Here is a 72,089-nt window from a genome sequence, read left to right on the forward strand (position 1 = left end):
AGGACACTGCAAAATGGTTGCTGCCTTGTGGAATTTTGCAAATCAGGGGTACATTGATTAAAAGCTTTTTAGTCCAAGTTTACACGGGTGAACTACCCTTAAGAAAGCAAGTCATTGTCTACTACCGATTATTGGTAACAATCTGGTCAGCCCAATTACAACGACCAGTTCACAACCTTCAGTCAAGTAATTTGTGTGCCACTTCCATTTCCTCCTAGTTGTCTTCATTAATAATAAATGAACTGTCAAATGCATGGATATAGATGGAAGCAACCTCTTTAAGTATATCAGACCAGCCTATGACCTTGTCTATGAGTAAAAAATTCTTCAAGTACTTCATGGGCATTCAAAAGTAGTGCAAAAATTGTGGGGGCATTTAATTTTTTAATGAACCAGAGAATGAATATGGTAGAACAGGCATATTGGAACTCCAATTTTGAAAAATGTAGAAGGTAAGTGTTGAACTTACTAAGTTTGGAGTAAACTCTCTAAGAGAACCTCAAATAAAAAAACAAGCTAAAAAAATGCACCCTTCACCAAGACCCAAAGAACCCCAATATACTCTTATGATAAAGCTGACCGCATTAAAGCCACCTGCAGCAGCAGCATGCTAAGTCCAAGCAATCATGGAGTCCCAAAAACTAAAAAAACAAGGATTCCACTTTCACCACAACACAAACTCCATCTCCCTCACACTAAAACAAAAACCGAGAACCACTTCAGTACATAACCACAAAATGACCCTTCTACTGCAGGAGCAAGAGCCAAAGATGACCATTCTTGATGTTGAAATCTGAGAATAAGAGATGACCTGGTCTATGTAAATGATTGACAATTATCTCATGTAAAAAATGGTTCTGAAGTAAATTTGGTGACTTTTTAACATTCTTAGTTTGACAGCTCATGTATTAGTGCATACATATATAAGTTATGCTATAGAGACAGCTAACATCAAAACATAGATGAAGAGAAAGATAACCAATAAAGTAAAAGAGATGAATAGACAGTCAACTAATAAACTAAGTCATTACTCTTTACTCATAGAAATTCTCAAATAAGAGTTCAAACTGACCAAATCAAGGATCTGGTGCATTGTCTAGTAGTAGGTCATATTCTACTATCTGATCCCTGCCTCACATGGTGTTTCCTTACTTTCTATTTTGATCGAATCAAACCTTTTCCATCTGAATCAACTTAATCTACAGAAGAAAATGGAGCTCCATACATCAATCCTGCCGTAGGGCTTCACATGTCCTGAAGTAGTAGGAGAATCATAGAGAAGGCAACTGAAAAGACTCGCCCACAACCTTTTTTTTGCTGGTTAGGGTGAAAACACAAATTTATGATGACCTATCATCATGTACAATTAAAATTAAAGAAGAAGAATCATAATTGCAACTGTCCACAGTAGAAGGTTGAAGAGAGGCGAAAACATCAGAAGTTGTGGGGAAGTCGATCAACGATCTTAGATAAAGCAACATATGTTCATAGAAATAAAAACATAGAAGAAGAAGAAGAAAGGGACAAATGATTGAAGAAGTAGAAGAGGAAATGTGAAAGATGAAGAAGAAGAACATCAGAAGAGAAAGCTGTTCTCTGCCGGATGTGAATGAATCGTGAAAGCAAGCAAGAGAGAGAGAGAGAGAGAGAGAGTCCTATGGTAAGACGCGCAACACCTTCATCTATGGCGAATTGGTGCAGTAAGTGTTTGGTTGGGTCCAACCTCAAATGAAAACCTGACCCACTCACTCACTTGAGTGAGTGGGCAGAGAAAAGAGCAAAGGCACCCGACAGTGACATATGACCTACTCTCATTTCTCATCTCTCCTTTTAAAAAATGAGGGGTTCTTCCCTCTTGCTCTCACATAGTAAAATGAGAAGGGGAGGAGGAAGACAATAAGAGAAGGAGGAGAAGAACACAGCCTTTATTGTGGGGGTTGATCAACAGGTCAAGAAGAGAGAGAAGAGACAAAGAAGAAAGAGGGAATGAAGGCAGTCTTCATTGGGCGATCTCTTTCTTGTTTCTTTTGGGGTTCTTTCTCATATAAGAGAGTGCTATTTTTCTCTTGTGTTTTCCGTCTTTCTTAAAACAGTAAAGACATTGCTACTGGTGTATTTGGACCCTTTTATATATATATATATATATATATATATATATATATATATATATATATATATATATGTATTTCTTCAAACAGTAAAGCTACTGGTGTATTTGGTCCCTTACAGATATATAGATATCATTGCCCGTAGTTTTTTACCTCATTATTGGGGTTTTTTCACGCATACTTGGTGTGCATCTTTTCTATTGTTTTATTCCTGCAATATGTTCATTTATTATTGAAATTTCAGCATTACACCTATTATATTAGTTATGAACTTGGTATGAGCAGTTTTGTGCACTGCCTACTATCAAACTAGATGGTTTGGACTATTATATTGATGTTAAAGGCTGTCGTTAGCTGCATAATTATTGGATATATGTATTCTTGAAGTTTGAGAGTATTTGTGACTGCATTAACTGTTGAAATTGACTGGTTATTGTCTTTCTAAGTATTGGTCTGCAGGGGTAATCTATTCTTACAAGAATATATCCATTTTGTGAGTTATTTTATAAGATTAAAACAATGTTTTTTAGTAAAAACAACCATAACAAAGTAGTATTAGAGCACTAGTTGTAGTGTTCATTCTTATTGAAAGATGGAGTCGACCTCTATTAGGATTATCTCTCTAAATGGAAACAACTAAACTATATGGAAAGCAAAAATGGAAAATTTGCTCTATTGTAAAGATTTTTATGCATCCATTGAAAACAAGAGACCAACAAATATGACAAATGATAAATGAAAGCTATTACATAGGAAAACCATAGGCACCATTAGTGTTAGATGACAGTGACTTTCATTTGGTATCCACAAAGACGAGTAGGAAGTCAATATGACAGAAGTTGCATGATCTTTACGAGAGGAAAACAGACAGAAAGAAGACTTTCTTGATCAGGAAATTGGTAAATCTCAAGCTTAGAGAAGGGAGCCATGTGTCAAAGTATTTGAATGAAGTGCAGAGCATAATTAATTAGTTGTCAACTATGAAAATGATAAATGATGAGTTACGTGCACTTTTATTACTTAGTTCTCATCCAAAAAGTTGGGAGACTCTAGTTGTTTCTTTAAGCAACTCCACTCGAGAATGTGTGCTAACGATGAAGCATGTAACTAGTAGTATTTTAAGTGAAGCGATAAGGAAAAAGTCTCTTGGTACTAGTATTTCACAAGTGCTGGTGATGGGAGATCGGGGCAGACAGAAGAACCGTCATAAATGACATGACAAATCAAAATCCAGGTCCAAGGCCCAAGATGACAGATAAATGCTTTTATTATGGTATTATAGGTCACAAAAAGATTAATTGCATAAAATAGAAAGAAGAAAAATAACATAAAAAGAAGAGTCAAGAGAGTGAGAAACTAAAAGAATACACTGCAATTGGTTCAGATGATGAGGTAGTATTATTTTTATATGAGGAAAATGATTGTCTTACAGTTGATTATGGTAATTCTACATGGATATTAAATACTAGAACATCTTATCATGCCATACCATTTAGAAATTTGTTCTCATCCTACAGAGCATTGATCTTGGAGTAGTTCACATGTTCAACAATTATATTCGAAGATTATTGGGGTAAGAGATGTTCGCATTGAGATGGGCACAAGTTGCAAATTAACTTTGAGAGATGTGAGACATGTTTCAGATCTTAAAATGAATATATTGTCTAGACTGATTGAAAATTCACAAAATGGGCATTAGTGTTAGCTAGAAATAGCAGATTTGACTCTTTATATGGTATGAAGTCTCGAATCAGTAGTGTTGAGGTAAATGCAATTACTAATAGTACTTTGTCAGATTTGTAGCATAGGAGGCTAGGTCATATAAGTTAAAGAGGAAACGACTTACTTGTCAAGAAGAATTTGTTACTAAAGCCAGATGGTGCACAGTTTTCTCCTTATGATTATTGCTTGATTGGTAAGTTGCATATAATCTCTTTTTAGAGAAAGCTTTCTTCAAAGACTAAAGATGTATTAGATTTAGTTTATTTAGATATGTGTAGACCTATAATGACATCTAAAGGTGGAACATCCTATTCAGTTACATTTATTGATGATACATCTAGGTAGGTGTGGGCTTTTACAATGAAAAATAAAAATGAAGTAATATCTTCATGACTTTTCATGCAGCGATTGAGCGTGAGACAGGAAAGAAGATGAAGAGACTGCGTACAGATAATGGTGGATCACTTCTTCTATACGAGAATATTGTTTTAAGCATGTATTAGACATGAAAAGATACTTTCCTATACTCCACAATAGAATAGAGTTGCAGAAAGGATGAACAGAACTATAGTTAAGAGAATCAGAAGTTTGTGTTGCCTAAGTACTTTGGAGGAGAGACAATGGACACTGTAGTTTATTTGATAAACAGATCTCCTTCAGTGCCTCTAGATGGAGATATTACAGAGAAAGTTTGGTCATATAAAGTATGACCACCTCAAAGACTTTGGTTGCTTTCATGCATGTACCTAAATAACATCGAACTAAAGTAGATGATAAAGTTATTTCTCTAATATTTCTTGATTATGCAGATGATGAATTTGGTTACATGTTATGGAATCTAAAGAATGACAAAATCTACAAGAATTGTTATATTGTCTTCAGAGAAGATCAGATGATTGAAGATATCATGGGAATCAAACAATCATGTGTGAATACTAGTGGTGTTCATAGACCAACCTGTGCATAACTTGAAGAATCTTCATCTGAGCATAGTGATGTTGATGAAAATGTAGAGGAAGAGTAAATAGAGGCAGAGAAGCAGTATACAGATAACAGTCCTATGGAGACTCAAACTGATGCATGAGTTGGAGAGAGAGTTTCCTCCTCATTCAAAACTAATTGAAAAGCAATTTGGGAGAGGTAAAAGAACACATATTTCATCTACTAGATATTCTGCTAATGAATATATTATGTTTACAGATAGTGAAAAGCCAAAATCCTATATAGAGGTGCTAGATGATGTGCACAGAGAATAATAGATTCAAGCCATACAGGAAGAGATGAATTCTCCACATAAGAATCACACTTTTGATTTTGTAGAACTACTAGAAGGTAAGAATGTATTGCAAAATAAGTAGATCTACAAACTTAAAAATGAAGACCAAGACAAGTTGAGATACAAAGCTTGGTTAGTGGTAAAAGGTTTCAAGCAGAAAAGAAGTATTGGTTTTGATGAAATTTTTTCTCATGTGGTTAAAATGTCATCTATCAGAGTAATGCTTAATTTGGTGGCATATCTAGACTTGGAGTTAGAACAGTTAGATGTAAAAATTGTTTTTCTTCATGGAAATCTAGAAGAAGAAATTTACATGATACAATCAGAAGGTTTTGTAGTTGCTACGAAGAAGCACATGGTTTGCAAGTTAAGGAAGAACTTGTTGTTGTCACAAGAGAAATATTTTGAGAAGGTGTTTAGTAAATTCAATATGAAAGATATCAAAACAGTAAGTACTCCTTTAGCAGGATATTTTAAATTAGGATATGAGCAATGTCCATCATCAGTAAATGAAAAAGAAAGAATAGAAAATGTACAATATGCTTCCACAGTAGGGAGTCTAATGTACGATATGGTTTACATACTTCTAGACTTGTTTTATACAATTGGGGTTCTGAGGCGCGGTTCTTGTCAAATCTAGGCAAGAAGCATTGGGCAGTAGTGAAGTAGATCCTAAGGTATCTTAAAAATACTTCTAGTTACTGTTTATATTTTGATGACTATAAACCAGAGATACAAGGATTTGTTGATGCAGACATGACAAGTGACTTGAACTCTAGGAAGTCTCTTTCTTATTATGTCTTCACTTTAGTAGGAAAAGTTGTATCATGGTAGTCCAGGTTGTAGAAGTGTGTTGCTCTTTCCACTACAGAAGCAAAATATATTGCAGCAACTGAAGCTTGTAAAGAGTTGTTGTGGATGAAGAGTTTTCTTTATGATATAGGTCTTAGCAAGAAAACCTATGTGTTGCATTGTGATAGCTAAAGTGTTATACACTTAACGAAGAATTCAGCTTTCCATTCAAGGACCAAGTACATTGATGTTAAATATAATTAGATTCGTGCCTTTGCTTGAGCAAAAACTAATGCAGTTAGAGAAGAATCCTACAGATATGAGGACGAAGTCTTTACCTAAAGAGAAGCATGACAAGTGTAGAGACCTAGTTGGCATGACTACCTTTAAGGTAGTGCATTAAGTTTGTTTATTTTGTAAGTATAATTCATCTCTTGAGGCTGGAGGGGGAGTTTGTTGGGTTGGGCATAGCCTCAAATGAGGACCTGACCCACTCACTGACTTGAGTGAGCGGGTAGAGAAAAGAGAAGGGCACCCGACAGTGCTCTACTCTCTTTTCTTGTCTCTCCTTTTCAAAAACAAGGAGTTCTTCCTTCTTGCTCTCACATAGTAAAACAAAAAAGGGAGGAGGAAGGCAAGAAGAGAAGGACGAGAAGAACGCTGCCTGGGTTGATCAGCATGTTAAGAAGAGAGAGAAGAAACAAAGAAGAAAGAGGGAATGAAGGCAACCTTCATTGGGGGATTTCTTTCTTGTTTCTTTTGGGGTTCTTTCTTTCATTCATATAAAAGAGTGTTATTCTTCTCTTGTGTTAGCTGTTTTTTTTAAATAATAGAGATATTGCTGCTGGTGTATTTGGTCCTCTTATATATATATATATATATATATATATATATATATATATATATACATAAAGTCTCTTTGCAAATTGGTTTTTTACTCCATTATTGAGGGTTTTTTCACGTATACTTGATGTGCATCTTTTCTATTGTTTTGTTCTTACATTATGTTCATTTATTATTGAAATTTCAACATTACACCTATTATAGCAGTCATAAACTTGGTATGAGCAGTTTTGTGCACTACCTACTATCAAACTAGTTGGTTTGGGTTGCTATATTGATGCTAGAGACTATTGTTAGTTGTGTAATTATTGGATATATGTATTCTTGAAGTTTTGAGTCGAGAAAGGGGCATGGGCGAAGCGAGAGTTTCATCTTTGGGCAAGGGTTTTTTTTTATATATCGAGTGGTTGCATTCTGAGGGAGGGTGGTTTTGATTAAGAGCGTATTTTTGCATTCATGAAGGACAGAAATACACTGTGCTCTCAACGGGACACATTTCCAAAAACAAGGTGTTCATGGGACAATATGTTATTTGAACCAAACACCCTCTTAGGGATCTGAATGTTCATAGCTGCCTGGCATTTCATGCACATACGAGCTCCAATACAATGCATCAAAGTGGACATGTGTGTGTAATCAGATTTTATAGCCTAAATCTGGCCATAGAAGTCTACCCTTTTATAGGAAAATTAATGTTCCTCATGTACAATGGGGATCTGATTGTTAACAATCGGGTAATTGCATTACATGGGGTAGCATTGACACACACAAGAGCTTATAGCAATCCAATCTTTTCAATACGAAGCAGAAGATCACTATGTACGATGGGGACCCAGTTGTTAATAGCCACACAATGCATTAGGGACCCCGTTTGTTAGGGGTAGAGCCATAAATTTTCTAAGTGGGTCGAATTGTAGTTCCAAAATTTCAACAAGGGCCAAAATACAATTTTTCAAAATTTTTGTGTAGAATAAATGATTTTTTTTCAAAAATTTATATCTAATTTTTTTTCTTTCTTGAAATTTTGAGGGGGGCAAGTTCCCTTCCGGCCATTCCTTGGCTCCACCAGTAGTGTTTGTGTGTATGCTTAGATTACTACAACCACAACCTAGCCATTGCAATACAGACTGTTTACAAGAGTGCATTTGACAGCATTGAATTTTAGATCCAAGGCTGATTTGAAATCCATTTTATGTAGGTTGGACCCATAAAGTAAACAAACACAAGATTTCATATTTGTAGAAAAATGAACATTTGAGATCCTCAATATGTGGCCAAAACCTTAGATTTGAAGGCGTCTAACCTCAATGTTTGAATCTGAGATCCTTAATTATCTCAAATCAACTTGAACCTCAAATGCAAGGCTATCAAACACACCTTAAGTAATCCAATTGCTGCATCCAGGGGCTTTACACACACACACATGCACATGTATATGCTGCTGCATAGTTATGACAAAAAAATGATCATAGCATGTTGGAGCTCGTGTGTGACATACATACATTTAATTGAATATCATGTAACTGCACTCCAGGTGAACAGTATTTGGTAAGCAAAGTATAAATTCATATAATTAGATTTAAATGTCTGTTTGACGGCCGTATATTGATATGTGGAATTCACTAACAAAACCAAATTCAAATGTGTATTATCAATAACACCCAAGTCCCCCCATCAAATCCAACAGATCGCATGAAGGTGGTATCTGATAAGTACGGACTAACCCAACCATTCCGAAGGGACTTCTTTACTGGATACTCGAGAGGCACAACGAGTTCGACGCGTACAACACTTTCCTTTCTCGTCTCCCCCGACTCTCTCTATCTCTTTCCCATTTCTCGTCGGCGATGATTGGAGTAAAGCTTAAACGAAAACCATGGGGAACGAGGCAGTGATCTCCTTTCTTGTAGACCCTCTCGATCCCTAATTTTCTCATCTGTATCCAAAACCCTAATCCTAATTTCCTTCCATAGATCGATCTCGTCGGGGTGATGGCGGGTTTATCGTCATCGTCTTCGTCGTCGCCGTCGATCATGGAGTCGCTGTTCCAGCGGAGCCTGGAAGATATGATCAAGGGCCTGCGTGCCCACCCCTTAGGTGAGCCCCTCTTCCTTTCCAAATGTCTGGAGGAGGCCCGCCGGGAGGCGCGCTCCACCGACCACGACACCAAGACCGCCGCCCTGGAGAAACTGGCCTACGCCCGCTCCGTCCTAGGCGTCGACTCCTCCCCCTGGTCTGATTTCCACGTCGTCGAGGCCATGAGCTTTCCCCGCCACGCCCACCGCCGCGTCGGCTACCTCGCCGCCTCCCTCTCATTCTCCGATTCTACCGAGGTCCTCCTCCTCATCACCAACCTCCTCCGCAAGGACCTGACTGGAAAGTCCGAGCTCGATGCTGCACTCGCCCTCGAGTTTCTCTCCGTGGCCGCCACCCCTGACCTCGCGCGCGACCTCACTCCCGAGGTTTTCGCGCTCCTGGGCTCCGGCAAGCCTTATCTCAAGAAGAAGGCCATCGCCGTCCTCGTTAGGCTCTTCGACAGGTATCCGGACTCCGTCCGTGTGTGCTTCAAGCGGCTTGTCGAGAGTCTCGATGCATCGGACGTGCAGGTGGTATCCGCGGCCATTGGAGTTTTCTGCGAGCTGGCGGCGAAGGATCCCCGATCGTATCTGCCGTTGGCGCCTGAGTTTTATAAGGTTCTGGTTGATTCGAAGAACAACTGGGTGCTGATCAAGGTAGTGAAAATCTTCGCGTCGCTTGCCCCACTGGAGAGCAGGCTGGGCAACAAGGTGGTCAGGCCGATCTGCGAGATCATGAGGAAGACCGGTGCAAAGTCTCTCATGTTTGAGTGCATTAGGGCGATAGTCTTGAGCTTTTCTGAGCATGATGACGCGGTTGCTTCAGCTGTTGAGAAGATTCGAGAGTTGCTGCTTGATGAAGATCCAAATTTGACCTATCTTGGATTACAGGCGCTTCTGATTTTGATGCCGAAGCGGCTGTCCGCCGTCCTAGAGAACAAGGACGCCGTCGTGAAGTCCCTCGAACATGGAGATCCCTCGATCAGGAGGGTGGCACTAACTCTGGTGATGGGTATGGTGTCTGAGGACAATGTAGTTGAAATTTCGAGGGTCTTGGTGAGTTATGCCTTTAAATCTGACCCTGAGTTCTGTAACGAGATATTGGGATCGATCCTTTCAACTTGCAGTCAGAATCTTTACGAATTAGTTGTGGATTTCGATTGGTATGTCTCACTACTCGGGGAGATATCGAGGAGTCCACACTGCGGGCACGGGGAAGAAATTGAGCGACAACTGATAGACATTGCTCTCAGAGTCAAGGATGCTAGAGTCGAGCTGGTTCGTGTTTGTCGGGACCTTCTGATAGATCCTGCTTTGCTCGGCAATCCTCTAATGGACAGGATTTTGTCAGCGGCTGCGTGGATTGCTGGCGAATATGTCGACCTCTCAAAGAATCCGATTGAATTAGCGGAGGCATTACTGCAGCCACGTGCAAATTTCGTACCACCTGCTGTAAGGGCTGTTTATATCCAGTCAGTGTTCAAAATTTTTGTTTTCTGTTTATATTCAGATTTTATGCAACCTGAATCTGCCAATGAGCTAGATTCTTGCAATGATGGTAAGATCTCTGTAAAGAAGAAGAATTTAGATAAGTTTGCTGCATTAAGCTTGTCTGAGGAATCAGTAGATAATAAGATAGAAATGGACACTGTAAATTCAGAGGATAAATTGGTGCCTGAAACATCAAGTGCAGTTCTTGAATGTATGTTCGAAGATAGGTTTCCTGTGAAGCTAGGTGGTGGAGAACAAGTTTCTTCAATGGCTGTGACAGAGAAGGGTATATACTCTTGCAATTCTATTTTTCATCTTCTAAATCTAGTTAGAGGATCTATCTCTCCACTGGTGGACATCGATCATGTTGATGTTCAAGAGAGGGCAAGGAATGTACTTGGATTCATTAATTCACTGGAGAAAATTCCTGGGTTTTGTGTAGAGGAAAATGTTAGTGAAGATACTTTCTTTGTGCAAAAGAAGGAAAACAAGAGAGCTTTCGAGTTCATTGAGCTGATGTATGGAATCTTTTTGGAGGAACTTGGTCCCGTATCTGTCTATGCCCAACAGAGGGTTCAAGTGCCCGACGGACTTGTCCTTAAGGAAAATCTTGCTGATCTGGACAGCATCTTGGGGGGTGACGTTTCTCAACTTGGCAGCTTCAGAGATGAGAACAGAGAAAATAGGGAATGGGATGTTCATCTGTTTAATTTGCAAAAGAATGAAGATAAGAAGCCAACCGATGAGTCCTCATCTCTGCTGTCTGAACACAGAAAGCGACATTTGATGTACTACCTACCTACTGAAATAGAACCATCCGAATCTAATGACTACCCACCTGCTAATATTAGTCAATCACTTGGTCATTCTTCTGATACTACTAATGATCTTGCAAAACTTACGGAGAAGTCATTAATATCAAAGATGACAAACCGCTCAAAACCACGGCCTCAGGTTGTAAAGTTGGATGAAGGAGATGAAGTAAGGAAACCTGCTGCAAGGCGAGGACAGGGTCAGCTTACTTCCACAGTAAATAATGTGCAAGAAGGGGAAAGGGAATCATCAGTGTCATCACATCCAGTGAATGATAAAGCAGAGTCAAGTAAATTCTTGAATGAGTCAACCATTAAAATGGATAGAAGTTCAACATTGCTTGGTGAAACTAGCTTGCCAGAAAAAGAAAAATATGGCCGTGGAGAAAAGCATGGAGATGGAAATTCAAGTTTGAAAATGGATAAGAGTCGTAGCAGGGATAAAGATCGGCATAGGGATTCTTCCAGGCATGATAAGAAAGATAAAGAAAGTACAAAGCACTCAAGTAAGAGTGATCGTCATCGCACAAAGCATAAGAACCAGCAAAGATCAAAAAGTCCCATATCTGTAGACCCAAAGACGACAGTAATTCCAGATTTTCTCTTGTAGAGTCAGCAAATTTGTGTTAGTTTTCTCTTTTGGTTTTTCCTGTTTGTATATTCACCTTTTTGCTTTTTTTTTTTCCTAAGAGTCTTAAGCTTGTTTTTCTTTTGGGGAATTTCTTTTTTATTAGGTTTAATGCCCGGAGCCTGCTTGTGATATGTTCCATTGTCTATCAGAAAATTATTTGTATACTTACAACAACCTGTATATTTTTCTTAATGACTTCGTAAATGGAAGTCAGAGCCAAAGAATTTTTTAGTTCAATTTGTGCCGCTGTGCATTGATTACCTCTTGTTAAAAGCTGTGGCATCTGTTCAGGCACCTAATTTTGTAATGTGCATCCATCAAAAGACATGCGAGCGAATGGTGTACACTTGTACATATGTATGAACGATAATTTTGTAATATCTGAACTGGACAAAAAAAACATGCACATACATTTACCGGTTATGTATGTATGGAGAATAATGCATTTATGTGTACATTGTGATCTCTATGATATGTATGGCTTGTCCTAGAAGGTCTGCTGACAAATTTTTTTTGATGCAGTTGTTCTGTACTTCTCTCAGGAACCTGCATTACTTGAGGTGTCTTTTCATGTTTAATTGTTTCTTTAAGCAATAAAAAACAAAAGCTTATGTTGCACCAGAAGCATGATGAGGTAAAAACAAGGTCTATTGTCCAATTTGTTTAATCCTAAGCACGTTGAGAGAGTATGCAATAGCGTTTTATGTACAAACATTTACAACTATATTTCATGAAGTGTTTAGGATGTTTAGAAAATGATTTGCTTGGGATGTTTTGTACGAATGCTGATTTAGTGTGGCTTCTATATGTGTATATTATATGTGTTTTGGCTTGCATTGGAATTCACATGCATGTCCTGACACAGCATCTTTTATAGGTCCTGGGCGTGTCTGCATGCTTTGTCATACAGATTTCACATGCATGTGCTTGCAGAAACATTTTCATCCATATCTGTTGTATAATGCATGGTTAACTCAGCAACCACTCGTTCTCTATCAATGACTCTCATTGTTGGTTTTCTTCATTGGGAGCAGTTTCTCTTGAATGGTTGTGTGGTTCCCTGAGAACGGGCTTGTCCTATTGGAGGCTTTTGACTAAAATAAGCTGTAGATTTCCTGCAACACTTTTTGCATTGTCCATGTTTTATGCCTTTATGGAAAGTTGTAGCTCTTTTTCTGTAGCACTTGAAGGTTTTGATAGGGTCCTTTGGTACTTTCAACAACCATTTCATTTTGAATATGTTGTAGATGGATGGCATGGTCCTGATGAGAGGATTGTGCCTATGAACATAAGATTGATGGTTACGTAGTTGAGTTAGCTAAAATTGCTTTGTCAACTTTCATGTGGTAAGTGCGAGGAATCTTGTCGCTAGGAGATATTTATGAGAAAATTAGCTACTTAATTGCAGCATAATAACTGTATACATAAGACTTGAACGATAGAAACTAAAGGATAAAAATGTGAAAGTTTTCAGGCACTAAAAGTGGGGAAGAAACAAAGAATAGTAGTATTGAAAAAATTGATGTTGTAATGGCAGTAAGACCTAAATTTTGTGCCTTCATGATGTAAAGTGGACAAAAATTAATAGGACAATATAAAACTAACATGCAGTAAATGGAATAGGACAAACTCGACATTTATTTTCCTACTAGTATGAGTTCATCTCAAGAGAAGATTTATTGAGTCTTTTCTCTGTCGACTTTCTCCTAATGCATGGTTCTGATAATCTTTCAATGAAAGTTTGGTCCCTTGTTTGTTTACATGAAATGACAGGCTTGAACGCTGGATTGTTAGAGAAATGAGCAAATAATGATTACAGCGTTGATCTTTTGCAATCAATTCATTCACAGGCTTCCTGCCCAGATTTTACTTTGGATGGTAAAAACTGGTTGTACCTGCTTATGTCCAAGAGAGTTTTATGGGCCATGATATGCAGGGTATTCCTTCTATGGCCAGGCTAGCTGTAGTATATGTTGCACTGGAAGTGGAAACTAGATGATTAAGCTAAGTTGACAAGGTATAGGTGCTTTGTGAAAACCAACCTTAACTTGGTTTTCTTGTCATGATGGATCCATACTGTTTTATTTTGTTATAATCTGAATTTTTTTCTCCTCCAGAGCAGGTGTACAGTCTCTGTCATAATGGACCTATAGCGGTGTTAACATTTTCCTTCTGATTAACTTGAAAGTATATGTGCCTTGGATACAGGTATGAAATTTCCAGCCATTTCTGCATTACACTTATTTTTTTCTTGCTAAAAATGTTTCTCTTCCATCTCATGATAAAAATAATACCTCGCCGATTCCATTTATAGCGTGACTACGTACCCAATTCCTTTCTATACCAATAGTATGTTCCGTAAATCTGAAACACCCATCCTATGATTATCACTACACATCAGACATATTATGGATGCTAATTTGCTTTGTTAAAAGTCTGCTGGATTTGTTGCAGTATGTTTAGGAATGTTAAACAGTGAGAGGCTAGTAGCACTAACAGAAGCGTCTGTCAATTGTTTTTCATACTGTTGAAGTCATGCCCGAACATGGCCATGCCCAAACAAATGCTCGTTCAAACCCTACACTAAGTTTGAAGAGGCTTAGTTTTTTTCTTTTCATTTGAGATGGCATTAGAGGCGATGCAAGTTTGGAGAAGATGGTAGGTCATGAAAGACTGGAGAACAGTTAAGTCATATTGATTCTATACAAAATGCAGCTGTTAATGTTCTTCACAAGCTTATGACAGATAAAGGATGGGTTGCGCTGAGCTTCTTTTTGAATTCAAGCTGGATTTTCTGTCCAATGATAAAGGAGTCTCCACTATCAGGAGAATGTTTGAAATGATAATGCGGGTGTACAGGCCAGCTTCCTGGCTCGCATTTCCAGCATTCGGACTTCTTTTCTAATGATTGAGCAGAAGTTTTACTAGAAGGAAAGAACTTCCTGACACTTCATAAACTGTCATTTGGACCCCTTTTTTTTGTAAATGGGTGAGCATTAAATGGGCAATGGCTGTGATTTTTTTGTCAAAATATAACAATTAATCAAGTATCCTGAAACTAACCAGATAATCATGCCTAGACTTGTGCACGATCCTAACCCTATATATGCGTGAAAACTTGTTGGTTGTCCACACTTAGCTAAGCTAAAGCCTTCTGCCTTACGGACATATCTGTTTTGTCACTGCATTGCATTGATGCATATTGAGAATTCAATGCTTTCTACTTCACTAAGCTTTGAATTCTCTCGCTAGGTTAGTTGTACGAATGTCTCGTACCATTAGTCGGTAGGTTAAGCTGGATCAAGCGCCTTTAGTTTTGGTGCCTAATTTTTAACGTTAGAGTGTATCAATCAATATGGTAAATATAGTTTGCCCGGTATCTTCACCAATATCTTTAATCTGTTTCCTTTATCAAAAGGATGAATAAGTTTTTAAAATTATTTTATTTTTATATGCCTGTACATGATAAATTGGCTGTTCTATTGCACCATCTAGACGTAAGGATAACCATTATGATTTCCATTAAGCTGACTTTTGGATCGTATTTTTGTTCAAATGTTCTCAGCAACCATCTGGTAGGATGAGCAAGCGATTCGTGAAAAGGGGATGGGTCCCAAACCTCAATAATTTGTGGGGTCTGAACCAATTTGAGATAGGCGCAGCTTTCCTGTGCTTAGTCTTATCTTCTTATACATAGACCAAACCGGATAGATATGGGTAACCATCTAAGACACAGGTTTTCTTGAAATGTCCCACAGAAAACCTTAGATTCGTTTCTATAGACATTATGCAAAGAACATCTAACATGGAGTGATATTTTCCACATGTATATGTGTATAGAAAATGTCGCTCGACGCTAGCTTTTTTTGCATAGTATTTATGGAAAAGAGAGAACAAATCAATCTATACTTTTAAATTTATCTTGCCTTCTGTTGTTTCATGGCTGTCGGCACCATGACTGTTTGTTCTTTGAAAATCAATTATATAGATGGATGCATATATGTTAAGATTTATAAAACAAAAAGTTCTTGCAATTATTTATAAATTAGATTTATAAGGTTTCAAAAATTAGCAGTTTTAGCTTTTTGCGGATCATAAAATGCAATCTACACAATGATTTTTTTTTTGTTTTAATTTTCAGCAAGAATCTGTATTCTCGCGTTCTTCAATTTGTATATGTTTTTACATTTATCTCTGTAGTTAAATTTTAAGAAAAATAACTTAACACACAGCAAGGTATACTAAATTTGGGGAGACAATTAAGAGCTGAGAATTGACGGTCCCCCAACTTAATATAAGCCAGTTGATTTTTGCATTTTAGAAAAATCAAACCACATAGTTGAATGCAAAAAAGATGGAAAATCAGAAAAGAAAATTCAGATTAAGTCTAATGTTTAGATCAGAATTTATGGATGAGAATGACAAAATTTTTATCTTCAAGCTCCCGTCACTATGTATTGGATTTCATGATTTCTTTTCAAGTAAATATTTTGGATTTCGCATCCTCGGGTGATAAATTTTATAAATATTTTAATCTGTGGCTAATGTTCCCAATGCCAAGCACTAAGATCCATGCTATGGTAGAGAGAGAAAGACGGGTGGAGAAGGCTGCTCGGCTTTCTCCATCAATGTTCCGATGCGTTCGTGCTTAAGGATTCCCTCCCATTCCATTAAAATAATTAACTAATGAAGTACAATCAGTTGTGCAAACTACAGAACGTGTAAGAAAAGTGGTCATGTTAAGCACAGCAGTATGTAATGACCAATATACCTTTGACTAAAGCAAAAAAGGAAATCTTTTAGAAAGATAAAAAAAAAGCTATACAAAAGTTTAGAAAATGTACATTTATTTGTAAAAAAATTCTATAATACCCTGGTCTTTCTTTTTCTTCAGTGTATGTTTGTCACGTGCACACCCCCATGCAACTGGATCTGACTTACAATACCCTTAACCCAATAATGACACTTACCTGGACAGTCTGGAGACAACACCAGTTGAAAGAAACTTGTTACATGTCTTCACTATGCCGAAGTGAGGCTCCCTGAATTCCCATTAGCCCCAGATGGAACCCAACAGACCTCTAAGCCAGATCTTCCACCTAGAGTTGTTAGATCTCACAAAAACTGATTGAACTGACTCTGGAACTTCCCATCGGTAAATTCTGACTCATATACCTTCTTCAAAAAACAACTAGATCTCTCCGATCACAGATCCTACCTCTGACACAGGAAGCAATTTCAATCACCCATCCCGGCATCTTTTCTATCAGCCAAAAGGCTGAACCCTTTTTGTTTCCAATCATTTCTTGATTGCACAAGCAGCACAACCAACCTGATAAGGCCAAATAAACTTATTTTGTTTTCATGTGCATGTATACGATAAAGTGGCTGTTGGACATAAGGATAACCTTTACAGATTTCCATTGTAAACTGACTTTGGAACAGCATTTTTGGCCAAATGATCTCAGCAAGCATATGGTTGGATGAAGCAAGTGTTTCGTGAAGAGGGGATGGGTCCCAAACCTCGATAATTTGGGGTCTGAACCAAATGAGATGGGCGCTGGTAGCCCGTTACTGTGTTTAGTCTTATTCTTTTATATATAGACCAACCCGGATAGACCTGGATAACCACCTAAGACAGGTTTCCTTGAAATGTCACACAGAAAAAATGAGATTAAAACATCGACATGTAGAGAAATTGTGCCTGTGGCCTGACATTGCCCATATTCATGCTGTTTGCAGTCATTGCCCAACATCTCTCTCTCTTTCTAAGAAACCAAAGCGACAGAGAAAGGCAAAACCTAGAAAGGAGACAAAGAGAGGAACTCAATGAGGTGTTGCCTGGAGTAGATTGTTGGTGGGTGAACTTAACTGCACTTGTTTCAAGGAAAGAAAAGAGGCACTGGTTGAAACCCTAGATGCAAGATGAGGGAGAGAGAGAGAGAGAAAGAAGAACGGACTTACCAATAGGAATGTTCAATGAGCGAGTCGAGCCCGAGCTCAGCCAGCTCGAACTCGCTCAACTCACATAAAGCTCGGCTCGAGGTCGAACCGAGATTTATGAGGCTCGAGCTTGACTCAGCTAACTGAGTGTGATATCGAGCTCGGCTCGCTTAAGCTCTCGATGAATAGTTCGTCTTCTTTAGTCTATGGAAGAAAAAAAAGCAACTGCAAGATTATTCTACTGCTCTTCTATATGAAAAATACTGACAAAAGTTCTATTGGTCACATAAAAAATTGATTGTACACTGATTCATACAACTTAACCTTGAAACCAAAAAATTACTGCCTGATTTAGGAGAGGCAGAGCTGATGTTCATCACATCGTAGGAGAAGAGGAGCGCACACAACACTGAAGGGAAGCACTACTCCTTTTAACACTGCCAAAATGTCTTGACCTTAGATTCAATAAATTTTTAGGGAAAATGTCTGCAAGATACCTCAATGAAGGGGAGAAAATCTTAGAAACAGAGGCATGTGATAAAGAACAAGGGGAAGCAAATGCCATTTCCTCCGAAGGGGAAAAATAGAGAAATGTTAAGGGCTTGTGAATTATCAACCAAAAAATCAAAGCCCTAGTGAATGATGATGGAGAAACAATAGACTCCTCCAAACAATTGAGAGAGAGAGAGAGAAGAGAGAGAGAGAGAGAGAGAGAGAGAGAGAGAGAGAAGGAGGAAGAAGAAGGAGGAGAGAGAGAAAGACCGAGGGTTTTTGAAACCCTTAGTGAGAGAGAGTGATAGAGAGGAGGGGGAGGAGAGAGAAAGATTGTGGGTTTGTGAAACACATGGTGAGAAAGAGTGACAGAGAGGTACCTCATTCGTTGCAGTTGCAGGCCATGAGAGTGAGAGATAGATGAACCTCCATCCTTGTGGTTGCAACATCAGAGAGTGGGAGGAAGAAGAAGAAAAAAAGAATAAGAGAGAGAGAGAGAGGCGACAACGAGGTGGGAGGAAGAAGAAGAAAAAGAAGGGGTGAGAGAGTGCAGGAGAGAAAATGAGAGAGTGAGAGAAGAATAAGAGAGAGACAGAGGCGACAGTGAGGTGGGAGGAAGAAGAAGAAAAAGAAGGGGTGAGAGAGTGCAGGAGAGAAAATGAGAGAGTGAGAGGACCGATAAAATGGGAATGCATAACAAAATTTGGGGACAAGAAATCCCCTATATACATGAACAAGCCGCAAAAACAAAATAGAAAGAATGAAATATACAAGACAGTAGCACAATAAAACAAAATAAGAGAGGTGAGGAGAGAGTGAATAGACGAAGCAGCAAAGTCATCCAATAGCAAACGAAGGATGGTATCATAGCCGAATAGCAAAGTGGACATCCCCTACACAAGACGTGCCACAAAATCCGACGATGAGAAGGTGCCTTTGATGACTCTTGTTGTGCTCCTTCTAAATGCACCACCAAAAGGATACGAGCCACAACCTCCATACATGACCACAAGAAAAGAACAGGTAGGAGAAAAGATAAAAGAGAAATAAAAGGTGAATGGAGGGCAGATCTGAAAGGATACTAACAAAAAAAGGCCATGTAGAGGCAAGAACAATATAGAAAAAAAGATATGAGGTAAAAAAGTGAACCTGAGATTCAGTCGCGGCGAGATAGAAGAGACATTGGTTAGCTAAAATAATGTCAAGGCGCTGTAGGTTATCAAAACTATTGATGTGACAACAAGAAGAAGCCAGACAAAAGCAATGGCAAAAGGAGAGAGGCTAGGAGACCAAATGGACCGGGGTGGGAACGATGCAGTGGAATAACCAATGGAGGTCAGGTAGCAAAAAGAAAAAGTGAATCCAAGGGAATGCAAAAGAGCCCACGATAAGGGGGCAGAGGGGAGGGGAAGGCGAGCAATGGGAGGTCAACAAGACGAAAGAAAAAGAGAAAGGCAGAAAGCATGGCACACCAAAAGTGGGAAGGAGAGGTGTGAGAAGTGAAAATATTCCAATCACTAGGGGATGGAAGGTCATATTTGAAATAAACGAAAAGAGTGATGGGAGAATGCTCAGTTGCCAGACACAATAAGGACTCACATGCTCGACACCCTCAAGATGACGTGGAAGGGCAACCATGTCCCAATGCGCAAGACAATCCGAATGCCGATCACTATCTTAGATAAAATTACGAATGATCTTTATCAAACATTTGACAGGAGGTCGAAAGACTGCTAGAGCACAGAGCGAGACAGACACATGACAATGTTTAGTAAAGGTAATACGATCTGAAAGGAAAAGCAAATTTTCCTACCAACAATGAAGGGGATCCACAAGTTTATGCTCCACTCCATCCCAAAAGGAGGGTGCAGGAGGTGACAACATCATTTGCGTAAATGATGAAAATGTGACATTTGGAGGAATTAATAAAAAGACTCCAGATAAACTCAAAAACTCGAAGGATGAACCAAGTTTTTACAATCTATTCGTATGAAGTAGTGCCAAATATGAGAAAGTCATAAGCATACTGAAGGGTGGAGAAAATCTGTATGTAGGGGATTGAATGCGGTGTGAAGAAGCCAACGACCACAGAGTGACAAAATAAGATAGAAAAGCAATCAACAACTAAGTTGAAAAGCAATGCCGATAACAGACAATCTTGACGGAGGCTGCGGCCGAGATAGAAGAATTCGCCACACATCCCATTGAAGGAGACCGCAAGCTGAGCCTCAATGACAAGCAAAAGGATCCACTGCCAAAACGACTGACCAAAAGCAAGGCGGGTAAGGAGGTTAGGTAGGAACTCCCAACTAACCGAATCAAAGGTCTTGGAAATACTCAACTTAAGGATGGAGGGAAAATGCAGATAGTAGATGGAGTGAACAACCTTATTGGCTAGGACAACAACGTCATGCAGATGTCGACCCTTGATAAATGCAACCTAGATTGGGTTAATGATAGAAGACATAACAGACACAAGCCTCATGGAAAGCAACTTAACGATAATTTTATAGGGTGTGCTTAAGATGGAGCTCGGGCGAAAGTGGCTGATGTATATAGGGTTAGGATGCTTAGGTACCAAGACACAGGTGGCTTGATTAAATTCCTTAAGGTAGTGTTTGATGACCTGAAAATCTAGAATTGGAAAATCTTTCTGATTCCCATTTTGATGTGTGTGTGATGACTAAGAAATAAATTTCTAAAAATTTATTTCTGAGTTTGATGAAAAAGAAATATATTTTCAGATTTCTAGAAAATTATTTTTTAGTTTGATAATAAGGAAACATATTTCTAGATTTCCAAAACATATTTTTAATTGTAATGAAGAGCTCCTACGATCTTCCATTTCCTTGTCAGTTATTTCCAGAACTTAGTTTGTTCACCAAATGGTTCAGTTTTTCATTAGAACTGTTTTGTGTGAAAACTGAGAACCTTAATGTTGTTCCTTGTTCACCAGGAAAACTCCCCCAACTGTGCAAGAATGTGGTAGTCATCCACAATTTCACCCCTTCTCCTAGACACATGCATGCATATATATATACACTTGCAAAATTCAATCTCACCCCTTCTCCTAGACACATGCATATATATATATATATATATATATATATATATATATATATATATATATATATATATATATATATATATATATATATATATATATATATATATATATATATATATATATATATATATATATATATATATATATATATATATATATATATATATATATATATATATATATATATATATGCATTCCCTTAAACATAATGATAGAAATAGATCTGATGACAATATAATACATGCATACAAATGTTTTGAGAAGTTGATGATAATATAAAGAAACACATCTAGAGTCTTGTTCCACTTCAAGCAAGATGAACTCATAAATAATTGGCTCTTCACAGAAGGGAAAACTGAATACTGCTAAATGGATGAACCAAACATAACTTTTAGAGGAGAACTTAGACATTTTTCTTTATTTTTCATTTTTTTTCATAGGGTATCTCTGAGACACTTTATGGGAACAATTTACTTGATCTGTCAGTGGCTGAGTCAGACCCAGGTGCATGAAAAAACAAAGGCTGGGCAAGGTAAGGGAACAATAAGTACAAAGAAAACAAAGGCTGGACAATTTCCATAACAACGTGATGTCAAGTCTATACCAAAAGTAACTGTGCATTTGTGCATATAAATGATCAAATTGTACAGCTTATAATTAAAGAAAATGCAAAAGAAAAAAAAGACATAAATGACAGTGCATATGCGGAAAAGCACAAATACAAACATCAAGTGTATATGGAGGGAAACAGCAATAGAAATGTCAACTAATTGCTAACAAACTCACTTCCGTAATGCAGCATATGCTTCTGCCTTCTTTAGAGGATATCCGCTAGAGTAGAAAGCAATTAAGCAATCACAAATTGGCCAACTAGAAACAAGAAAAAATGAAAATAGTAAGTCGGCAACATAAAGCCGCTAGAGGAAGCATGTTAGAATGGGGCAGAGAATGGTTGAATGATGGTTGAAATTTAATACAGCTTCACAAAATCCCACAATGTAAGGTGTGAAACCAGAAAACAAAAACACAAACAACCACATAGAACATAACCATTAACCTCAGTATTTTCCAATTTTTCTGCAGCAAATGGGAGGTACTGCTCAGTTATAGATCCAATGAATACTGTCCTCTTACCTATGTCAGACAGTTTTGTGTGTGTACTTATAATGGATATACAGCAACAATCTAAAATGGTGTACATGCAAGATATATAGACACTCAGCCCCTTTCAAATAGAGAAAAAAAAAATCCCAGATGTAGTCCAGACCTGGATTAAAGAAAAAAATGGAAAAGAAATAAGAGAGGCCGTTCTGGAACAAGTCTATAACAGAGGATGCTATTGGACCCACATATGTAGATAATTTGCCATATAATCTACAGATTCTACACATACATGCAAGAACGTATTTTTTCTGCTGGATACGTATTAGTTGAAGAAGGTACAACAAGAACTTCTGTTGAGGGCGTATTTGCTGCTGGTGATGTGCAGGTAAAGAAATTCATAAAGAAATTCAGTCATCTTTTGCGCCATCAACAGTCTGATCAACAAAAAAGCGAATAGAAGAAAGAGACAGAGAGGTAAAGGGCAAAAAATGGGGAATCTTGGGGATTCAAAAGGGGAGAGGAAATCAAACATGACGCGAAGTGCCTTAAATAAGGGGCATCGGCACCATACCAGTGTATAAGGGGAAGAAAAAGAAGGCTACCAACTACCAAGGCATTGAAGAAGGAAAAGGAAAGAAGCACCGAACAGAGGAGAACAAAAAATTACATAATGACATTGTGAACAGCCTACCACCACCAACTTCCCAGATCATCACAAATGCGTGGAATCGTCCGCCTAGACGAGAGAACTCTCTATTTTCCTTGGCACCAATGCTAAAGAGCAACAGAGTGAAAGATGAGTTTTGAAGGAGGAGAAAGAGAGAGAGACAGAGACAGAGACAGAGACAGAGAGAGATGGAGATATGGATGGCGGAGCCATACCTGGAACTCCCTCTTTGAGTTGGATCCGACTCACTGAAGAAGCGGAGAGCACACGCAGGGCGGCAGGAGCGTAGAGCACAGGTGGAGAAAAGAGCACAAGCAGCCTAGCAGGGTGGCAGGGCGAAGAGCACAGGCGGAGCCACGGAGAAGAGAAGAATTCGTAGAGTCGGAGTCGACGAAGAGAGGGAGAACGAAAAGAAACCCTAATATTTTTTTCCCGCCTGAGAACTAATCAAGCAGCTGAAGTGAGTCTGACCCGGTTTTTTTAAAACCGGTTCATTAACTATTAATCGAGTCGAGTCGAGTTTACACGAGTTCACTGAAGTGAACTCGAACTCGACTCGATTAACTAATCGAGTCGGCTTGTCAACTTGATCTCGACTCGTTTAACCAAATAAGCAACTCAATTAACCAAACGAGTCGAGTTAAACGAGTCGAGTTCGAGTAGCTCGACTTGTTGGTCAGCCCGAACCACAAAGACAAAGAAGAAATCACCTATATATAAACAAAATCTAGGTGCAAGTGCAATCAATCTTCTTATGCTAATTCATGGAAATCCAAAATTCAGAAACAGTTCTTAACTTTTTTATGCTAAATTAACCATCTAAGTAACAAATGCAGTTCAATAACGCAACAAGAAGGGAAGCAGTAAAAAAATGGAACAAGAAATTGTGCAGTTGTTGTAAGAAAAGGATCCTTTTTCACACCATATGTTATTATGTATAGTTCTCATTAGTTTTGATATATCAACTTACATTCAAGAACTTAATATAGCTCTTCATGAACAGTAAAACTGCAATTATGTACACATCATTTTCTCCGTCTCTCTACCAACTCTTCATGAACCTGCTTCTACGGGCAAGGAAAGTCATCCAGGCCCAAATATCTAAACGGTATATCATCCATGGGATCTTCCTTCCTGAATTTCAGATACCTGGAACCTTTCATCTCCAGCTTGTGGAAGACGTTGCATCTTGCACACTTTTTGCCAACTTTGACTTACCAGCCAGATTAATGATTACTTGAAACTCCACCACCTTCACAGGTTTAGATGTTTTTGGCTTGTGCAAACAACACAATTCCCTTGTTCTTCACCGGTGCTCGTAGAAACTGAAGACTCGATTGGTATCGATTGGTGGTTTGAAATTATTGCTCTAATTCGATCCTTCGTCTAAACTTTTGGATAGCACAGATCATTGTCTGTTCCATGAAACAACAAATTGGAGGTTCTGTTCTACCTATTCCAAAAATAGGGAATCAAAAGCACTCTTGGTAATTTGCTACAAATGCTCTAAATCAGGAAACAATTGCTTTGCTCTTAAAATCATCTTACGGGCCCCCACATAGTCTCATTCTCCATCTTCTTCTCGGCCGCTTCTTTTGCCTGCAGCAGCTCTTCCTTCCAGCGTTTCATCTCAAATTCTCGTGCAAGATAAAACCTGCCCAATTTGCCTCTGGTAGTAAAGTAAGGCACCAAAGACAGTATTTGTACACATGTTAATGCCCACATCAACATTGTTCGAAGCAAAAAACCCATCGTCAATATTGCATGCTGGACGGCACATGGATCCCATAAATCGACACCAATGAAAAATGAAATTGGGGAAAAGGAAAGAACACTCCGTAGATAAAGTGAGATTTGGGCGCTTCCTTTTAAGGGTAACACTCTTGTAGTTCACCTCAGATGAAAATGGTATGAATCAAACCTGATAATAATGCTGATGCAAAAAAAAAAAAAATAGGAATACAGAAACTTGAAGAGAAAGAAAGCCAGGGGCAACTAGTGAAGAGAACAACAGAAGAAGGGAAGGGAGAGAACAAAGGAAAGGAAGAAAGCGGGTTAGGGTTTTACCTCTATCGCCGTCGGCGAAGACATCCAGGGGAGAGTAGAGAAAAGCAGAGGAAGGGGGAGACAAAGAGAAACCCCCTCCCGCTACTCCAGAATCCTTATGAGGAAGATGAGAAGAGGCAGCGATGGAGGACAAAGATGAGAAGAGGAAGACGAGGCAGTAACAACGTGAGGTAGCGGCGGAGGACGAAGATGAGAAGAGGAAGACGAGGCAGCAACAGCGTGAGGTAGCGGCAGAGGACGAAGATGAGAAGAGGAAGACGAGGCAGCAACAGCGTGAGGTAGCGGCAGAGGACGAAGATGAGAAGAGGAAGACGAGGCAGCAACAGCGTGAGGTAGCGGCAGAGGACGAAGATGAGAAGAGGAAGACGAGGCAGCAGCAGCGTGAGGTAACGGTGGAGGACGAAGATGAGAAGAGGAAGACGACGCAGCAGCACTGTGAGGTAGCGCCGGAGGACGAAGATGAGAAGAGGAAGACGAGGGGAGCCCAGACGTGAAGAGCCCTAACAGACAAAAAAAAAATCTGGAAATATGTTTCCACCTCTCACTTCTCTCGGTGGAAACATTTTCTCAGAAAAATTTTACCAATTCCATCTTCAATGATCTCAAAAAAATTTCCGCGTTTGATAAACTGGAAAAATTTTCAAATTTTGAATTTTGTTTCCTGAGCTACAAAAAATTTCCTGACCATCAAACACTACCTAAGAAAGACAGAGTTGGAGGCAAATTCGTCACAAAACACAAACATATCAACGCTACAAGCCTCCCAAAAGGTGCAAAAAAACTCAATAGAGAAACCATCAATACCAGGCACCTTACCAGAGCCGAGGGCCCAGACAGAGTTCTTGATTTCTTGGCGTAGGAAGGGCCGCTCAAGAATGGTTGCGCATGAGACAGAAAGGGAGAAGAGGTGAATGTTTGGCAGTGGGAGATGGAAGCGAAAAGGCTTGGAGTAGAAATCATGGAAATGAGTGGTCATAGCAGAGAGAATGTCATCACTAATAAACACCATGCGCCTAATAACCATGGACTGAAGCAACGATTGACAGTGCCTTTGAGAGGCTGCCAAGTGGAAGAACCTATAATTCTGGTCTCCATACGAAAGCCAACCCAACCTAAAACGCTGCTGCCAATAGATGGACTGCCTAATCCACCACTCCTAAGCAAGACACTGGAGACATAAAAGGCGGGAAAATTGATCAGCAGAAAAAATATTAGATGATTGGAGGGACAAGATTTCCTCATCCCAAGCCATCTCCTCAGAAAACTTACCGCTCTAGAAAATGCGTTTCCAGGCAATAACCTCATTCCTAATGCAATGCAACATACTTGGGAGCCTAAAAGTAGCCCACCTACCATCGATGGTATGGTGTGAGCCCACCACCTAGGGATGACAACCACAAAAGACTCGTTTTGGGGCCGCCAAAGCTCAAAGCGGAACTGGGTGCACTCTGTTCTAACCCTACCCCAAAGAAGTGCAAGAAGCAGCGAAACATAATCAAACAAGTGCTTCAGTCCTAGAACCAAGGATGACGATAGAAAAACAAAAAACAGCTCAGACGAGAAGAAGACGGTCCAGCCTTTGAAGAATGGAAGGATTTCTATTGTTGAACTAAGTAAACATCGCATTATTCAGAGGTACATCGAAAAGGCTGAACTCATCAATGAACGACCGAAAGACAAACATAGACAAACCAGAAGTGATAGGGGATGAGGAGTCAGCAGGGCTAGACAGACAATTGAAGTCTCCTACCAAAAGCCACGGTGAAGAAGCAAGCTCACGAGCATGATGAAGCTCAGCCCACAGCTGGTCACACAAGGCCCCAACGCAAGGGCCATAGACCGTAGTAATTAAGATTGAGCTATTGGGCCAGAGACCATTGAGGATGGCAGAGATAGAGTACTTACCAACAAGCACAACAACCCCTATAAGAAGCAGAGACCATGCCAGCAGAATGCCACCAACGGCACCATTAGCTGGAAGGTACCCAAAGGATGGTTGACGCAATAAGGTTCAAAAGTAGGCATGAGAGACCGCAGACAACTTGGTCTCCATCATGTAAGCAAAGAAGCCTATGCTGATGGACCCAAGACGAGAGGTATCTATGTCGATAACAGGCACTCAGGCCACACACATTAAAACATGCAACCCTCATGGAGAAACCATGCGAAGCAACACACACATGACAATCCTAGCAGCATTGGAAGGGAGGATGGAGGTCGCGGAAGCCCCGATCCTATGCAATTTCCACCGCAAGCTGACAAAGTTGGAGTGGGAGGCCAGCGCACTAGTGGCAACAAATGATGAACGCAAGAAATCAAGTTGTTTCTATGGAAGTGAGACCCTAAGAGAGGCAAATGCATTCAGAAGGAGAATATCCAACTCAGCATCTAACAAAAGAGAAATAGGTGGCAACCTACCTGGTGGGAGGGGACAAACAAATGGTCTAGTGGTGGGAAAGGGAGGGAAGGACGGGGAGGTAGGAGTGGATGTAGAATCAAATCACAGAGTAGGGAAAAGAGTGCCAACACAAGGGATGTGAGGGAGGGCAGGAAAGGTAAGTAGATTGCAATATTATTGTCAATGAAAACAGAAGAAAACTAGAGCAGGTGGGTAAAGGAGGTGGTCCTGGTTGGTAGAGGGGGCAAAGGGGGGCCGATAACAAGGGTAAAGAGCAAGGTAAAGGCAGCAGAGGGAGATGAGCTGACTGGAGGTGATGTATCGAGAAAGGCCAAAGTAACCAAAGCCACAATCGAAGAAGAGTAAACACCAACTGTGACCTCAAAGGGGTGACCCTTAGTCGGACGGGAGCATAGGGGCACACAAATAAGTGGGGGAGACTGAAGAAGGTGGGTCCACCATCGCACAAGGCGGCAAATCATCCAACGGGTGGATAGCTAACTAAGAAGATGCAATAGACTGGATGTCGCCAATCGGAGATGGAGCAGCTAGCATCATCAGGTTGGAGCATCCCGAGGTAGACGAGCGTGAACACCCAGCACGCAAAGAAGAAAAGGAAGGGGCAAGTAAGATACCTTAGGGGAGCATGGTAGAGAGCAGACAGGGAACCACTGAGAAGGCAAGGTCAACTTCAGCGATGAGGGAAGCAAGAGCAAGAGCTATGATGGTGGGAGCTTGGCATGCGAGGAAAACTGATGTTGCTGTCCACTTGAGTTGAAAACCAATGGAACCTCTATCGAGAAAGGCGAACCCTGTGCATCAAGAAAAGTAAGCCCAGGCCAAGGAAGTCAGATAGAGCCAAAGAAAATAGAGCTACTATCAGAAGTAGGCGACTGAGGAAAAGCTGGCAGAGGAACCTAGACCCAAAAGAAGGAAGTGACTACCGCAAAGCCATGTCGTTGACCGACAAGTCGTTGATCATTCTGACAAGTAGGAAAGTAGCAACGTGAACACGTGGCAGCCCAGTGGCCGTTCAAGGTAATACACCTCTGACACCACCATTGACCTCATCTGACGCAGATAGAAGCAATAGACCGAAGTAGATAGTGAAGTTTGGAAGAACGACGGGAAGAGGGAACACACCAAGCTATGGGGGCCGGCCAACCAACAGAGACCACCTTGGGGTGCTTCGGCCACATGGAACAATCACCCATCTGCAAGAGGAGAAACTCATAGCCAATGTCACCTGGGTGCGTTTCCCAGGAGCTCGCACCCGCACCGACGCGTTGCGGGTGCGGGTGCGCTCCTCCAGGTGCGCACCCAATCCGCACCCGATGATGAGGCTCACCCAAACCGCACCCAAACCACACCCAGGGGAGTTGGATCAAGTTCCGAGTCGAAACCAAATCCAAACCAAGTTCATTTGTATGGTTTGGATTTGGATCTAATTTCGGTATAAAACCAGATTAAAAATCTACAAAATCAAATCCCGGTCGGCCATTGCATCTAATTTATTACATCTATAGATATATTATATGTTCTCTTTTCTCTTTAAAAAAAAACGATACAGGACTAAAGAATGGTGGCTTTCATATAAAACGATCTGTTTGCCTTTTTTTCAAACATTTCTTTTTTTATTTTTTCCCACTATCATAAAAATGTATAATTTTAATTGTGTTTTTCAATTTCTACGAAAAATTAATAATAATAATATTAATATTAATATTAATAAAATATCTTCACCGCACCGCACCCGCACCGGTACCGGCACCCGCACCCGCACCGGTACCGGCACCCGCACCCGCACCCCGCATTCAGGTGACATAGCTCATAGTGTGTGAGTGGGAGGATTGATGGAGGAGGCCGCGAGCATCTTGTAACTGAAGCGAGCCAACTAAAACACAATTGAAGGTGGTAGACTACCAACTGAATGACAATGACAAAGCCTGATGGTCACCTTCAGGTGAGTAAAGAAAACTAACAGCAGCACGGCAAAGCAAGTGATTAATGGGGAAGGGGTTACCCGGCCAGATACCACAAAGACTGGGATGACCAACCCAAGCCCCGTGCGGCATGACACCATACTTTCCGAAGCCCCGTGCGGCATGACACCATACTTTCCGAAGCCCCCTGCCCCCTTTCGGAGCAACGACCGGGGATAAGATGCAACCCCATGAAGAAGTAGAAGCATCCAGATGGCTTGCACAATAGTGTATAAGAACAAAGAGGCTGGTCAAAAGCAACGATGCCAAGTACACGTGTGTGTCCACCCACTGCTGAGGGCAGCTACGTCCGGACCCGCTCAAACCCTAAGCTTAGCATGGCCCCGCAGGCTGGTGAGGCACAAGTTAGTGCAATGTGAGGGTAAGGCACCGAAGGAGGACCGGGCAGCTAATGAAAGCTCCAAAGGTAGGTGTGGGAAGCACAAGTTATAGTGGCAGCTATAGTGGTGGCTTGCAAAGCTACTATTCAAATTCCATACTGCCTAGTTCAAGTTCATATCATTGTAATAGTGCTAGACCAAGCATAAAACGAGCCTCAAATTGTTCTCTATCTATTACTGTCATGCTGCATCAACTTTTAGATCATCAACTTGACTGTTATCATCTCACAGTTGTCCTCCACTGCTATAACAGCATCTCCTTTTCATATGAAAAGATTTTTTAGGCATTTCATCAAACAGTTAACGCACAACTTCAAACTTTTCTAAGCCCAAGAGAAAAACCAACATCAACCAAAGGACTCCATCATTCAAACAATGCACAAAACTGATGAAAGAATGGGCTGCAGCAGTGAATGGCTTGACTTTCCTCGTTTGAAGGCGACGGTGCCCGCTACTGACCTCAGGTTGCCGAAGTTGAAAAACTATCCAACTGTGTCATTGCTTTGCCGCTGTTGAGCAAAAACCTGCCAAGAGGAAGGTACTGAACCTGTCCCGCTTGCTCTACCGTGGCAAGGGAAGATGGGCTGCACCAGTGGCCGGCACTACTGAAAATGGTAAGTCTTCATCTCCATCTCACCACTTGCTTCCTGGTGTCAAGGGCTGGTGTAGAGGAAGGAGCAATGAGCTGCTCCACGGCGCGCAGCTTGCTCCACGGCGCGCAGCTTGCTCGATCAGAAAAAGCGATGCCGGCGACAACGAAGTGGAGCACAAGGGAGGTGAACGTAAGGGCAAGCGCTGTCCTCGCCATCAAAGAAACAGCAGGAATCGCCATCGCCGTTCTCCGTCGGTTAGTGTGGGGGCGAGCAGTTGAGGAGCATAGGGGAGGCGAGCCAAGGAGAGAGGGAGAATGAGAAAGAAGACTGAGAAAGAGAGCGAGAGGGAAGGTGAAATATAAAATAACGAGGGAATGACAGTGGGAAAAATGAAAAAAAATAAAAAAAACCTAGTCGAGTTTAAGCGATTGAACTTGGCTCATTTTATTACTCAAGTTTTAACTCAAACTCAAACTCGACTGGTTTATTAAACGAGGAAAAATGAAAAAAAATAAAAAAAAACCTAGTCGAGTTTAAGCGATTGAACTTGGCTCATTTTATTACTCAAGTTTTAACTCAAACTCAAACTCGACTGGTTTATTAAACGAGTCCAGCTCGATTTGAGCTTACACGAGCGAGTTCGAGTCGAGCCTGAGTTGGCTTGACTCGTTATACATCCCTACTCATCAACAACTTCAATGCTTGACTGAACAAGAACCAAACCAAATCCTATAGTGACAAACAAATCTTCTTACAATAATGGCAGAAAAAGGGGGTTGTGGGAGAGGGAGAAGGAGAAATAGGAAATAGTGGTGACGAGAGAAGAAAAGGGCGATGAGAAAGAAAAGATGGAGGACGGGGAAGAGAGAGTAAAAGGCAGTGAAAGGAAAGTAGTAGTAGATGGGGATGGTAAGCTATGAGAGGTAGTTGTGGGGAGCTTCACTTATTCCGGGGCTTACTGTTCTGGAGTAAATCACATAATAGGCACAAATACAGGCGATATTTCCACCCCTTATTTCAGTCACTAGTCTGCCCATTGAGTGTCTTCTCTATTATTTGAGTCTCCATAAAAATTTTCTGAATGTGTCCTGTCTATTCCTGATCGTTCCATGCATGTCTAACAGTTTCTAAATGCCCATTTAGCAAATGGAAGAGTTTGTAACCACTCCATCAATCTTAGGGTAAATTCATAAAAGAATTTTAAAGGTATTCCATGAACCCACCCCAAAAATTGGAGTAGGCTCATGTCAAAATTAGGCAAAATTCATGCAACACTAGACATGAACCTGCTCCAATTTCTTGGGAAGGTTAATTAGCCAAATGACCCTAAGGGTCACCTTTCTAGACAAGGAGTCCTACTATCCCATAAGCAAAATCTAACCCAACTTTGAAAACAACCTCATAAAACAAGAGTGATTTTCACGATCCATAAACTCTGGTTGTTTCTTTTACTTCTTTACAGGCTTCAGATCAAATTTGTCCTTAAATCAAGCCTTTATGCCCCTCCAATTTAGGCTTGTTTTTTAGTAACAATCCTCGATAGGAACAGTTCTCAAAAATTGTCAACTTTGGGAACCCATAACTCCTTGCCGAACATCATCAGTTTTCTACAAATAATAGGTTGTTAGAAAGCTCTAGTTCTCAGCCCTTAAAATTACATTCAAATCTTAGGTCTTTAGGTATCCTAATTAGGCTCATGTTGCAGACGATCTTCTGTAGTTTTTTGTAGAAAGCTGCTGCAAGAAACCTTAATTTGTCGCAGGTTCCCGATCCTATAACTCAAGTTTTAGGTTATGCTTTTGCATTCTAACAATTGAAAGTGTTCAATTCGTACGTCTAGAGATCTTAAATCAAAATTCACGTCATTCCAGTGAGTTTTTTTTGTCTTTCATTAAAGATTACTTTCTGCTATTGTAACTTTTTGTTTATATTGTCACTTTTGATACATGTTTGATGCTTAAAAGCTTGCCAAGCGTGCAACAATTTTTCATTTTCGTCACTTGGATTTGTTTTTTCCATTTCCTTATAAGCCTGCCACCAAGTTTCACCAAAATCCCTACAAGAAGTCATAATCCTATATAGGTACCTGATCCTATAACTCAAGTTTTGGGCTATGTGTATGCATTCTATCAATTGAAAGTGTTCCGTTCATATGTCTACATATCACATATCAAAATTCACATCATTCCAATGAGTCTTTTTAGACTTTCACTAAAGGTTGCTTTCTGCGTTATTATTGTCACTTCCTTGCTTATATTGTCACTTTCATTTTATGTTCCATTTGCTTAAAAGATTGCCGATTATGCATCAACTTTTGCATTTTATCAGTCGGATTTGATTTTTTCAATCTTTAGAAGTCCTGTATGAAGTTTCACTGAAATCCAAGTCCATTAGATGTACCTTTTAACCGTACAGATCAAGTTCATTTTCTGCAACATTCTGCTTACTGCACCTAAAAAAGTACTAGAATTCAGGTCGACTTTGAGGAGCTATAACGCCTAATCTCAAGCTTAGGTTTCAATCATCTAGGTCTCTGCAAATCTTAGGTTGTCTACTTTCAGTCTACACAAGTTTCATTAGAATCAAAATTCATTTGGCTTTCTGTCTTCTTGTTTTAGCTAAACCTATTCTCTGTAAACACTGTTTTCTGTTTCTGCAGAAAACCAGAATTTTGTAGAACTCAAAAAACCGACAACAAGTATAGGACACATTTCTTCATGATTTAGGTGTTGATGAGAAGTCTAGATGTCTAGTTTCTACTCTTAAATTTCAGCCTAATGCAAAGGCATTTGGTAGGTCCTTCACCTAAAATGGAAGACCCATTTTCTACAGCTTTCAAAATCTTAGGATTTTTTAAAATCTGCAACTTATAGTGACTTCTTAACTTGCAGTCTTGCTACCTAGGATTCTAATTCGAGTTTGATCATTTGGAATCCCCTTCAGGGCACATCAAAACTTCAACCACTAAATTGTACACAAGTCTACCTTTACTTGAAGCCCAGACTTAGAATCTATCAACTAAGCAATGTAACAAAATCAAGTCCCATATACCACAATGTATGCTAGTTGTACATTGGCATTTCAGCATGCTATGGGACACTAGTCATGACAGGGCCCTATATCATCGAGGTGATCCTATGAAGCATACGTTATTGTACGATTGCATGCAACCATTATGTGTTCCATTTATGCTATATGTTTAGTATCATATGAGTTATTTCTCTCCTATATTATATGCATCATGTATATAGTTTATGGTACGATCATGCATAGTGACACATCAATTTGCAAACCATCATGTTGGAGGTTCTACCTTCGAATTTATTGATCAAGGGCAATGAATATCAACAAATCAATGAACAATAAAAAATAGCGAAACCAAACTACAGCCAAGAATTTCCTACCCTGAGAGGAGTGCATTTGCAACCTGTAGGAATGGATGAGAACACCGACATTACCGTTCCTGGCGTTTGATAATTGCCGGGAGAGGTGTTCCCCCGCCACTAATCCAACACTGGGCCTGCGCGTGTTGGGACTCCCACACCCGGTGTTAGGAAGGATAGAAGCTAAAACCAGCATTCAAGGTCCCATACTTCATGTTCTAAATCTGATTTCATTCTCCAAAACTAGCTTAAACTTTGTTCCAAGCCTTTACTTCAAACCTTGCCTTCCACTTTTGCTTTTCTAAATTCCTGCATCATGTGATGTAGGATGCATGCATGTGTGGACCCAAAGAAGGAAGGAGTTTCCAAAGAATATGTCATGTTTTTGAGACCCTGAGGATCTGGTTAGGGGTTCTAAACATGCATCTTTCCAAAACCTAGTCTATTGTGTCAAGTTTTCCGAAGTTAACCTATTTCAAAACTGAATTCATGCATTTATATAAGTATTGTTAGGTTTATATTCAAAAACTAAACGATAAATAGACATTAATTTCAACCATTGGTTGGGTTACCTCATGCAAAGGTGATAGGAACAACTAAACTTTGGATTGACAGGTTGGATCCCATCCCCCATCTCTCTTGTCCTGCATTTTGTAAAATGGATGAGAGTTTATTCTTTACAAACCTCTTATTTTACAAATTTTTTATGTAAACAGGACTATCATTTATGTTAATAGACTAATTCACAATCACACACATACCTTTTATATTGATTCAAAGTAAGATGAATACTTACATGCACACTTTTCAGTAGGCACAACATACTATATGTGAAGAAAACTAAATCCGAACAACTAACTATTTGTAATAGATAAATCTCACTTTCAAGTCTCTTTGCACTTTTAATTATATGGTCATGAGCATTTGATGAAAAAGATTAAGGATGTCTTTGAGATTCATAAGAATATATATATATATATATATATATATATATATCGACACACACACATGCTAAAAATTATTTTAAATAAAACTTAAACGTCCTAATATATTTGTAAAAACTATTTTTTTATAAAACATGCTTTGAATCAAGTAGTTTTTATGAAAATTGTTGATTTTTCTATTATGAAAATGTTGACGCTATGAGAGATATTCATTTGTGCTTATTATAAACACACTATTAAAACTAAAAAAATGGTCAACTTAATATACGACCCTTAAGATCATATTGGTAAGGTTAATTTTTTTTTTAAAACAAAAAGGACACTTTAAGTTTCATATTTAATGGGTCTCGTTTTTGTCTCTACCTATTGGTCTGGTTTCAATCAATCACTCTACATATTTCTTTAAGATTCATAAGAACAGTGTGTATATGATAAAGGGCCTGGTTTTTACCTCTGACCGAAGTGTTTGGTTTTTATCAATATCCTTCATATATATATATATATATATAGAATGGGATGGGTTTCTTGCCTTCTTTTTCCCTCACTCTCTCACCTAGTTATTGTCTCTATTTTTTTCTTTAATTTTTCTGTCACCCTAGGAGTGGTGAACCTTAAGAAAGGAAGATAAATGGAAGGTTCAGTCCAAACAAAAATTGGACTGACGTTATTCATATAGAAATGTAAACAAGAAATGAATTGAATAAAGAATCCTTAGGAAGGCCAATTTGCCAATTGGATATGCGGCCTCTTTATTTAAGCATGAAGGAAGACCACACATTCTTCAATATTGTAGAAGCACTTCATAAATATTAGCATTCCTTTGTCCTGGTTTGTCTTTCTTAGCTCCCTCTCTACTCAACTTGCGTTTCCTCGACGAATGATCTAGGGCTTCCATTTTTCTCTTCCCCCAACTTTCTTTTCCCCAATTGGGGAGGGTGAACTGGTAATGGCGTGATCCACACAGCGCAACAAAGCTCATTTTCTGCCATGTTACCTCTAGATTTGTCAACCAACATTCTCCTGGTATGGTCATCTCCTATTTTCTCATCGGCTCATCTTTTGAGGAAGAAGCCTTTGCTTTGCTTTGGTTGACAAGGAGAAAGTAAGGCCTCATTTTGATTTGATGCACAAGAAAAATAATGAGTTTAGGTAGTTTTTTTTTTAAGTTTGTATGATTTAACTTGCAGCATCAAACCGGGCAAATTTTACCCTACATTTTTTCTTTGAAATGGGGAAAAGGTACTTCTTTCCACGAAAAAAACTCCCTACCATACAATGGCAATTTTACCATGTATTTTTCTTCACGTGCATCAAACAAAGCAAAAAAGAAGAAGGTTCAACAGAACAGTAATACCATGAATGTTTTTTGAAAAATCAAAACTCGGAATTCAGGGTCATGGTTAGGCGAGATCCAAATTTCTCGTCTGATGGCTAAAATTTTTGAAACTTTGTCAAAGTCAGTATGTCAGCATTAGCAACTATTGTCGCTTTAACAATGATTTATGGTCCTTTTAACAATGATTTTTAAATTTTTGCTATCCAACCACTATTCAGCAGCATTGACTATATATATATATATATATTATACAGTAATTCAATGTAAAGCATGCTCTAATTTAAGTTTTTAGTAAAATTTGATTTTTTTACTACCCAGATTTTGCTATTATATAGAGTAGCTAGTTTTTTATTGTTAAAAAAATGCATTTAAACTAAAAAGATGAGCACACTCTTCTTTTTTCCATCAAATCACCCTTGATAAAGTCAAATTCATTGTGTGATCGATCATTGCTAAATCCAAACCATTTACATCCCTAACCCTCACGCCAGCGGAGGTCTGGAACAAATGCAAAAGAGAGAACAATCAGAAGATGTTCATTCTTCACAGGTGAAGGTTTAGTTTGGTAGGGTGTTTCGAATACCAAATACAGCATTATGGATCTAGACCTGTATCTCAAGCACAGGAAATGAATTTGATACGTAAGGGCAGCATCAGATCCATATTTTAAGTTTGGATCTCGAATAAATCGTACATGGAAAATTCATCCGCAACAAGGTCCCATCTGAATTCTTGATCAACATGATGTACGTACGTCTGATGGGTGAATTTGTGATCCTGAGAGCTACAGATTGCCTTTGAGCATAGGTCTAATAAGATCGTGACGTGGACATTATTGCACCAGAAAGTCAAATCTGGTTCCAGATCCAGTTAAGTTCTGACCCGTTGACGACTCGATCTACACGTAAATAAAGAAACTGATGGGATGCAACGGACTTTCATTCAATATTTGAATTTGCTACTAAATAAATGTCTACTGTATGGGTTATGGAGGGGTGAATTTTGAGCACAGAAGTCAGCTGCACTAAGGGCGGTTGGTCATTATCCTCTGGCTTACATTGAATAAGGGTATTTTTGTATTAATAAATTATGAAACAAAATTCTGGAAAAATTTTGAGAAAACTGTGGATAAAGATTTTCTTCTTTGAGCATTTACTTTTTGGAAATTAAATAAATCGAAAGGATTAATAGAGGCAAACAATTTGCTCAAGATATTGCTATAATTAATAGTCGAAAAAACTAAAAGGAAGAAGTTTTCAAAATTTAAAGGCAACAAAGCCTATTTTTTTTAGAGTTATGAAAAATCCAAACTTTTGGTTTCTTTGAGGGCCAATGTGTAAACTTATATTTTTCCAAGTCAAATTTAAGTTATTATTTATTTTATTGAAAAGGTAGCTACTACTACTTTTATACACGATATCTTTTAGAACGATTAATGATCAGAAGCAGAATATCTTAATTTTTTACTCAGTTAAGATAGTCAATCAGTTGATTTTGCCATCTAATATTGATCTATCTCGACCAATATCATCCATCATTTCGGCCATTTCTATATCGATTTTTTGAAATCCAGCTGCTCGGGTGGATGAGAAATGCTCAAAATTATTTGCACAAAAAAAAAAAAAAGAATCGATAAAAGTGGATGTACCAATCGCACTTCATTTATGAGGAATCAAATTAACTCAATGCTCGTGTCGTCATCCCTGGTAGGGTCACGACCACTTGTGATTATTTCTAGTCAGCCCGGCTGGATAAGGAGCCGTGCTCGGGCTGGTCCGATACCAAAAACCCGGGCCCAAGCCAGTGGCGGAGCCAGACAAGTTTTCTAGAGGGGGCACCCATTCATAGATTTTCACATACGAAGGGGCACTCACAAAACAAATATTTAAAGATATTAATGTAAAAATAAACAAACATTGAGGGATGTTTGGCGAAGCTTTGATCTCCTCATTCCTCAAGTGCGATTAGATCGCCAAACAAAAATCCTTCATAAATTAGACAAATTTCAAAACTGAAACTCATTATAGGAAAATCCTATACGTTAAGTGCTACTGCTATCAGATTCACCACTTCTTCTTAATTTTCCACTAATAGTTAGGAAAAGAAACAAAAAAGCAGAAGTCAGGAGCAGCAGAGGCAGAGGAGACGGAAGCGATTAAATGCCAAACTCTCGGACATTTACTCCGTGGCCTGCCGCCAGCGATTTCGGTGTTGGCTTATCGAAAATCCCTGAACGAGATGCTCGCAGTAACCTCGCCTGGAGGCTGAGGAAAACGGTGGGGCGCGACCCAATTCTGGCATGGGCAACTGCCAAAACATGCCTTGAAGCTCCGCATGTGAAGCTCCTTTTCACATGGAGCTTTATTGGGCTGGCGTGGGCAGCGTAGCTCCGCTACTGGCCCAAGCTTGACCCGATCATTTAAACCTGAGCCCGAGTCTAGCTCGGGCCCGGTTCGATTAAATTAAAAAATATATTTTTAATAAAAAATAATATATAAATATAATTAATCATAATAAAATATTATATATATATATATATATAACTTAGTAAAATAAATATTACAAAAATTTTCGAGATCACCCAGCTTTACCAGGCTCAATCGAGCTGCCTTGATAAATTATCGGCAGGCCCGTTAAATCTGGCCCATGCTCAAATCTGGCCGAATATTAGGTAATTGCCAAGGATCCAACCCGTTACACAACCTTACTCGTCGCTCACTCAAGTATTCAAACAACCACAATGTATTTTTACTACAATTGAATCAGATAATTCTGGACCAACCAAGGCCAATCAGACCAAATATGGCTTGAGTCAGTATCAAGTTAGGTTCCACCTCACCCAAACATTGACTCTACATAAATTTATAAGCCATTCGAGTTGACTCAACCGTTCTCAACTATGAATAAGCATGGGCACCGGGCCGGGCCACCGCCAGGTACCCGGTACCCGGCCCGACTCGGGCCCGGGCCTTGAAATTTTGAGTTTCGGGCTTTTTTTTCTGATCCCGGCCCGGCCCGGTAATTAACGGGCCAGGCTCGGGCCTCCGACTGTGATTATCGGGGGTTCGAAAAGCCCGACAACAAATTTATTTTTTTTTCAAAAATAAATAGAGTTAGGGAGTCAGGATTTTCTTCCTCTTCTTTTCGCTGTTTTGCTGAAGACCGAAGTAGATGTTTGAGGTTACAAACTTGCAAGCACTAAAGGAGGGCCGGCAAAGAGCAACATAGAAAGAAGGCCGTGGGGAGTCCGCTGTAGACGGCAGAGGTTGGTGGTGGGAAGTGGATGGCAGCGGCTGGCTTCCATTGCTCAGTTCCATATGAACTCTTTTCGATATTGGAGTTAGGGTTGGGAAGGGTTAGGGTTTTCAAAAACTTGAGAAGGGGGAAAAAATGAAGAAAAGAAAAGCCTGGCCCGACTCGGGCCCGGACCTGACCCACCCAAAAGCCCAGTCCAGCCCACCCGGCCCGTTAATAATCGGGCCGGGCCGGGTCTCGGTTATAAATCAAAGCCCGAGGCCGATATTGCATGGGCCCGGCCCGGCCCGTTTCTAAATGGGTCGGGCCTCGGGCTGGCCCGTTTCTAATACCGGGCTTCGGTTTTTGTAATTTTATCGGGCCGGCCCCGCCGACCCGGCCCGATGCCCTACCTTAACTATGAAGCTCATCCTAGAGCAAGCCGCAGGCCACCGTAATAAAGGGAAGAAACTAAGCCCCTATTGGGAAAATAACATTATTCACCACGTTTGCCTCCTTAAGAAGTCGTTTTGTTGAAATACGTCTAGTAGGTAGGAAAGGACATCCAAAAGCGGTGTAACCATAGTTTTGGGGGTGAGGAAAATTGCCCACACTAACTAAAAAAAACTTTTTATTTTTATATTGACATTTTTGAGTAATTTTTTTGATTTATTGATGCTCTTTTAAAATTTTGTACCCAATGCTTCTATGGCTCCGTCACTTAGATGATGGAAGTAAGGGACGGATAGGGAGAATGAAAAGGTGTTCTACTACATTCGTGTAACGATTTCTAGCGCACCTTACCCGTAAATGGCCGAGGGAGGTGTCGGCTGGTGTGAATAAAAAATGCCTTATTTATATGTTTTCAATTTTTATTTATTTGTACATAAGTACCCTTAAAGTTTAAAACTTCAAATTATAATTGTCATGTAGCCACAATTTTCTGGGTCCCCCAGTGACGCTCGTACTGATGATCGAACCAGCAAGTATTAGTTTTGATGCGTATCCCAAGTACATATGCTTTGTCAAGTGGGACGGCCAGAACTTTTAGTATGACCACACAAACATGTAGTTTGTAATCTGCTCACGTGCAATTATATATAATTATACGTGCGATTATATGCCAATATATGTTTTCATATGAGGATTTTCAACGGAAGGACAAATGCCCCCTAGTAGGGCTGCACACGAGCCGAGTCGAGCTCGAGCTTGCCCAGCTCAAGCTTGACTCGACTCAACGAGCTCGAGCTCGACTCGAACTCGACTCAACGAGCTCGAGCTCGAGCTCGACTCGAACTCGAGTCGAGCTGCCTAACACAAGCTCGAGCTCGACTCGATTAACATTGTCGAGCTCGAGCTCGACTCGATTAACATTGTCGAGCTCGAGCTCGACTCGATTAACTCGAGTACAGAAAAGTTCTTGCTCAAAATATAAGATGAAGACATGAAGTTAACTCGCTTAACTCGATTAGACTTTGGATGTAAACGTGGAAAATACATACATATCTAATTTATGCGACGGACATTAACGGAGACCATTATGAATTGAGAATTACGTATTTTCAACTGAGAAATGGCACCGAAAGATGGGTCTCCTATAGTCTCGAGTACACAAAAGTTCATTTTATATCATTTACACAGGTAGATCAAAATATAAGATGAAGTTATTTGCTTCATCAAGGTAGTCCACATCAAGATCACTGGAACCATCAAAATTTCCAAACATAAACCCCAGGAGTCGGTTCCCTCCATTGCCTTCTTCATATTCATCATCATCATCATCATCTGCAAAATACATGTTTGATAAATTAATAAGGAACATACGAAATACAAGCAAATCCCCACACACAAACACAAGCATGATCTTCCAAAATATTCATCATGTTCCAGCAACAAGTTACAAAAATGTCCTATTAGCACCAAAAGTTTGATATGAAACAATAAAGTGGTCAGCTACAGGACATGCACCACATCAGTCATACTATCAGATGAAAGTTTATGTTCAGATGATGCAACCACTGAACCTGAATCGAGGCAGCTTGTGCTCCAATCAGTTTAACAGTTAAGTTCCTGGGGAGGTAGATATCGGTAATAACTACAGCAAAAAATTTTCTAACGTGGTAGATAGATCAGCAGATGCCGACTTCATTTCTTCCTTTTATTTGAGGGTTCTTCCATTCTGTCTCGCGGTTCTTTTCTACAGGACATGCACTACATCAGCCATACTACTTGTGTATATGATGCCAAAAAAACCACATGGTATGGAATATGATCAGGTTTCCAGTTATTGTGTTTCATCAAGTTCCCATTCTATAAATATTAGCATCACATTGCTCTTGCCAGTCTGTATAAAAGTCTATAGAAGACGTAACAGGGAAACTAGTTTTGAGCATCAAACAAAACTGCTACTGGTAATAATTATACCACATAAGCTGCAGGACTTGTGAAGAACTTGAGAAAGCAGCAGAGGGGAAGAATACTCTGAAGTAAAAGCAGTAACCTAATATTTCCTATTCTTCATGCCAACCACTCCCACTCCCAACTTTCTCCAGTGAAGATAACCTTTCTATGTACTTTGAAGCTCTTCTAAAGGCATCTCTTTTCATCATCAGGGATTTAAAACAGAATGAATATACCTATGGCAAACTGAAAAGATAAAGCACAAAATAAGGAGTTACTTATACCTTGGAGCCTCTCCAACAGCAGGACAAAATATTTTGAACATACCCAAACCAGCACTAAAGGTAAAAAAGGGTATGGAATATCCAAAGAAAAATGTGAGTCGAAAAGCAAAAACCAACATACGAATATTTTCAGGAACATCTTTTACATCATAAACTAAAGCCTGTTCACCTTTCACCATTCATCATAAACATTATTAGAATTTAGAACCATATATTTGTATATAAGTATGTTTGCCTCAAGGTAAAAATCAAGCATCTAAGAACAAAACAATAACTGAACTTAGAACAATACCTAATATTTTGACAGGTTGTATGCATAATATGTTGGAATTGATGTTGAATCATGTCATGCAATCTCATCTTCAGCAGTACCCTACAAAAAAAACCAACAATAGTTGATAAGTAAACAACTTCTATAACATATAAGCATAAAATAAACATGATAAAACTTAAATATACATGCATTTTGGTACTTACCTTTAGCAATACCGGTACAAGATTCATAGGGTCCCCAAACTGTTTTATCCAATCGCCTGCACAAACTAATTCTTCTACTGTCTTCGGGCTCAATGAACTCCTAGATTTATCCACAATTCGACATCCAGTACTAAAAGCAGATTCAGAGGCAACTGTAGTGATAGGAATACACAATATATCTCTTGCCATATGTGATAAAATTGGGTATTTCAGTTCTTTATCTTTCCACCAAATTAATATATCAAACGAATCATGAGCTTTAACATCACATTTGAGCAATCCATCTTCTAAATAAATATCAAGCTCAGACTTTGAAGCTTGAAAATGAACATTGTCTGCTTTATTTAAAAAGCTAAAAAATCTTATGCTACTTCTATTGGAGTTGCTACATGATGAGTCAATTCCTCTCATAAAAGTAGTAGCATCACTTTCAACATCTTTATTTAAACCATCAATTTTTGCAGTGTAGCTGTTATAAAGTCCTTGCATTGTACTTCTTACTAATGTCATATGTTTTTCTTTTTCTTCTATTTGACAAAAAGTCTTTGAAAGACAAAGTCTGTTAAACTCAACTTTATCCTTGGATCTAGTATCGAAGCAATAGCCATTAATATGTTGCAGGAACTCCAATACTTATCAAATTTTTCTTTCATTTTGAATGCCATTCTCTTCAAAAAGCTAGACCCATTTGTAACTCCTTCTTGTAATAATTCTTGAACCCCCCAAATTTATAAGAAAAATAGGTTTGCTGTAGGATACTTCGACCCTGAAAAAAGAACAGAAACATTATAAAATGCTTCAAGAAAAGAACATATTTTTTGTACTCTCTCTCATTCTTCTGCATCTAACAACCAAGTAAAACCAACATCTTCCATAGCATATCTATCAAAAACATGTCTATACATAAGTGCAACTTCCAACATCAAGTAAGTAGAATTTCATCTAGTTGAAACATCTAGCACCAACTTCTTTTGACCACGCATTTTAAATTCATCAACTATAACCTGAAAGTTGTAAAGTCTTGATGGGGAACATTTTATGTATTTGACAGCCTCTCTGATCTTACCAAGTTCATCTCTAATTGCAGACAAACCATCTTGCACCATTAGATTTAGAATATGTGCACAACAACGCACATGAAAAAATTTACCGCCTTGGTATAGACTTACACCACTTTTCTCTAAAATTTCTTTTAATGTTCTTACAAGAACATCATTGGAAGAAGCATTATCAACCGTAATTGAGATGATCTTCTTTTTTATTTCTCATTCTTGAATATTTTTAGCAATCACATTTGCTAGATTCTTTCCTGTATGAGGTGGTTCGACTTGGCTAAATCCAATTATACGCTTTTGAAGTGTCCAAGAATGATCTATGAAGTGAGCTGTAATGGAAATATACCCAATTTGTTGGTTAGACGTCCACATATCTGTTGTCAAAGCAACGGAAGGAACTCTTTTAAAATATTCATTCAATTTCTTTTTTTCGACCTCGTATAAATTTGTGACATCTCTGTTCACTGTTGTCCTTGAAATGGGTACCCAATTTGGAAAAGCAAGCATCATTAAAAATCTAAACCAGCAATGTTCAACCATATTGAAGGCATACTCATGACAAACTACCATCTTTGCTATTATCTCTTTATTTTTTCAGGATCAAGTTTGGCACCCTTACTCATTGCTTCCTTTGTAACCCCAAAGCTCAGAGTATTTTGTCTTTATTAATAGTATTTTCTCTTGGTGAAGACATTATGTAGTATTCTTCTCTTGGTGAAGACAATCTGTAATACAATAATTACCTTATATATGCCTCAAACAACATGAATACATATGCTCGTGCACACACTTATGCCTGAAAACATACACATGGGCATGCAGGAAGAAACAAATGATTCAAAGTTCTTTGAAGAAATAAAACGAAAAAATCATAAAAATTACCTTGAACATAAAATTTTTCTACAAGGAACTGTTGCATAAATTTGTCTCAAAGGAAGCATGCAATAAATCAATAACTATATAACAACTAAAGCAGATTGAATCACAATCGACTGGATTCCATTTGAACAAACATATCCGAAACATGCCCATCTAGACATAGCCATTGATATTCCTGAAAACTGCTACATAGCACGTGAAGTAAAAGAGTAATGAAAATGAAGATAATGAATCTACTGGAAACTGCTACATAGCACGTGAAGACAAAACAAAGAAAACAACCAAATATCAACATCAAAAAGGAATGAATCTACTGGATTTACCAAGGCAGATCAGACTTGCATACCGCAGGCTTTGCTCTTCTTCGGGTAAGTGGGTAAAGGCGAGTTCCAGGCTTCCAGCTCCACCACCTAATATTATTGCAGCAGAAGGTCTGCACATTCAAGTTTGAAACCCAAGTTAGAGCAAGTAAACCAGATAAGGGGAAATGCAACAGATGCCTCTGACTAAGGCAGCAGCGGGAAAAATCAGTTGGGGGGAGGAAGAAGAAGAAGAACGACAAGAAGAAGAAGAACGACAAGAAGAAGAAGAAAGGAAGGCTGAGCCGCTGAAGGGGTACCTGGCGTGAAGGCTGGAGTAGGAGTCTAGCAAGAGTGAGAGGGACGCGCCTGAGGCTGTGAGGCAGCAACAACGAGAGATGGGGAAAGGCGACAGATGCGTCGTCTGACTGAGGCAGCAGCGGCATTTGGGCAAAATCAGTTGGGGGGAGGAAGAAGAAGAAGAACGACAAGAAGAAGAAGAAAGGAAGGTTGAAGGGGTACCTGGCGTGAAGGCGGGAGCAGGAGTCCAACAAGAGTGAGAGGGACTCACCTGAGGCTCTGAGGCAGCAACAACTAGAGAAGGGGAAAGGCGACAGATGCGTCGTCTGATTGAGGCAGCAGTGGCATTTGGGCAAAATCAGTTGGGAAGAGGAGGAAGAAGAAGAAAAACAAGGAAGAAACAAAGGTTGAAGAGGTACCTGGCGGCTGGCGTGAAGGCGGGAGTAGGAGTCCAGCAAGCTGCAAGCTGCAAGCTGTGAGGTCAGGCAGCAGCAGCCAGCAGCGAGAGTGGGGCGGGGCGTGGGGGCCAGCGGCAAGAGAAGGCGCCGGCGGCACGCAGCAAGCCAGCAACGGTCGGTCTGCGACTTTGCGGAGCAGCGGAAGAGAGGGAGCCTCTCATCGATGGAAGAGGGGAAGAGCAGAGGGCGCGGGATTGAGAAGACGAGAGCCAAGGGAGAGAGCACAGTGACGGCGGGGGATTCAAAATTGAGATTAGACGATAAAGACGAGAGCCAAAGAAAAATTTTAACCCTAAACCGCTGAACCGGTTTCGAAAACCGGTTCATCTAATTTTGAATTAACGAGTCGAGTCGAGTTTAAACGAGTCGAGTTCGTGCAACTCGAACTCGACTCATTTATTGACTCGAGCTTAAGTTTCAGCTCGAACTCAACTCGTTTATAAATGAGTCGAGCTCGAGCCGAGCTTTTTCGAGCGAGTTCGAGTCGAGCCCGAGTTGGCTCGACTCGTTGTGCAGCCCTACCCCCTAGCATATAACATCGTTACTCTCGTTTTCTATTGGGGTAATTTTTTGTTTCATAAATTAATTAATAAATATTTCAAAATATAAAACTTATTTTTTCCAACCCCACGCGCTGGCACTGCTTAGGTTTGGAGCTGATACCTGGCTGATTCCAATAATGTAGCACCTAACTCGAGTTCTATCTTTAAATGAAAAAGCCAAAAAAGAAACATGGCAGATAAAAGAATATTCCAGAAAGGTAGGTGGTTACGAGTGAATTGATACTTTACTTTGGGTGACAAGTGCAATAAGTTCCTTCAAGTAATTGACCGAGAGCGGTATTATAATGGTAAGTCAAACAGACATCAGGTTTGAACAAAAGGAGGGCTGCGTCGTAAGAAGAATAGTAAACCAGGCGGGCCGGAATCGTAGTGATGGTGAGTGTTGAAGTCTTCTCCTCCCCACAAAAGCTTTGGAGGTAAAACCCAGTGGGCACGTTCCTCTCCCTTCCCAATGTCTTTTCGATAACTTGTGCACTGGGTTGTGAGTTTTAACCAGGGAAGCTGCATCGGCATCTTCCCCCACCGGGCCCCTTCTATCCCGCAGCCCACCCTTTCCCTATATTTTCCTGGCAGCACATGGCCTCCAGGTCATAGCAGACCTCACCACCTCCCGGCTGCTATCTCGTTCGAACATTCATCACCATCATTCTTCAGATCTCTCCGTCGCAGATTCGCCATCGCCGGAGACATGGAGAAGATCAAGAAGCCGGACCACCAACATCAAGGAGATGAGCCCTTTCAGTTCCTCATGAAGTACCAGTGGTACCCCTCTAGCCTACTGTCTTACTTTCTTCTCTTTGCCCTTGGCATCACCGTCGGTGTCATTGCCAGTTTCCATATCAGCAGCTACCTTTCCTCATTCGATCAAATCCCCTCCACTTTTCCTTCCCTTGCGCCTGAAACTAACCGTTCGGTCCTGAGAATCGATCACGACGCCGGCCGCCTGAATTCTTCCAGGGCTGCCAGCACCGGCGGATGCAATTGCGCCACCGGTGTCGCTTCGAACCAAGAGCTTGATATGAATTATTATTCATTAAGTTCCGTTCCACTCAAGAACAATGACACCCGGAATTCTACCGCCGGCGGTCACGACTCAGACTATAACCGTTCTTTCGATTCTTACGAGTTCATGGGGGGCGGTGCCTCCGGCATTGAGAAAGAGGAGTTGATTGGGATCGAGGATTGGGTGGAGCCCCGGTCTGCGATGCACAACATGACGGACGACGAACTGCTGTGGAGGGCGTCTTTGGTTCCTAAGGTTGGAGGGTACCCGTATAAGAGAGTCCCCAAGGTAGCGTTTCTGTTCTTGACAAGGGGACCTCTGCCATTGGCGCCCCTGTGGGAGAGGTTCTTCAAAGGACACGAGGGCAAGTTCTCCATTTACGTTCACACCCACCCTTCCTACAACGAGACAGTTGCAGAAGAATCGGTCTTCCATGGCAGGCGCATACCCAGCAAGGTACGCTCGCTGTCCAACACCTACAACTTAATTTTTCTTCCTTTTAAATGAATAACTGCTTTAATTACTAAAGAAAAATCACGGAATTAATTTGTTTTCCTTTATTAATATTGATGTGCATCATAATTTTCTTTTAATTTGACGACTTCATGTTATTACAAGAACATTTGTTCACAATTTTTTTTTTTTTTGTTGTGTTCCCTTGAAATTTTTGTTATGACCTTCCAATCAGTCATCAATTAAATATATTAATTTAACATACAGCAGACCATGAAGTGTATGTTAGGAAATTTCATTGGGCAAATACTATTTGGTGTTCAGGAATGAGGAAAACTATCCAGCTATGTAGGACTTAGATTGCCTATAATTGATTAAATCCAGTGTTTGTTACATAGAAAATGGGTAACAAAAGAATACACCGAATATATATTTTAGGAGCACACGCCAAGATCAGAAAAATGGAACGCACTCCAGTAACATTTATTTTGTATTTTATTTAATTAATCTAAATCATAAGTTGCATCTGTCTTGATCACTTCATATTAATTGAGTTTGACATTTACTATAACAATACATCCTCTTTGAGAGTTAAAAAATCAATATTGGCCATATTGCCCAATATTCTGCGCATAAGAGATTCACTCTTTTTTCTTAATGCATAAATTATGTTCGCTTTATATTGCTTTCGATAGAATACTACAAGTAATCAGATTCCTATTTATTATGTGATGATAAACTCATTATAATCTCGTATTTTTCTATTCACCGAATTAGACTAATTAATATAGATCAGGAGTTCCAATCAGCGTTGTAAAAACCGCTAAGTGTTGATTGCGGATAGCCAAAAAGACATTAAAAGAATCATTTTCGGAAAAATCAGGGATTAGAAGAAAGATTATAAAATGAGTGAAAGCGGACGTTGAGATGGGTTTGTCATTAATGACAGTGCTGTGCATGAAAAGGATGGTTGCGTGCACGGGGGGAGATGAACTGAAAAGAATAATTGGCGAAATTAAACCTTCTTTATGATTAGACAGCCATCTGATTTGTGCGATCCAACGTCCATAAAAGCAAGTCCACGTTCAGAGAAGGCCGCGAGCACGTTGCCCATGTCATCGTAAAATTAAGATCGAACGTCCTTTAATTTGAGTGGCGGAGTTAGGAGTTTTTTGGTTGAAAGAGACAAAGTAATTGTATCAAAATCTGACATGGGCATTGAAAGTTGCTAAACCCAAGTCCAAGCTCAGTGTCAATGAGCTTTTTGAATGCCTGGTGCGTGTGGGCAATGGCCTGCACCGGTTCTCACGTAGCTCCGCTACTACTTAATCCATACTACCAATATAATCATTCTTCATATGCAACGTCAATAATTTTTTACTCTAGCAATCATACTTTTTAACTTGGGTAGATATTTTACTGATTAAGTGATTATGTATAGTTTTCCAATGGGTAGCAAAAACACACTTGTGTTTGAGTGCTTTACGTTAAGCCCCTTGAACTAGCTAGACACGCAAACAAAAGGCGCTTAAATTTAAGCCAACTAATTTTTTAAGCTTCATTCAAGTTTTTGGTTGTATCAGTAGCAGTCGTTGTCCGTTATGATCTAAAACAGCTTTCAACCGAACCGACGCCTATTTTGAATGAAAAAGTAAAAAGGAAGATTATCAATGAGACAGTGAGCCGGCAAAGGGGCCCTCTCCCCTTCTTCAAAAAAAATTTTACATGTAAATTTTACTTAATTGTTGTATATAAAAATTCTGAAAAATGATATTTTGACTCTTATCAAAATTTAAAAACTTTAATTTAGTTCTCATGAAAAATTTCTCTCTCTCCATCTTTCTTCTTTTTCTTTAGGTCTTGCTGATGTTATTTTTTTAATTACAATTGTTATTTTTTTAATAATATAAATATAAGGAGCTTTGGAGATTCCTGTCGAACTTCTAATTGCTGGTAAACAAGGTATTTGTGATGTAAATTTGAGAAGTAATTAGACGCAGTGGGGGGTTGAGGTTGACGACATGGATGGCATTAGTGATCCTTTGTTTCTATTCGCCGTTCCATTTCTGGCTTTCGAAAACATATATCAGATCACTTCCTTTTCTGGTGCCCCCACTGGTTGATTATAAAGTAACTTATTCAAGGAATTAATTGTCTTTGCTTTCAAGGCAAGAAAGTCCACCAAAGTGAGCTTGAATATTCTCAACTTGCTACTAGAAGCATCCAACCTAACTGCTCGGCTTCCTCCATAGCTGAATAGGCGCCTTATATATATATATATATATAATCAGAGTGTTACGTCAGGAATGAAAATTAAACCCTTTAAATGATTCCCAAGAGATATTTTAAAACGTATGCATTCTCAGCCACATGACTTGTACCAAATAATTGCATCAAAGATGAAGTCTCCCTTCAGTCTCCGAACTGTCCCACATGCAGGCTTGGCCGGAAAGGAAATTAATTGCCGTGTCGAGGTGAGCATGAGGCAAGAAAGGGACCGATATATGGCCGAATCTAGAACTAAAGTTATGTGGGCACCGAGTCGTCTTCCTTGCTGGCTTCTAAAGCCAATGTACAAGAGTTTCCAAAGGGTAAGTTCATATACAATTCCGGTCCCATCCAGACCTAACATAAAGATGGGTGCGTTTGCTTTTTTCCTTTCGCCTTTGAGCTTGCAGCCAAAATCTTGGCTGCCATAATCCCATTTATCTGTCCTTTTCTTCTGCAACCTGACCTCTTTTCTCTTTGTAATCAAAGAGGGGAAAAAAATACAACGCCGATATATATATATATATATACATAGCTTTAAGAAGATTGTTCATTTTTCTATAAGGAATTAAGCCCGGAGCCGGAGAAAAGCTTTTGCGCTGCATTTTTCACTGCTCGATCGCGATGAAGTACAAAACCAAGCTTTTATCCTTTTTAACGGCTCTGAAAGGCAACATGGGATTTATTCTTTCAGTTCAGAAAGCCATTAACGGGATGTTGGAGTACTTCACAAGAACAGCCTTTCTATTTTTTACTGATTTTTGGAGTTTGTCAGTTGTTGAATCATTATAATATAGTTTCTTGAACTACTTTACAATAAACCTTTTCTCATTTTCTTATTCATGTTGGTTTCTTTACAATAAACCTTTTCTTATTTTCAGAGAATACCTCGTCCCTTAAACCATACTAAATATCAATAACTCTCAATACCATAAGATAGAGGTGTCCCTAGGAATGAAACAAGAGACATGCTCATTATATGAGATTGAGTTGCCTGCATAGGTGTGCGCACAGAGGGGTGTGCATGCATAAGTATACACAAAAAAACATGAAAAAGAAAAAAGAAAGAAAGAAAGGGGGTTGGGGTATTTTTGATTTTTTTTATAAAGAAATGTTCATTGTAGACTTTTTAACTTTTTATAACCCCTTTGTCTTTCTGATGTATTTGTTTTTTTACTTTAAACAGGAATATTTTAGTAATTGCACATTTCTGTGCATAATTTTCCATGCACTTGGCGTGCATATAAGCCATTTCACCACTACATACCACCTAGCCCGATTAATACCATCATTTAGCAGAGAGAATGAGAGAGGGCACTTAATTTGGTTGTCTTTAAATCTTGGGGGCCACTAAATGTTGCAAATGAAGCAAAGTTGCTTATATATATATATATATATATATATATATATATATATATATATATATATATATATATATATATATATATATATATATATTTATTAGAGCAGTGCTAAATATATATGTTCAAATGCTTGACTACCATCTATGAAAGAATTGCTGAAGATCAAGTCTCAATTTGATTTAAACAGGAGTGTGGCTGGGGATCGATCAGCCTACTCGAAGCGGAGCGCCGGCTTCTCGCAAACGCGCTTCTAGACTTCTCCAATGAACGTTTTGTGCTGCTGTCGGAGGCTTGCATTCCTCTCTTCCCATTCGCAACCATCTACGATTACCTCATCAACTCGAGGCACTCCTTCGTCAATGTCGTCGACGAACCAGGTCCCTGTGGCCGTGGCCGCTATTCCAACCTCATGCGCACGGCCATCAAGCCCCAAGAGTGGAGAAAGGGGTCACAGTGGTTTGAGATGGACCGGAAACTCGCCCTGGAGGTGGTTTCCGATCAGAAGTTCTTCCCGGTGTTCAAAAAGTATTGCAGACATTCATGTTATCCCGACGAGCATTATATCCCGACGCTTGTGAACGTAAAGTTCGGGAGGTGGAGCGCGAACAGGAGCGTGACATGGGTGGACTGGTCCAAGGGTGGAGCTCACCCGGCTCGGTTTTACAGGTGGGACGTAACCATGGACGTGCTGAGAAAAATGAGGGATGGCAGTCGATGCATGTACAATGGAAATGAGACATCGGTCTGCAACTTGTTCGCTAGAAAGATGCTACCTAATTCTTTGGTCAGACTACTAAATTTTGGACCTAAGGTTCTAGGATTTTAGAGAGAGAGAGAGAGAGAGAGAGAGAGATCATTTATTTTTTAATTTTCTTGTAATAAGTCATGTAGATAGTGAATCACCCTCGAATAAGTTGTGTAGATAGTGAATTACCCTCAACAAGTGTGCAAACAGATCATGTGACTCAAGCTCATGATAATAAGATTCAGGAGCTATTCGTTGTTGTATTGGTCAACTCTATATATATATAGCCATAAGGGGGTTATGTATGGTGCATGAAATTTTTGTGCACCAATATAAGTAATGATGAAAATGCCTATGATTAATAAAAAACCTTTTGTAAGGACAGAAAAGAAAACTAAAAAAGACATTTCTTTTTAAATAATTTCCAAAATATCCAGCCCCTACCCTGTTTTCTTTTTGCGTGGTGCACGCAACTCACTCTCCACACCTATAGGCACACACACACACACACAAACATATACAGACACAAACAAGAGAGAGAGGCATAATATCAACTTCTCTTTTTAATTTCAAACCAAAGGGTTCTTATGTACACTGTCTATTTTTTATAATCATTTTTGTAAATATTGGAAACAATTTATTAGAATATAAATCACAAAGAAAGAACATAACACGTAATTCCATTCTTGTTAGATATTACAATTGCGTCATCATGGGAACCTGCAATATAGATGCTAAGAGCATGCACCGGTCGGTTGTTATAATTTTTTGTAGATTCAGAAACAAATTCGATGACAACGTTGATATACATACCTACACATAAACCACAAGATAGTAAGTAAGGATTTTGGTTACTTGTGTTTGTGCAGTATGTATGGTTTCCTTGGATTTGCAATTTACCTCTTTCCATGTGCTTGAAGCCAGCGGATCAATTCAAGATGCTAAGCACCAGCAGACATTGTCAGCATCCATGAGAACAAGTGAGAATGTGTTCTCTATATTGTTGGGCTTCAAATAACAGCTATCACTGACAACAACTTCATGGACTATAAAAGAAGAAAGTACTTTAAAGCCTCTTTTTCTGATTTAGAGAAATGACAATAGACAATCAAATACCAAACCAGAAAGAATCTCTAACATAGAAAATAACATATTGATGAGGCATCTTCCTTCGTAGTCCAAATTCAAGGCATTAAATCAGCATCATGGCTAAACAGTGTTGAAAACCTGAAAATAAACACCTAATAATTAGATCATGCCTACGTATAGATGGAAAATATGTAGACATTAGCATGTCAATAACCAGGTAATTAACAGAAATCATCATGCAAGACTGCTACAAACTGAAAATCTGACGAGGGATTAGCTAGCACATGAATAGAAGCCCACCTGGACATAACAGGCACCATTCAAAGAGCACATCAAATTTAAGATAGAAAATAAATGCTGTAAATGCTCAATCACCATGCAGATTACACTAAAAAACACGAGTTTATTTCCATATCCATAGTAGAGAAATTAATTAGCTATAACCAAATTGAACGGTGGGCACAATGAGGTACTTACATGCTTGAGAGAGTCAATGGGGTAGTTCGGCAGTAGAGATATTCTGTGAGTGTCTGGCCATGAATCTACTTCAAAATTAGAGCAGGTTCATGGAACAGTAGTTTTAGTATCCAATCAACCTACCTAATCTTTGGAGTAGATTTATGAGATACTCACAAAGTGTCTCTGATGCCAAAAAATCCCGTATAGAACATTAGCCAAGATTAGGAATGCGGCGTTTGAAACTATGGTAAATGTGGTGATTGTTTGAGTGGAAAAGTAGCTAATTCTCCCAAAGTCAATAAGATTTCTAAGCTTTTTCTCAGTGGTTACTTGATCTATGTCAAAGCCAAAAAGGGCACAAGAAAGCCCACCTGAAACCTCAAAAAGAGACTCCATAGGTTCTTACAGTGCCATACTAAGTTGCTTCTATAAGGTTTCAAAGTAGCTTCTTTAACAACCAGACGCTTAGAAAGAAAAAGTCAGCATACAAGAAAAAAGTAGAGAAGAAGAGTATGGTATAAAAAATAACTAAATAAAAAAATGCAACAGTAGCATTGAATGCTACACATGCAGACCAGCACACCTCATGCTGAGCAGTAAGTTCAACTAACTTTGCAGTGTGGACCAAAGAGATATGCCCATCAAATTCTCTCTTGCCTTCTTCCTTCTGACGTTAAAAGGATCCCAATTGGCAAGCTTAACAGATGCATCTGATATCATTACAAGGAATTAGCAATAGATATTGATTTTTTGTACAAGTATCCACATACACATGGGATAATACTAAGTCATACGAGTATGACCATCTTATGTAGCTGAAAGGCAAAGCTTTGCAAAGAAAATATGTTGAGAATACAATTGAGATCATGTTTTTTAAACATCGAAAAGAACTTTGTTTATAAGCATTGAAAATTGTTATTTTTTTAAGTACCTAGCAAGCATGCCAGATATGATAAAATAATGTCAAGATTAAGCTATAGATATAAACTGAGAAAAGAAGATCATGATTATGTTGGTCACAAGATTCCAATTAGAAAGAATCAATTTTCAGTGATGCAAGCAAAAGAGAATGTTTTTCCACCTCTTGATTGTGATCGCCACGTGAAGCCACAACAAGATCCCATATACTAAAGGTGGCTCATTAAAGATTTTACATGTTCAAAATTAACCTTTTGGTTGCCCTAACACTAGCTATTAAATGAAAGTTAGGTACTGTTTACATGCAAAATTTTTATCTTGCATATAAACTGGTGATTGGGAAATACATGTAACTTGCCTATAAACAATTACATGGGATAAACTCAAAAGACAGGTCTCAACTTGTTGGTATGAGGTCTGCTCTTTCTTGGAGCATTTACAAGGGTAATCAGACAAAAGACTAGACTATATTAACATAATGTTGAGGTATTGACTGTCCTCCAGTTCCTATATGCATAAATATACCATAATTTTGGAAAAGAAATCCTTTTGAATATCTACATGGCAGATATTTAGGGTTTTGGATACAACAACTCAAAAAATATTGTTCAATCATGTATTCATCCAAAGTCCATGCAAACGTAATCATATGCAAGTATGATGCATGCAACTAAGTCACATGTGATCAAAGTCTAGTCTCTAGGGTTTTAAGATTTTATGTTAGAGATTTAGGACGTGACCCTAGAAACTCAATATAAATCAAAATTCAATCTTAGTTCAATCATAGATCAACTATCCAAGATTATGATCCAATAATTTCATTCCATGTTCACGACAGTTTAAAAATCTCATGATCTAGTGCTAGTGCAAATCTAGATCCATGCTCAAAGACCATGTTCAAATTAAAATATTATGACAAAGCCCTATGGCCATTTAAGGTTTATATTATCACAATATAAATCTAAGATCCAAATTTGAAATTTGGTGTCATCCAAAATCCTAAGATCCAAATTCGAGTGGTCTACCAGATCCAAAGTCCTAAGATTATAATACATACTCCAGAGCTCAAGGTTAATCATCATTGAGGATCAGTCATAAGCTAGGCTTTGAGATCCAACCTCATTGATGTCCAATATCCAAATTCCTTATATATGAGAATAGCACGGTTCAAGAATTTAACCTTGGGTCAGCTAAGTTTGGGTTGACCTAAAATTGAGATGAGATAGGACTTGGGGATTGATGTAGAGAGCTTTAATGTCAGGTCTCTTTAGACACTAAAGTTAAGGTTCATTTGGGCTTCGGAGGTTTGACCTAGGGTTTGAGGGCATGCTCAGTTGACCATGTCGAAGACTGGTATTGAATATGCCTTAAAAGACTCACACATGGGACAATCTATGTTTAGACCTTGGTCACATATAGCCTAGGGTATTCAAAAACATGTTTAAGGAAAGGAATTGTTTGAAATTTATTTTAAACCTATAAGTTATAAAGTGTACTAATGTAAAGGTTAAGTCAAATTAGGGTTTTCACATACTTAGACTATTGTAACAAGGCATGGTACTAGTCCATCTAACTCAGATTCTACACAAACTATAGTGTGTGGTAGATGTGTAGTTCATAGTTCTCATTTAAAACCAAGTGTCGATACATCATTAGATATAAACATTATAAAGAAGAGGACTATATATATGCTTCATGCAAAAAACAATGTAAAATTGAAATTAAAGAGCTAAAATGGAAAACAAAAAAAGAAGTAGGAGGCATACTTGACCTTTATGTTCTGTCCTAAAGACAACAAAATTAAATTTGTCCATGAAAGCAAGAAATAATCTATTCTACTATATGCATGCTATTAAGAAAGGAAAGTAAATATAGCAGCAAATTAAAAAGAAAAGAGAAGAAATTACCTGACTTGTAGACTTGACCTAGACCTAGACCATGACTCCAAGTTGACTCACCTGAGCCTCGGCTGGAAAACTTGATCGACCACTATTGTAATAAACCAAGCCCCTCATTTAAACTCTTAGAGTCTTTATTAATTTTTTTCACCTAATCACAACTTTATGAGTACTGAAATAGTATTTTAACTAAACCCTTGCACTCTACAAGCAATCTAAGAATCATGGTGTCAAGGGGGTCGAATTCCTTCTTTTATAGTCATCCTTGGAAAAAAAACTTCTCTGCTCTGAACAATACATGACTAAGTTTCGCATTGAAAACCATGCTTTTCATTAATCAAGTACTAAATATTAAACTTTATTATATAATATGTATAAATCATGCATTACACAAAATTTTCTTCATTCTATGCTTGATTAAGGATGAAGACTGATATTGTTAGATGAGGGTTAATTTACATAGAGTGATGAAAAGCTTTACACAGTTGGTCGACCTCAAGTGATTCAGAATCAATAGAATTAAGACCTACATTGGTGTAGAAACCGTACACTATATGACACATGAAACACAAATATTTGGCACAAAAAAATGAAGTGCCCAGGTTCAACATATCTCAACGCTAGACCAAGAAATGATTATGTGATCTAGAGCATGAACAAGATCTAGGGAAAGTTCTAAAAAACATATCTTGGGCATGACATTCTGCATATGCCGAGTTTAGAGACCTGAATTTGAAAATATACATATCATAGATTTGGAAATTCGATAAGAGATTTTTTATTTGAATTTTTGAAATGGCATACCGTAACTAGGCTCAGTTAAGCTTCAACCCACTGAATTTAGTTCATGAAGACCTTGGTTGGGTCAAGTTCTTAATTTTGCCTAGGTTTGACCAGGCATGGGCTTAGCTCCTAAGTTCATCTTTTACCTAGAGTTTGTATGTGTGGCACTAAACCAAGGTTTATAAAGAGAAAATGCATGCATTGTAAGTTGGATCATTTTACCTCTATGTGAAAACTAGGTTCGTTGACCTTGTGGGTAAACTGACCATACCTTGACCTAGGTTAGATCAAGTTCTAAGTGTATGTCTGGTTTTAATTCAAAATTGTCCCATTTTCCATTAAAAATCACATTTTTTCCAATTATCTGATATATAATGGTTCTACATTCCAACAACATAAAGGGTATTATGGGTAATCAAGATTTATGTCATGATATCTCCAACTAAAGTTAGAAATATTTTGATGAAGTGTCTTTGATCTTAGATCAATGATGAAAGTGGAAAATTGATGTCGAATTGATCAAAATTGAGCTCAAATGTAGAGCTGCTCACTAAGTGTTCTGTTTGGGACTAGACAACCCTTAGTGAATTTGTAGAAATGTGTTTGAGCTCAATATAGGAAGAATGAACAGGAACTGGACTAAGAATACTTAGATCCAACATTGAAAGATATGATTACAATTCAGTACAATTTGACCAGTTTTGGTTGAACTCAATTTACCTAACTTCTAAGGGAAAAGAATTAACGACCAAAGAAACTATTCTATCATGCATTTATGGCTTCTAATGGCTATCCAGCCTTATTTTCCATATCGTCTACTTGTATCACCTATCCCTCTTCAGAGCCACCTTGTCCTCAAGGTGTAAACTAAGGGAAATACTGCTGTATGTCAACAAAATTCTCTCGGGTGGTTGCATCCTCCTCGCCAATACTTGACTAAATCACCGTTTAAAAACCAGCCTGCCATCTCTTCTAATTTTTCTCTAATTAGTAGAAACTTAAAGGATTAGGGTTCTTTAGCACTCTGGCCTTGGAGGGATGGGTAATTGTGCAATGTCCTCATCTCTCTTGAATTCTTTTAGGGGTGATGAAACATTGGCTATGTCCCTACATCTTGAGGTAAATATAACATATGACCAATGGAATTGATCACTTCTAGTCCTTTGAAGGGACTGCGGTATCTTGGTGAGAGTTCATTTCTCTCTTAGGGATGAACTCCTTTCAAAGCACACAAGTTTTTAAGTAGAACTAATCGCCAGCTTTAAAGCTTTGCTTCGGCCTATTTCTATCATAGAGTTGCTTCATTCAGTTCTGAGTTTTCTCTAAGTTCCTTGAAGATGCTAAGATTGTGCCTCGACTCCTTAGTTACTGGATCTTCATCTCCTAGACTACACCATTTATTGCTTTTCCTAGTTTTAGTAAATGTGTTAGACACCAGATAGGGAATCTTAGGTTGGGTCCATTAGACTGACCCATTACATCTATAAATAGGCTCCATAGATCAGAATAGGGGTTTATCGCAGAAGTTATTGGGCATTTCTTTGGGAGGAGAAACCCTAATCTCGAGACTAGGGCTGAGTGTGTGCATGAAGTTTGAGGTTTATCTCTTGTAAGGGCTCATCAAGGTTAGCAATCGCTAACAATGGTATTAGAGTCGGCCGTCTTTTTCGCCAAACCAAACCACCACTTCACGCTGTCCACTTGTGAGGATCAAGATCTCACAACTCTTGAATCCTTCTACAAGCAATTGGATGAAGAGCACCAAATGATGGACAATTTCATGGAGGCGATGGAAAGGAATATTGGGAAGATCGAGCAGTCTAAAAAATCCACGGACAAGCGATTGGAAATGATAATGGCCTAGCAAAAGGATTTCAAGGGCCTACTGGAACAATTGCTCAACAGGGTAGACGGTAGCAAGAACGGAATCAAGAATAGCTCAGGGGTTCTGCGCATGGATAGTCATGCAAACCAAGCAGCAATGACAGCATCGGCCCCTCGAGATGAAGAAAAGGCTAAGACAGACTTCCACCGATTGGAGTTTTACAACACCAACAACAAGCCCCCTGGTGACGAGCTCATGAAGCAAGAGATTACGAGAAGTACAAAAAGGACCTGTAGGCAAAGGGCCAAAACATCACTGATGTTGACAAAAATGGCGTGGGCGGTTCATATGGTGTGACAATGAGATCTTCACTAACCAACCTTGTCGATTGATGATGGAGGGTGCAATAGTCGATACTGGTGAGCACTGCTTAGACGATGGGGCTGTGTTCGCTCAGTCCACCATGGAATACACCCTTGTCGTATCGCCATAATTAAACAAGCAAGTTGCAAAATCCACTAATCCTTCACAAGAGGAGTTATTGATAGAGTGCCAAGCTGCTCCAGCCGCATCCTTACGCAAGAATGGAAGGCAAGTAATGCATCCATGGAAACCCCTATGGGTGAAAGGCAAGAATAGCCAAAGGGAATTTGAGGACTCACGGTCAGTGATGCAAGGAAAAAGGCAGCAAACCATGATTCAAGAAAGAAAGAAGGAGAAGGAGACAGAAAATGAGACAAATGACTCTGGTACAAGCAATAAAAACAGGTTATGCTTATACGATCCTGACATCTCTCATGCGCAGTGGCTATCTTTGACCATCCAATGGCTTGTTGACAATCCCAGTTGAGCTACAGTTCCTCGATGGATATTCATCTTCATCGCCCACACCTTCCAGTGTGTCTTGGAGGAGGTCCACTACACGGAACTCCGCAAAGGTACTGTTCTCAAACATGTTTTGGCAAATCCATCTTGATAAGACACAATTTGATAGCATTGGTCAATTTTACATGAATGTGATAATGTTATGAAAAGGTTTGAAAAGAAAAAACATATTGTCCATCACTTTCATATGAAGATTACTTTGGGTGCATGTGAGCACAATATGCTTAGCTTATGTGGTTGTGGTAAAAGTTTGAGACCACCATGCATACAATTCTCAAATGCAGATAAAAATGGGGCATTATACAGTGGGTCAACAAAAAGACTCCAAAGATATTGTCCGATGCTATTTGCCTAACCATGTTGCAGACTGTTGTTCAAGGTAATCCACGAATAGGCATGGTTGACATTTTATGAGTGAATCCCAATGCAACATCTTGGGTTGAAAATCTCACGAAATCAGAAAGAGGTGGGCTGGCTCTTGAAGTCGTGATTCAGAGACGTCCTTGAAAAAATAAAGGTGATGCTTGGATAACTGGCAGGACTATTGCTTGGCTGTGATGATTGACGAGACACGTTGTATTCCATATGATATTCAACAAATTTAGGAAAGACTGGAATTTTTGTGTGTCTTAGATCAGTCAATATAGTTGTTATCATCATCTATGGGAAATATTGCAAAAGGAATGCTGAAAGCGTATCTTATTTTGGTAGGAAGCAGTTAACTTCCTTGGGTTCAATACTACTGGCTATAGGGCATTGTTTTGCACCTTTGAAGTGCCCACATCATTAAATGAATCTATACTATATACACCAATAAGATGTTGTGAGAGAGCAATAATAAGGGGCCACAGTGGTTCTTTATTCAGTGCCATTGGATCATGTTTTTGAGGAAATCGTGTAGCTCGGGGTACAGGAGCATCATTTGAAATCACATGGACCGACCATTAAATGGAATGTTTAGAATTGCAGGATTATACTAGTGTGGTGGTCGAAAATTATCAACTCCATGATAATTCGAGGCCCATTCATCGGATGGAGAAATGAACGGTATGTTGTCGCCCTTGCAACATTCGTTGCAGAAATATGAAGTTTGCAGCAAATTTGAGTATCCTTGAAGGGGGCATAACAAGAAAGACTCACACGTTGTGGACAAATTGTTTTCTTGAAGGGGAGAGTATTGTTAGACACCAGATTGAGGATCTCGGGTCGGGTCCAGATTGACCCATTAACGTGGGTTCTGTACATGGTTAGTCACACAAACCAAGCAGCAACGATAGCATCGGCCCCTCGAAGACGAAGAAAAGGCTAAGCGGACTTCCATTGGTTGGAGTTTTACAGCACCAACAACAAGCCCCTTAGTGACGAGCTCGTGAAGTGAGAGATTACATGTAGCACAGAAGAGAACCTGTAGGTGAAGGGCCAAAACATCACTGATGTTGATAAAAATGGCTTGGGCCAGTTCTTACGATGTGTCAATGGGATCTTCACTGACCGACCTTACCAACTCATGATAGAGGATCCAATAGTCGATACTAGAGAGCAGCGCTTAGGCGATGGGGGTGTGTTCACTCAGTCCACCATGGAATACACCCTTGTCGTATCATGATCATTAAACAGACAAGTGGTAAAATGCACTGATACTTCACAAGAGGAGTTATCGATAGAGTGCCAAGCCTCTCTAACTGCATTCTTATGCATGGATGGGAGGCAGGTAATGCATCCATGGAAACCCCCATGGGTGAAAGTCAAGAATAGCCAAAGGGAATTTGTGGGTGAAAGTCAAGAATAGCCAAAGGGAATTTGAGGACTCATGGTCGGTGATGCAAGGAAAAAGACAGCAGACCTGGATTCGAGAAAAACAGAGGGTGAAGGAGACAAAAAATTAGACGAATAACTCTGGTACAAGTAATAAAAATAGGTTACGCTTATACAATCTTGACATCTCTCATGTGCAATGGCCATCTCTGACCGTCCAGCGGCTTGTTGACAACCCTAGTTTTGCTACAGTTCATCAACGGAGATTCATCTTCGTCACACACACCTTCCATAGTGTCTTGGAGGAGGTCGACTATACAGAACGCCGCAAAGGTACTATTGTCAAACTTGTTGGGCAAATCCATCTTGATAAGACACAATTTGATAGCATTAGCCATAAAATTAGTGACATTCTACGTGAATGTGAAAACATCATGAAAATGTTTGAAAAGAAAAATCATATTGTCCATCACTTTCATATGATTGCTTTGGATGCTTGTGAGCACTATAGGCTTGGCCTGCGTGGTTGTGGTAACAATTTGAGGCCACCATGCAAGCAGTTCTCAAATGCAAATAAAGATGGGTCATTATACAGTGGTTGCAGCAAAAAGACTGTAAAGATATTGTCCAAAGCTATTTGCCCAACCTTGTTGTAGATCGTGGTTCAAGGTGATCCACGAATAGACATGGCTAACATTTTACGAGTGAATCTCAATGCAACATCTTGAGTTGAAAATCCCACAAAATCAGAAAGTGGTGAGCTGGCTCTTGAAGTGGTGATTTAGGGAAGTGCTTGGAAAAATAAAGGTGATGTTGGAATAACTGGCATGGACTGTTGCTTGGCCATGATGATTTATGAGGCACGTTGTATTCCATATGGCATCTAGCAAATTTAGGAAAGAATGAAAATTTTGTGTGCCTTGGATGAGTCAATCCAGACATCATCATCATCTATGGGAAATGTTGCAAAAGGAGTGTTGAAAAAGCATTTTATTTTAGTGGGAAGCAACACGTTTGGTACTGGTAACCTCCTTGGCATCAATACTACTAGCTATAAGGCATTGTTTTGCACCTTTGAAGTGTCCACACCATTTAATGAATCTATACTATATACACCAATAAAATGTTGTGAGAGAACAACAGAAAGGGGTCACAATGGTTCTCTCAGTGCCATTAGATTATGTTTTTGGGGAAAGCGTGTAGCTCGGGGTATAGGAGCATCATTTGAAATCACATGGTCCGACCATCAAATAGAGTGTTCGGAATTGCAGGATTATGCTAGTGAGGTGGTCGAAGATTATCAAGTTTTTGATAATTCGGGGTCCGTTCCATCAAATGGGAAAAAGAAAAACATGTTATCGTCCTTGCAGCATTCATTGCAGAAATCTGAAGTTTGTAGCAAATTTGAGAATCCTTGAAGGGGGCATAACCAGAAAGGCTCACATCTTGAAGGGGGCATAACCAGAAAGGCTCACATCTTGAAGGGATTCATGACATGCTACGTGAATGTGAAAACGTCATGAAAAAGTTTGAAAAGAAAAAACATATTGTCCATCACTTTCGTGTGAAGATTGTTTTGGATGCTTGTGAGCACTAAAGGCTTGGCCTGCATCGTTGTGGTAACAGTTTGAGGCCACCATGCATACGATTCTCAAATGCAGATAAAAATGGGGCATTATACGGTGGCTACAGCAAAAAAACTCTAAAGCTATTGTCGAAAGTTATTTGCCCAGCCTTGTTATTGGGTGTGGTTCTAGATGATCCACAAATAGACATGGTTAACATTTTACGTACAAATCCCAATGCAACGTCTTGGGATCAAAATCCCATGAAACCAGAAAGAGGTGAGCTGGCTCTTGAAGTGGTGATTCAGAGAAGTGCTTGGAAAAGTAAAGGTGATGCTTGGTTAACTGACATGGGACTATTGCTTGGCCGTGATGATTGATGAGGCATGTTGTATTCCATATGGTATTTAGCAAATTTAGGAAAAACTGGAAATTTTGTGTGCCTTGGATAAGTCTATCCATAGGTCATCATCATCTATGGGAAATGTTGTAAAAGGAGTGCTGAAAGAGCACCTTATTTTGGTGGGAAGTAGCATGTCTAGTACTGGTAACTTCTTTGCGTTTAATACTACTGGCTATAAGACATTGTTTTGCACATTTGAAGTACTCACAACATTAAATGAGTCTATACTATATACACAAATAAAATGTTGTGAGAGAACAACAGAATGGAGTAGAGTGGTCCTTTATTCAGTGCCATTATATCATGTTTTTGGAGAAACTGTGTAGCTCGGGGTACAGGAGTATCGTTTGAAACCACCTGTTCAGACCATCAAATGAAGTTCTTAGAATTGCAGGATTATACTAGTGAGGTGGACGAAGATTTTCAACTCTTTGATGATTCAGAGCCTGTTTCATCAGATGGAAAAATGAACAATATGTATCATCCTTGTAGCATTCATTGCAAAAATATGGAGTTTGCAGCAAGTTTGAGTATCCTTGAAGGGGAAAAATAAGTAAGGCTCACACCTTAAGGACAATTTGTTTTCTTGAAGGGAAGAGTATTGTTAGACACCAGATAGGGGATCTTGGTTCGGGTCCATTGGACTGAACCATTAACCTCTATAAATAGGATCCGTAGATCTGGTTTATCACATAAGTTATAGGGCATTCCTTTGGGAGGAGAAACCCTAATTTGGAGATTAGGGTTGAGTGTGTGCATGGAGTTAGGGATTTATTTCTTGTAATGGCTCATCAAGGTTAGCAGTGGCTAACAATGGTACCAGAGCCAGTCGTCTTTCTCAGTAAACCAAACCACCACTTCACGCTGTTTGCTTGTGAAGATGAGGATCTCGTAGCTCTTGAATCCTTCTGCAAGCAATTGGATGAAGAGCACCAAATGATGCACAATTTCATGGAGGCGATGGAAAGGAATATTGGGAAGATCGAGTAGTCCCAGAAATCCTTGGATAAGCGATTGAAAACGATAATGGCCTAGCAAAAGGATTTTAAAGGCCTATTGGAACAATTGCTCAACAGGGTAGACGGTAGGAAGAATGGAATAAAAAATAGCTTAAAGGTTTTGTCCAAGTAGCAACGATAGCATCGGCCTCTCGAGATGAAGAAACAGGTAGGACGGACTTCCACCGGTTGGGGTTTTACAGTACAAACAACAAGCCCCTTGGTGATGAGCTCATGAAGTAAGAGACTATGAGAAGCACAGAGGAGGACCTGCAGGTAAAGGGCAAAAACATCACTGATGTTGACAAAAATGGCTTGGTCGAGTTCTTACGGCGTAACAATGGGATCTTCACTAGCTGACCTTGCCCACACGTGATGGAGGGTGGAATAGTCAATATTGGTGAGCACTACTTATAAAATCCAGACATCTCTCATGTGACCCTAATACAAGTAACAAAAACAGGTTGTGCTTATACAATCTAGACATCTCTCATGTACAACGGCCATCTCTGACCATTCAACGGCTTGTTGACAAGCCCAGTCGGGCTGCAGTTCCTCGACGAAGAATTATCTTAGTCACCTACTCCTTCCAAGGCATCTTGGAGGAGGTCAACTACATGGAACGCCACAAAGGTACTGTTTGTGAACTTGTTGGGCAAATCCATCTTGATAAGATGTAATTTGATAGCATTGGTCATAAGATTCATGACATTCTAGGTGAATGTGAAAACGTCATGAAAAGGTTTGAAAAGAATAAACATATTGTCAATCACTTTCATATGAAAATTGCTTTGAATGATTGTGAGCACTCTAGGCTTGGCTTGCGTGGTTGTTCTAGTAGTTTGAGGCCACCATGCATACGATTCTCAAATGCAGATAAAAATGAGGCATTATACAATGGTTGTAGCAAAAAGACTAAAGATATTGTCCAAACCTATTTCCCCAACCTTGTTGTTGACTGTAGTTCAATAGACATGGTTAACATTTTACATGCAAATCCCAATGCAACGTCTTGGGTTGAAAATCCTACAAAACCAAAAAAAGGTGAGTTGGCTCTTGAAGTGGTTATTCAGAGAAGTGCTGGGAAAAACAAAGGTGATACTTGGATAACTGACATGGACTATTGCTTGGCCATGATAATTAATGAGGCACGTTGTATTCCATATGGTATTCAACAAATTTAGGAAAGACTGAAAATTTTTTGTGCCTTGAATCAGTCTATCCAAAGGTTATCATCATCTATGGGAAATGTTGCAAAAGGAGTACTGAAAGAGCACCTTATTTTGGTGGGAAGTAGCATGCCTGGTACTGGTCACTTCCTTGGCTATAAGGCATTTTTTTGCACCTTTGAAGTGTCCACACCATTAAATGAATCTATACTATATACATCAATAAAATATTATGAGAAAGCAGTAGAAAGGGGTCACAGTGGTTTTTTATTCAGTGCCATTAGATCATGTTTTTTGGGGAAAGCATGTAGCTCGAGGTACAGGAGCATAATTTGAAATTACATGGACCGACCATCAAATGAGTGTTCAAAATTGCAGGATTATACAAGTGAGGTGGTCGAAGATTATCAGCTCTTTGATAATTTGGGGCCCGTTTCATCAGATGGGGAAATAAACAGTATGCTATCGTCCTTTGAGCATTCATTGCAGAAATCTGAAGTTTGTAGCAAATTTGAGTATCCTTGAAGGGGGCATAACAAGAAAGGCTCACACCTTGAGGACAAGGTGTTTTCTTGAAGGGGAGAGTATTGTTAGACATAAGATTGGGGATCTCGGGTCAGGTCCATTGGACTGACCATCAACCTCTATAAATAGGGTCTGTATATCGGGCTTATCGCATAAGTTATTAGGGCTGAGTGTGTGCATGGAGTTTGGGGTTTATCTCTTGTAAGGGCTCTTCAAGGTTAGCAGTGGCTAACAATGGTGGTCGTCTTTCTTGCCAAACCAAACCACCACTTCACGCTATCCACTTGTGAGGAGGAGGATCATGCAGCTCTTGAATCCTTCTGCAAGCAATTGGATGAAGAGCACCAAATGATGGACAATTTCTTGGAAGCGATGGAAAAGAATATTGGGAAGATCAAGTAATCTTGGAAATCCATGGATAAGTGATTGGGAATGATAATGGCCTAGCAAAAGAATTTCAAGGGCCTACTGGAACAGTTGCTCAATAGGGTAGACGGTAGGAAGAACGAAATTTAAAATAGCTCAAGGGTTCTGTACATGAATAGTCACACAAACCAAGCAACAACGATAGCGTCGGCCCCTCGAGACAAAGAAAAGGCTAGGCCGTACTTCCACTGGTTGGAGTTTTACAGCACAAACAACAAACCCCATGGTGATGAGCTCGTGAACCAAGAGATTACGAGAAGCACAAAGGAGGACAAGGGCCAAAACATCACTGATGTTGATAAAAATAGCTAGGGCCAGTTCTTACGGCGTGACAATGGGATCTTCACTGACCAACCTTGCCAACTCATGATGGACAGTGCGATAATTGATACTGGTGAGCACTGCTTAGGCGATGGGGGTGTGTGCGCTCAGTCCACCATAGAATACACCCTTGTCGTATTGCCATCATTAAATAGGCAAGTTGAAAAATCCCCTGATCCTCCGCAGGAGGCGTTATCGATAGAGTGCCAGGCTACTCTAGCTGCATCCTTACGCAAGGATGGAAGGCTGGTAATGCATCCATGGAAACCCCTAAGGGTGAATGGCATGAATAGCCAACAAGAATTTGAAGACCTGTGGTTGGTGATGCAAGGAACAAAACAGTAGACCAGGATTCGAGAAAGACAAAAGGAGAAGGAGAAGGAAACAGAAAATGAGGTGCATGACTTTAGTACAAGTAATAAAAATAGGTTATTCATATAGAAACCTAACATCTCTCATGTGCAATGGCCATCTCTGACCGTTCAGTGGCTTGTTGACAACCCCAGTCGAGCTATAGTTCTTCGACGGAAATTCATCTTTGTCGCCCACACCTTCTAGGTCGTCTTGGAGGAGATCGACTACACAAAACGCCATAAAGGTACTGTTCTCGAACTTGTTGGGCAAATTCATCTTGATAAGATGCAATTTCATAGTATTGGTTGTAAGATTAATGACATTCTACGTGAAAACGTCATGAAAAGGTTTGAAAAGAAAAAATATATTGTTCATTACTTTCATATGAAGATTGCTTTGGATGCTTGTTAGCACTTTAGGCTTGTCCTGCGTGGTTATGGTAACAGTTTGAAGATGCGTATGATTTTCAAATGCAGATAAATACACATGTAAGTCAAATGCCTTCATCTACTACTTTTCAAATCAATGTCATTTTTACAAACTTCCATATATGTGTATATGTGATGGTAAATACACATGTATGTGCATTTCTTTCTATCCCCCTTTCTTTCTTTCTTTCTTTTAAAAGCTTCCTTTTCCTCTTCTACTTAAGTTAAGACTTCATTTTCAAAAGCTTATACAAATATGTATACATACATATAGAGAATATGTATCTCCTCCTATTTCAAAATCTTCCATTTAAAGATCTTTGAAATCTCTTTCTCTATCTCTCTTTCTTCCTATAGGAATATTTCACCTTCTCCATCCTTTCAAATATTTTCTCCCATGGTTTAAGATCATTTTTATTTACCGACTTCACTAAGACAAAAAATCAAGTAATGACCCAATATTGAATTCATGTTTTATGGTCTACAACCCCAATCCATTTTCAAAAACTTTTCATTCTTAGATGTATGTTATGATAGGAATGTCTTATATGAATGTTGTGATAGGAATGTCTTATTTTCTTCCAATCATGTAGGATCAATGCATTCATGCATCCACAATCACTTAATATCACTTATGATCACAAGTACCTCTCCAAAAAAATTTAAACAAGATGAGATGAAGCTCTAACTAGGTAGTAACCGAATCAGAGCAAAATCTCAAACCTACTTAAAATTTTAAGAAAACACTAGTGATTTCAAAATGGTTTCTTAAACTTTTCAAATGGTCTTTACAAAGATTTTTCAATTCTACTTTTCCCTAAAATATTTCACATTCTCAAAATGATTCTTCAAGAACCTTTTCAAAAGTTTGAAACATCATACTTCCAATATTTTTCTACACCGCATATAGAATGGAAAAGATGTTCAAGCCAAAGTGAAATGCATTAATGATGAACATAACACTTGGGTTGATTACCCCCGGTAAAGGCACCGGGAACGGTCGATCCTCGTACCAATGGTAGAGTCCATTTCTCTCATTTTCAAAATAAAAACTCATTTTTCTGGAGCACTCCAAATACCAAAAATTTTAGGGATGCGAACAAGGACCTAACTGTACAGAAAAAGAAATTGAGACACATGAATACTAGAAAACAATAATTGTAGCTATCAGCACCTGGTTACAATATTAGAAAAGAGCACCAAAATGGTAATCAGTAGCACTGCAGGTTCATCATTTAACAATAGAAGTTTTTAGTCTTTCTGTAGTAGTTCATAAACTTTTGATACAATATGGATGAAAGCATGAAAATTACCACAAACCCCTACATCTTTCACTATACACATTTCCATAACCTCAACATATATCCACACTGCCAACACGAGAGTGATCCCGAGGAAAAAGATACCTGCAGTAAAATGAATTGAAATTATACATGACATAGGCAGCCAACAGGATAAAAGTGTTAACAAGAAACAAAAAAAAACTCCGCACTTCAAAATGGCTTAGTATACTGATCTACCCACCCACACATCTCCATCTGCTCCCAAACTTGTCGTGTTGTGTGTAAATACTGTTAGGCACGTATACAAACAAAAGAGAAAGGAAGAAAAGGTGCTGGTGCAAGTCTGGTTACTGCTGCACCTCCCTAAATCCAATTTTCAATGATGTCAAGGGTTGATTACACGTGTGCACATAAGACATTGTTGGATGTTTCCTAATGTGTGACAAACACACAAGTTTTATTAGGTTAGTCTTATTAACATGCAATATTTTGAAAATATCATGATGTACTCCTTACATAAAACATTGTTTGAAATGTATTTTTGTGTATGTCTCTATTTCTTGGTTTATTTTAAAGTTTTAAAGCTGTTTCGAGTTTTTATCAATATAAAAGCACAAATTATACTGAGAGATTTAGTCAATATACTTTGGTGGTAGAAAATCAAATGTTATATATATATATATATATATATATATATATATATATATATATATATATATATATATATATATATATATATATATATATATATATGTTAGAGGAAAATATTTCTAGGAAAACTATTTTGCCGTTTGATAAAAGAGGAAAATACTTCTTTAGGATGAAAAGCTAAAGCCAAGCAAAATGCTGACATGCAAACACAAATTATAGTTCTTGTAGAACTCATAGGCGGCATAGTGCAGCGGGATTACAAATTGGCAGTGATCTGAAGACACTAAGTAAGCATTTTTGGACAAGTGAACTTTTTATGATTGAAAAAATCAGTGAATAAAACTGGAAACCAGATTGAGGGTATTACTTTTTTAGTGCAAATCATAAAATATTTAGGCAACAAAAAAAAGTTGATAAAAAGTGTGATGGCTTTTCTTGCGATTAAGACGAAAGTTTTATAACATCTAGAAGATGGGACAGCATCGAACCAGACAATTTGAAGATCATTGGAAATATGTTGGAGCTGAAAACTGAAGACACGTTGAAACTGCATAAGGAAACAAGCTTAAGCAATATACAAATAAGAAAAATTAATCAAATTCAAAGATGAAAGAAATAAAACAGCTTCTCAAAACATGCAGAACTGGCACTTGACATGCAAACAGAAACATGGCTGGTGGTTATGTGTGTGCTAGGGCGGAGCCAAGGGGGTACCGGCAAGGGCCCTGGCCCTCCACACCCTCAATTTTTTTTAACAATTTACAATTAAATTTTAAAAAATTTACTTTTGTAAGATATATGAAATCCATGTTAATTCAACAACATCTGAAGGTAACGTCCCACTCTGCTTCAGAACTAGAATGCTCGATGGTAAGCTATTTCTTTGCGATGATGAGTTGCATTTATGTCCAAGATAAACATAGTAACCTATAGCAGATCAGCAAAGGACTGGACAGCTTACCTAGTCGGCATTGGCAAAGCCTTGAAGCTCTAAGGATGATGTCACCTTCAATTGAATTCCATAATTTAATGTATGTCTCATATACCTCACTATTCTTTTGGGTAATTTGAAGCGAAAATCTGTTGGCCATTGCATATGTTGGGAGACAGAATTGATGCTCTACACTAGGCAATGGTAATTGCATATGTTGGGAGACAGAATTGATGCTATACACTATGCAAGGCCTGGTGAAAGTCAATTATTGTAGGCTCCCTAGTATACTCTAGAAAGATTAGATCCAGATACAATGAATCATTTTGAGAGGAACATGGCGATTCCACCATTGGCATTCGTATTAGATGGCTTGCAATCTCCCATTCGGGCTTTCTTAAGAATATTGCTAGTATGCTTAGCTTGATTGAGATATATAGATGAATAATTTCATTGCACCTTAACACCAAGGATATGATGAAGCTATCCCAGATCATTTACATGGAAATTATTGCTGGTGGATTGCAATGAAGGCCTTCATTTTTGGGGACTGATCTCCTATGATAAGAATGTCATCAACGTTTAATAACAAGATAATCATTCCTTGGAAGCCTCTACACACACACACACACACACACACACACACACATATATATATATAAACAATAAAATCCATAATTGAGTAAGAAATCACTGAATCAATGAAGCCACATTCCAGAAGACTATCGGAGACTGTATAGAGTTTTCTTCGATCGGCAAATCCAGGTGATTGATGCATATATGCCGGCTCATCAAAAGTGCCATGTAGGAAAGCATTTTTTTATGTCAACTTGATATATTGGCCACTATTTGATAGAGCAATAGTGACTCTTATCGTTGTTGGTTTTATGACGGGTGAGAACGTCACAATGAATTCAACATCCGGTACCTCTGTGTAGCCTTCGCTACAAGGCATGCCTTCAACCTGTCTAAGGTGCCTTCAGCCTTGATTTTAGTTTTAAACACCCACCGATATCCGATTATGTGCATATTCGGAACCTTAGGAACTAGAACCCAAGTTTACATGGCCTTCAATGTTAACATTTCTTCTTCTTGCTGTTGTTCATCCTAGATCTTGTAATGCCTCAGCAACTGAGTTGCATTCTTATAGCAAAGCTGAAAAAGTAAGTGCATATCGTGGATTAGGCTTCATGGTTCCATGCATAGACTGAGTTTGTATTTACTATAGCCTCTCAAGTATGAATAGCATCTACGTCCGAAAGTTCCCATTTATCCATAATCTGACCTTGTATTATGTAAATTTTCATATGGAGATACCATACCTAAGACTTGTGTTGGCAGCCGATTCAAAACGTATACTGGTGTAGTAAAGGCATCCACCCAATATTTTGGTGGAACGAGCGCCTGAAACATCATAGAGAAATCTAATTTGGTAATGCATCAATGTTTTCTTTTTGCTTGCCCATTTTTACTGTGGCATATGAGGGCACGCCATGCCGTGCATAATTACATGT

General features: G+C 39.1%; 4 protein-coding genes across 4 annotated transcripts; 3 read left to right on the plus strand and 1 right to left on the minus strand.

The window, feature by feature from the left end:
* The first annotated feature begins 8,503 nt into the window (after window positions 1-8,503).
* On the plus strand, window positions 8,504-11,987 carry LOC116257626 (AP-3 complex subunit delta). Its single transcript, XM_031634571.2, has one exon. The coding sequence runs from the start codon at window positions 8,733-8,735 to the stop codon at window positions 11,727-11,729; it is 2,997 nt and encodes a 998-aa protein (XP_031490431.1). The 5' UTR covers window positions 8,504-8,732; the 3' UTR covers window positions 11,730-11,987.
* Window positions 11,988-19,124: 7,137 nt separating this feature from the next.
* Window positions 19,125-25,584, plus strand: LOC126410239 (uncharacterized). Its single transcript, XM_050078827.1, has 4 exons — window positions 19,125-19,208; window positions 20,338-20,475; window positions 21,693-21,756; window positions 25,265-25,584. Exons 1-4 carry the CDS (start codon window positions 19,125-19,127, stop codon window positions 25,582-25,584), a joined length of 606 nt encoding a protein of 201 aa, XP_049934784.1.
* Window positions 25,585-41,008: 15,424 nt separating this feature from the next.
* Window positions 41,009-45,840, minus strand: LOC116257647 (uncharacterized). Its single transcript, XM_050078828.1, has 8 exons — window positions 45,475-45,840; window positions 45,327-45,334; window positions 44,803-44,889; window positions 43,815-44,049; window positions 43,218-43,288; window positions 42,523-43,108; window positions 42,338-42,418; window positions 41,009-41,146 (listed from the first exon to the last, which is right to left on the minus strand). The coding sequence occupies exons 1-7, from the start codon at window positions 45,838-45,840 to the stop codon at window positions 42,392-42,394; spliced, it is 1,380 nt and encodes a 459-aa protein (XP_049934785.1). The 3' UTR covers window positions 41,009-41,146; window positions 42,338-42,391.
* Window positions 45,841-46,477: 637 nt separating this feature from the next.
* Window positions 46,478-52,237, plus strand: LOC116258184 (glycosyltransferase BC10-like). The gene is made up of 2 exons (XM_031635332.2): window positions 46,478-47,535; window positions 51,352-52,237. Exons 1-2 carry the CDS (start codon window positions 46,765-46,767, stop codon window positions 51,988-51,990), a joined length of 1,410 nt encoding a protein of 469 aa, XP_031491192.1. The 5' UTR covers window positions 46,478-46,764; the 3' UTR covers window positions 51,991-52,237.
* Window positions 52,238-72,089: the final 19,852 nt, after the last annotated feature.

This window comes from Nymphaea colorata, chromosome 7 (genome assembly GCF_008831285.2).
Source record: "Nymphaea colorata isolate Beijing-Zhang1983 chromosome 7, ASM883128v2, whole genome shotgun sequence".
Taxonomy (NCBI): domain Eukaryota; kingdom Viridiplantae; phylum Streptophyta; class Magnoliopsida; order Nymphaeales; family Nymphaeaceae; genus Nymphaea; species Nymphaea colorata.

Excerpts from the sequence above, each read along its gene's own strand:
- LOC116257626 (XM_031634571.2), top strand. The coding sequence starts at position 8,733 with ATGGCGGGTTTATCGTCATCGTCTTCGTCGTCGCCGTCGATCATGGAG.
- LOC126410239 (XM_050078827.1), top strand. The coding sequence starts at position 19,125 with ATGACTCTTGTTGTGCTCCTTCTAAATGCACCACCAAAAGGATACGAG. Across the intron at positions 19,209-20,337 it reads TGACCACAAGAAAAGAACAG|ACAATCTTGACGGAGGCTGC; the intron begins GTAGGAGAAAAG and ends TGCCGATAACAG. Across the intron at positions 21,757-25,264 it reads AGTGGCTGAGTCAGACCCAG|CGGCGGAGGACGAAGATGAG; the intron begins GTGCATGAAAAA and ends AACGTGAGGTAG.
- LOC116257647 (XM_050078828.1), bottom strand. The coding sequence starts at position 45,840 with ATGAACCGGTTTTCGAAACCGGTTCAGCGGTTTAGGGTTAAAATTTTT. Across the intron at positions 44,050-44,802 it reads GAAGAAGAGCAAAGCCTGCG|GACAACAGTGAACAGAGATG; the intron begins GTATGCAAGTCT and ends ACCCATTTCAAG. Across the intron at positions 43,109-43,217 it reads AAGAATTATTACAAGAAGGA|ATCCAAGGATAAAGTTGAGT; the intron begins GTTACAAATGGG and ends CTTCGATACTAG.
- LOC116258184 (XM_031635332.2), top strand. The coding sequence starts at position 46,765 with ATGGAGAAGATCAAGAAGCCGGACCACCAACATCAAGGAGATGAGCCC. Across the intron at positions 47,536-51,351 it reads GCAGGCGCATACCCAGCAAG|GAGTGTGGCTGGGGATCGAT; the intron begins GTACGCTCGCTG and ends TGATTTAAACAG.